Source organism: Ylistrum balloti, unplaced genomic scaffold, assembly GCF_031769215.1.
Source record: "Ylistrum balloti isolate Yb309-2 unplaced genomic scaffold, AGI_CSIRO_Ybal_v1 Utg370368, whole genome shotgun sequence".
In the NCBI taxonomy this organism is placed as follows: domain Eukaryota; kingdom Metazoa; phylum Mollusca; class Bivalvia; order Pectinida; family Pectinidae; genus Ylistrum; species Ylistrum balloti.
Window position 1 is genome coordinate 1,384,114 of NW_026782259.1, and position 72,089 is coordinate 1,456,202.

The 72,089-nt window shown below is 37.8% G+C and overlaps 2 protein-coding genes across 2 annotated transcripts; one reads left to right on the plus strand and one right to left on the minus strand.

Moving 5' to 3' along the window:
* The first annotated feature begins 9,834 nt into the window (after nt 1–9,834).
* On the plus strand, nt 9,835–11,169 carry LOC132553957 (GATA zinc finger domain-containing protein 14-like). Its single transcript, XM_060218252.1, has one exon. The coding sequence runs from the start codon at nt 9,835–9,837 to the stop codon at nt 11,167–11,169; it is 1,335 nt and encodes a 444-aa protein (XP_060074235.1).
* Nucleotides 11,170–18,213: 7,044 nt separating this feature from the next.
* Nucleotides 18,214–42,499, minus strand: LOC132553958 (uncharacterized). The gene is made up of 5 exons (XM_060218253.1): nt 42,321–42,499; nt 38,520–38,580; nt 21,282–22,538; nt 20,060–20,299; nt 18,214–19,221 (listed from the first exon to the last, which is right to left on the minus strand). The coding sequence occupies exons 1-5, from the start codon at nt 42,497–42,499 to the stop codon at nt 18,214–18,216; spliced, it is 2,745 nt and encodes a 914-aa protein (XP_060074236.1).
* Nucleotides 42,500–72,089: the final 29,590 nt, after the last annotated feature.

Here is a 72,089-nt window from a genome sequence, read left to right on the forward strand (position 1 = left end):
GGTAATCTAATGAGCGAAAAATCACCCATGGCCACACCGAGAAACTGTGTACTGCTACCTTAGTCTAGTTTCTAGTGATCTTTCTGTTTACAATAACTTGTCTTCGGTCACTGTTTCAGAATGTTAGTCTAGTTTCTAGAGGTTTTTTTCGTGCACATCAACATTCGTTAACGAGACAAAGAAGCCAATGCCAGCTAATAGAGCACACCCATGATCTAAGATCTTTTAAAGGGACTAAATGATTAGATTTCGTTACTTTTTCCCATGCGTTTGATTTCGGACAAGTATTACGAAGTTTAAAATTAGACTCTTCACAAAATTATAACACTCTCTGAGAAACATTGATAAAGATTATCAGCTTCAAACTAACGCTAGTCAACACTCGCTGTTGTGTCTACGGCCCATCGCTGTTTTGATCGGAGATAACCGAGTTCATCACGTGACCTTTCGGAGCCTCGTTTTAACCCGCCGTTTTGATATGATTTCTTACAATGTATAATTATGTTAATTAGCCTAAACTCAATTGCCAGCCATGTTTCTTACTTTGTGAAATGACATCTTGTCAAATGAATTTTAATTAATCTTCATCTAAAATTGCACTCGCCGAACGATAATGACATGTATTAATGTTGATTCGCTCGTATTTGATTGTAACTTTTTTGACGTTGTTAATAAAATGGTTATGCAAATTTCAAAATACAATAATTAACAGAAAAAACACAATTTTTAATAAATATTTAAATGTTAAAATGGTTTTATCATTTACGAAATGAATATCTGACCATCTAGTCCCTTTAATGTAACCAAGTGTCTATAATGCAGAGATTTTCTTTTCTTGGCGGGTACATAATACGTCTATGCAAATAAGCAAATTCCGTCAGTGAAATATATTTTTACTAAGCATATAAACCAATTTTTAATAATGCATTACATTAGCCGAACTTCTTTCACTACACACATAAATAGTTATCCAGCAATGACAATCTCGATTAAGGAAGCAAGTACGCCAATCTCCGTTCATAAGACACGTCATACAAATGTTTACTAATGATGTGAATAAGCCCATTTTCATGTGTGAACTGCGTACGGCAATTCCCGTTCAGGTACAAGGACAAATATCTGGTATTGATGCGAATACGTTAAAGTCTGTGACGTACGTCAATCCTTGTCCATATGGTGCATTCATTCATTAATTGTCCAGTTATTAGACAAGTTGTTAATGATGTTTGATTATAATTAAATAATTATGAATAAGTTTTTTACATCATTTGGCGAGTGTCTACTACTAAGGCACCTATTCATCATTGATACCACTTGTGATGTAAAACTTGGACATCTTTTGATTGGCTAAAAGGGTGAACTTTGACCGAACAGGCGCACAATAAGTAGTTAACGTTTGTTTTTGTAATGATTTGGTTTTTTAATTTGCATTCGTACTCCGTCAAAAAAAACTAAATCGAGTGAAATAAACACCATTTACCACAACCAATCATTGTGTAAGCTCTCTGTATAGAAAATATTGTAGTCATTTATCAATTAATTATTTTTACACTATCACCTATATTGCTCTAGTTTACAGTCAACAGTTCCTGAAAAGTTTTCACTCCACGGTCATCACACCTGTGAAACTCCTCCGAGCAGCATACACAGGAATATTCATAAACCAGACATTTCCGAATGTTTGATTGTGTTACGAATACATTGTTTGAATTTTTTTTCAACTTTTTATCAATTTTTAAGTTTTATCTATGTTCGGTTGACATAATTCCGACCAGCAACAACTATGAGACATTTAAAAGAATGAAAAAATAGATGGTTTTTAATTTTATATAAAAGTATGTTTTTCTTAATCTATTGATCATGTGATTAGAAGTGTAGATTTTGTCTTAACTTATCTCATTATATCTATAAACTATAGATTTATATATAACCTTTATGAGTAGTGTTTTTAATGTATATTTCACCAAAAAGAAACAAAAAATGCATCACCTGCAATAAAACACTTAAAAACATATATAAATGTATTTCCATTTCTTATCAAAAATGTAAAGAGGATAGTTTTCAGGAATCTGAGGTTTTAGGTTGTCATCAGCGTTGTTAGCAAACAACCATTACACATTAAAACTATGTAATGTTTAAAATGATAATGCACACGAGGAGAGAATACCTCTACATTTATTAGTGATATCAATATGTGTGAGCATGTAAAACTATTAACCTTCTAAATGTTATGGAAATGAAAACGAAATTGATATTATGTGATGAGATATATTAATTTGTTTAAAATGCCATTGTAATATCTGTGATAATGGTTTTAATGCCGTTATTTTACTGGGCCAGTACGAGCTGGCCGTAGGTCATGTACACGCCGATTACAAATATAACAAACAACTATTAAATGGAAGCGATTCATTCTATAAGCACATTAAGACTATCGTCAAATCAATTTATGACGTGGAATTAAAACAGATTTTGAATTAAATCGACATATCTGGAAAATTATGCAACAAACTTTTATGATAAAGGCTATATTAAATCACATATTAGCTGTAACACAGAGAGTGATTTCATATCACGATTTATAGGGTTATAACAACCTTGTCATATCTTTATAAAGCATAACTTGGAAGCCGTTAAAATATCATACGTTCTGTTGATCGGTCCCACGAGAGAGTGGAGATAAATGGAGGAACACGGGCACGTCGACACACTCTATGTTATGGAATATTTCATATGTGAGAGAGTAGGCGCCACTAACCATGTCTCTGGCAGAACTGGCGATGAAACACGGAGATCTATACTTCATCAGCATAGCTTTATATTGATCGATACCACAAATTTATACTGTCGACGTTGAAATGTTAAGAGTCTCATTGCCAAACTCCATTTAAATACCAGCTATGGCAGTCAGCGATAGATTGGCACAATCATTCAATATCATTATTAACAATATAACCTATGAATATTCGAGCTCTGAAGATAGCCCAACGCACGTTAAATTAGTTATTTTCATGGCTTGGTTCGGTGATAAACGATCGCAATGAAATCTTCGGTGACCTTTTCGCCCATGATAAATTCTGCTAATGTTTCTACCGATACGGGGTCAAATCCGCCGATGATTATGAATGATATTCAAATCCAATTTTTCTAATCGCGCCGGAGTTACTCTGTATCGGAAATACATCTGATATTTCCTGACAAGCAAGACGCATGCATACTAACGACAAATTTATGGAAATCTTGAAGCGGGGTAAAGAAATAAAGATTAGACGTATTAAATATCCCCGTATATTTCATATGTTTTCCGCTAGAGAAAAACATGTAATTTTATTCATAGGCACAGAATAGGAATAGATGAATAAATTGACTTTGAGAGATATGCGGTATGTACAAGCAGAGCTCCTGGTCTCAGCTCGATTGCCTGTTACTGGAGCTACTAATGCGAAAAATTGATGTTCCATTATTGGTAATTTGATGGCGTGTTAGGCGTTTGTTTTAAGTTAAACAATTTGATATACAAAACAATGCTAATGACAAAGAAGTGAAATTCTGCCTGGGCGTTATTAGAGGTTGGCAAGGTTAAACGGTATGTGCCGAATATGACAAGTATTTGACAAGCGAAGTTAATAGAGTCCACAGTAAAATCTGATGGTGAAAGCGTTATGGTAATAAGATGTCAATGATGAAGACATCAACTTGTCTAGGATATCGACATTGTACTGTTGTTAAAGATAATACCGTTATTATTGCATCTCTAAATTCTATACATTTTATGACATAATTTTCCCCCTATCTCTGCACCACCCCCTCCCTCCGCTACAACACCCTCCCCCTCCCCCACCCCTTCATAAAAAAGAAATAAAAAATACATTTTCATTTAAAACCCTTAACCATGATTGGGACCTGGTGAAAAAAGCACGTTATAGTGTAGTATGTCTATTATCAATGCTATCAATGTTTTGGTATTAGTGCATAAAGTGTACAAAATTGTGATCCAAAAACTAGGGATAGGTAAATAGTTTTATCAATTACACAAATCTACCGCAAATACAGAGAATGTATGCATGGCGAGTCTTATTTCCTTAAATTCTAATGGTTGATATAAACGAGCAAACCACGTCAAAACACGGACCAACTAAAGCCTACCTAGCTGTAGGATTAGGTACAAAAACAGCATATAATGGAAGTCTGATATGTTGAACTGTTCTTATTGTGTATAGTGTACTATAGATGCTGGCCAATAGTACACACGGTCCCTGATCAAACCACGTCAAAACACTCATCATGATAACTTTATCTTCTGTCTCTAATTGTACAAGCTGTGTATTGTTTTAACTTCTCGTTCAGCCCGCATTTCCAAGTTTCTTGAATTATTTACACACACATTTTTTGCATTAACACAAAATATGTAACAGTTTAAATAGTATAAATGATTTAAATGTTGACACTACTGTGTACTTTTCTCTTACTGATTCTCTGTATCTAGGTCGCTGTATACTACACGGGTTTCAGTTTCAGTTTCAGTACCACAAACTTAACATACACAGAATTAAGTCTCCGTCAGAAGCAATTTTATTAGATAATGGGCCAATGTCAAAGTTAACCGTAAAATTTCGTGACGATGGAACATGAATTAATGAAAAAATATCTGATAAGTTGTCTATCTTAAGTACAGGGACTGAAAACTTCATCTGGAAAACATTGATATGTCTCACTTGATATTGTCATAAGGTGACATGTCTCACTTTTATTGAAAACGTTGACATGTCCTACTCTATATTAGAATAAGTTGACATGTCTTACTCTATATTAGAATAAGTTGACATGTCTTACTCTATATTACAATAAGTTGACATGTCTTACTCTATATTAGAATAAGTTGACATGTCTTACTCTATATTACAATAAGTTGACATGTCTTACTCTATATTATAATAAGTTGACATGTCCTACTCTATATTACAATAAGTTGACATGTCTTACTCTATATTACAATAAGTTGACATGTCCTACTCTATATTAGAATAAGTTGACATGTCTTACTCTATATTAGAATAAGTTGACATGTCTTACTCTATATTACAATAAGTTGACATGTCTTACTCTATATTAGAATAAGTTGACATGTCTTACTCTATATTACAATAAGTTGACATGTCTTACTCTATATTACAATAAGTTGACATGTCTTACTCTATATTACAATAAGTTGACATGTCTTACTCTATATTACAATAAGTTGACATGTCTTACTCTATATTACAATAAGTTAACATGTCTTACTCTATATTACAATACGTTGACATGTCTTACTCTATATTACAATAAGTTAACATGTCTTACTCTATATTAGAATAAATCTGTATGTCTCAACTTTTACTGGAATAAGTGTAAGTATCCATCTTCATGTAATGATAAGTTTACTCGATCTAATTTTACATCATAGATTCTTTGTCTATTTTTATGCTGGAATCAGTACAACTTTCTACCATGTTACATTTTACAATTGTTCTCATTTTGTAAACGTCAAAATACTTACTTAGATTGACAAAGATTTAATTGGCGGGTGTTGTCGATGAAGCAGAAAACGCTAATCCTTTATGAACATCTGGTATAATTCTCCCTGTACTTTTCCATGAGTTTCCGTGTAAATCTTTCTTTCCTTTTGATATTTTGGTTTGTGTAAGTTTGAAACAAATTCTATTGATGTCTCGATATTTTCTTTTTTTTTAAACACATGTCCACAACTATTGTTATAGCGCTTTGGGTTTGGAGTTTATGGCTAGCGGCTGAAAGTTGAATATTGATCATATTGATTACTATATGTAGAATGGTATTTAATGCCCGTATTTTGGATATGGAAAAATGACAATAAAAAAAACGAGTGTAGTGTTAGATGACAGATCTTGTTAGTGATATAGGAAAATGTGGACAATATTGGTTTCGGAAATAGATATCGGAGCTACGAGGACGTGTTGTAATACATTGATGATGTAAAACAGTTTTTGGCATGGAATCCCTCTTGAAAAATCTATTGTCGTCAACAGACCATGAAGAACATCTTTCTATTAATTCTAGATTCAAAGTAAGTAAGATGGCCTATTGCAATACGTGCACGAGATTTGTAGTCTCACTTCTCTGGTCGACACCTATGATAAAGTTTGAAGGTCACGTGTTTCCTATTGACTATCCCTGTTCTCCATTGTGAACAATTTTGTTTTGGTCTACAGTGCAGACAAAGAAGAGATTACCCCTAAAAGCTAAACATAGTAATTTAAGCTCGGGTAGAGCGGAATTAAATAGCTTCATGATTACTGGTTACGCGTCTGAAGATGGAGGTCAATTCTTAGCAACGGAGGCAATACGGGGAGACGGAAATTTGTTTTAAAAAAGGGGAATGTCTGATTAAGTTTCGGGGCATAAATTTCTGATTCTAAATATAATCAGCGTTTATGACCAAGAATTGATCTCCAAGTCAGACGAACCAGAACAATTCATTTTCATAATATTGTACGTCTCTTAATTTTCCCAGGTTGTTAGAATCGTCGACACCCCAGGACGGAACGTTAAAACACAATAACCATCTCTTTGTATTATAACCCATATACATGGCACTGTTTTATTATCAAAATATATGATAAATACAGTGAGGATATTCTATATGGTTTTTACTGGTGTAATAAAGAGACACCAATAATCAAAGCCAATAAAACGGCACCAAAGGACAACTTAGTGTCAATCACAAGGACCGGATACCTCCGCGTACCCAAACACGGACTTAAACATTCCGCCGTGACAGGCCGCTCAGTCATATTTCTTTCATCTTGTCGGAATATTTTTGAAACCTAATTATACTTATAAAATCCAATTTGAATATGAAATTAGCTGACAGTGTGGACACGTTAGAATTTGTTGCGATACGTGACAATACATAAATGACGGTATTGAATGCAGCTATGATTTACCTTTAATTGGATCTTAGTAGATAAATTAGGCGGCGAATTTATAGACATTTTTACTCTCTGTGTAATATCAACTCGGTCCTAAAGAAACGGGGGGACATTTCTCAAACCAAAGTTATACAAAGAGTTTTAACGAGGGTCTTGATGGAGGAGTCACTATGATCGGTGTGTTAGATGAAAATGTAGTATACTTTGATGTACAAAACAAACCAAACAAGGGGAGTTTGACTAATGCCAGCGAAACAAACCAAACAAGGGGAGTTTGACTAATGCCAGCGAGTTTGACTAATGCCAGCGAACTCACATCAAATACTTTATTAAACATGATGCAAAATCATCTTATGAATCAACTGATATCTATATGATGATAAATACAAACTCCAATTAATCACGTGGTCTCATCGTGCTTTTTCTTTCATATAAGATTTTCAATGATACAAAAACATTACCGCGGAGTACATATGCACATATGTAGAAATATCGGGGCTGTTTAATGACATGGTAACTAGGCGTAACCATGCCTCTGTGTAACGCGTTGTTTATGTTTCCGGCTGCGACCGTGTCACTGAATATAAAAGATTTTCGCATACTTCTTGAGGACTAGTGCTATTTTCCTGCTCCCCCGTCTATTTATTAACTAACTCCAATCAAGGTTATATTTTATAGTATATATCATTTTGTTTAGAAATACGTTGAAAACTATTCTTATTGCTAGTTCATGTCACATTTTAGATTCACTTCCGGTACGGGTATTCATGTCTTAGATCCATTTCTGGTTCAAAATAAATTAATCTTTGTTCACACAAGCCTGATAAAGCCAAATAATTTGTATTTCCTGTGTGAACTTTGTCCCTGTTACAGGTCATACTGTTTGTAGTGCAGTCAACCCACGACGGCGTGGTATATGGCTCTTGTCACGTGATATTGACACGTGATATGCCGGAGAACACAAGACTGACACATTTCACGTATTGCTGTAATTGAGTATTTTTCGAAACCAGTATTTTTTGTTTGAATTAATTTTCTTTTGATTGGAATCCGTTTATCCAGTGCTTACTTTGAAACATTAAAACAAAATACGGCAGAAATTCGTGTGTGTCCTGACTGACAATCTACTTATCATGACTGGAAACATGATTTATAGCAAAGCTCACCGTCGAAATAATCTGAAGAGCATATTATGATTAGCATGCGAAGGAAGAGGGAGCTCATACGTAAAATGATTTATAGTGTTCTGAAGGCACTGTCTGGCTCGCTAAATACACGATGATTTAAACCTGACGGTTTAACATCTGGCCTTAAACCTGTATACTATTACTCGCAATTATCTACCAAGTGTTCTCACTAAAAATCTTGCACGTATGTTTAATAAAAAGATTATAAGCCAAAGGATGTTGCATAATTTTACACAGACGACTTCAAAAGCCTTCTATATACACATGGGATTCATATGGTCTTAAATCATTTGAACTGAAAAATACGTCTTTCTGTATTCCATCAAATCGTCCACGTGGGTGAGAGCCCTGGAATGTTTGTGGTGTGTGGTTCTCAACCAGCACCATCTACTCTCCTGTGTGACGTCATATCCGTTATGTCTACACAGTTTTCACATTTTCACTTCTCCTACCAACCGCGTAGTTAGGTATCAAACGTCAAGATATGATGTTTTTATGGCTCATAAACTATTATTGTGACAGACAGACAGACAGATTAGAGAATGACAGATGTTCGAACGGACAGGTGTTTTCCAAAATAATTCCGAATGGTGTTAAACCGACTTTACGAAACTGTTTAGCGGCATTCATGGTACAGACATACACACTTTTCCCTTTGTTAATGGCGGGGGTAATTTCCGTTTAAAATCGGTGAAATACACATAAGTCTCTGCATAAGAAGACGTCATATCCGGGGAGTAGAAAGTATTCAATCCGGAGTTTACATATGGTCTCCGTGAAATACACTACACTTTAGATTAAAAGCCGACCCAAACAAATTGGCAGATAGACTAGAAATTTCAAATTAAAGGGGCGGCGTATTTAGTTCGAAGCTTGATAAAAGAAAAGAATTATTGTACTATATGCAAGTTTTAAACTTTAACTTTTGCGAGGAATATGATAGAGGGACAAGAAGCGAACTCAACATAAAGGGGAGAACGACAAGAAACGGACTCAAGTTAATGGTCAGAGCGACAAAGTGTTAACTCAAGGTAAAGGGAAGAGAGGCCAGAAAGAGACTCAAGATAATGGATAGAGGGACAAAGAGTGGATTCAAGGTAAAAGAAAAAGAGGCATGGAACGGACTCAAGAAAATGGATAAAGAGACAAATTGGAACTCAGGGTAATGTGAAGAGAAACAAGGTGTGGTTTCAAGGTAAAGAGGAGAGAGACAAGGAACGGACTCTAGGAAAGGGATTTAAGGACAAGAAGCAATCTCGAGAAAAATTGTTGAAAGACCAGGAACGGACTAACCTTTCTTTAAAAAAGATCAATTGCCTCGCACAGTCACATTTAAAATTGTATATTGTCAAATGTTAAAACACGCTTTAAACAGCAGTATTTTGAATAATAATCTTTTCCAACATCACTGGGAAAATTTTGTAAGTGATAAATGTAAGTGTAGGCCCTGAGGGGAAAACATTTGAACACAGAAAGAAAAGATACAGAAGTACTTGCGACAATGCAAATGATGGTTATTAAAGGAAAAGAATCGTTTTAATACATACAGGTTTCAGACTTGTAATCACCAAGCCCAAAGGTATACTGAGGAAATTATGTCAATGAAAACATGTTTTTGCTGTATCGATATTGGAGAAATATCTGTTTATCATAAAAGTTTGTTACAAGTTTTGCAATTTTATTGCTAGACAAATATAATGTTTTGTGATATAACACAAACAAGTATTACTTGGGAGTGCAACGTAGCACAGGAGAACTTTAACAACGTCCCACATGGGAATTATAACAACGTCCCACATGGGAATTATAACAACGTCCCACATAGGAACTATAACAACGTCCCACATGGGAACTATAACAACGTCCCACATGGGAACTACAACAACGTCCCACAGGAGAACTTTAACAACGTACCACATGGGAACTATAACAACGTCCCACATGGGAACTACAACAACGTCCCAAAGGAGAACTTTTACAACGTCCCACAGGAGAACTATAACAACGTCCCACTGGAGAACTTTAACAACGTCCCACATGGGAACTATAACAACGTCCCACACGAGAACTATAACAACGTCCCACACGAGAACTATAACAACGTCCCACTGGAGAACTTTAACAACGTCCCACATGGGAACTATAACAACGTCCCACTGGAGAACTTTAACAACGTCCCACATGGGAACTATAACAACGTCCCACACGAGAACTATAACAACGTCCCACACGAGAACTATAACAACGTCCCACTGGAGAACTTTAACAACGTCCCACATGGGAACTATAACAACGTCCCACACGAGAACTATAACAACGTCCCAAAGGAGAACTTTTACAACGTCCCACAGGAGAACTATAACAACGTCCCACTGGAGAACTTTAACAACGTCCCACATGGGAACTATAACAACGTCCCACAGCAGAACTATAACAACGTCCCACTGGAGAACTTTAACAACGTCCCACATGGGAACTATAACAACGTCCCACACGAGAACTATAACAACGTCCCACACGAGAACTATAACAACGTCCCACTGGAGAACTTTAACAACGTCCCACATGGGAACTATAACAACGTCCCACTGGAGAACTTTAACAACGTCCCACATGGGAACTATAACAACGTCCCACACGAGAACTATAACAACGTCCCAAAGGAGAACTTTTACAACGTACCACATGAGAACTATAACAACGTCCCACTGGAGAACTTTAACAACGTCCCACATGGGAACTATAACAACGTCCCACACGAGAACTATAACAACGTCACACGGGATAACTTTAACAACGTCCCTTATGGGAACTATAACAACGTCCCACAGAAGAACTATAACAACGTCCCACAGGAGAATTATAACAACGTCCCACATGGGAACTTCAACAACGTCCCACTGGAGAACTTTAACAACGTCCCACAGAAGAACTATAACAACGTCCCACATGGGAACTTCAACAACGTCCCACTGGAGAACTTTAACAACGTCCCACAGGAGAATTATAACAACGTCCCACATGGGAACTAACAACGTCAAATAGGAGAAATATATTAACGTCCCACATGGGAACTATAACAACGTCCCACACGAGAACTATAACAACGTCCCACACGAGAATTATAACAACGTCCCACATGGGAATTATAACAACATCCCACATTGGAATTATAACAACGTCCCACACGAGAATTATGATAACGTCCCACACGAGAATTATAACAACATCATAAAGAACCATTACGACATCACACTGGAGAACAACGACCCTACAAACGTAAACTATACCGAGTTCATTAGTACACAGAGTACTAATATACATATCCAAAATACTTATATGTAATTTAGTCTGTTTAGATAGTGTAATGTGGGCTAATGGAATTTAACATAATAAGGGACAGTTAATTTTTATACCACAGTAATTGAGAACTGTCATTTTCTGGGATAAGACAAGTGATTATAATTATAACACTGTTTCATAATAGTCTACAGAAAATGGGTCTGTTAGTCTCTATTTATAGAAAATAGAATTAGAGTACAGTGTTTAATGTAAGTTATATAAAATGGAATACTTCATATTAACACTTTATAATTTTTTGTGCCCTGTGAACAACCTTGGTTAAGGTGGAAGTTTGTTCATTGAATCACATATAGGAGACTTGTCGCATGCCACATAAAGCAATCTACAGTAAAATATTTTGCCCAAGATAGCATAGACAGGCAAGTGTTTTAAGAGAATATCCTTAAACACAATTTGTATTGCTATTTGATATTCGGTTACAGTCCGCATACAGGGAAAAGTCCGTCTACAGGGAAAAGTCCGCCTACAGGGAAACGTCCGTCGACAGGGAAAAGTCCGTCTACAGGAAAAGTCCGCCTACAGGGAAAAGTCCGTCTACAGGGAAACGTCCGTCTACAGGGAAAAGTCCGTTGACAGGGAAACGTCCGTCGACAGGGAAACGTCCGCATACAGGGAAAAGTCTGTCGACAGGGAAACGTCCGCCTACAGGGAAAAGTCCGTCGACAGGGAAACGTCCGTCTACATGGAAAAGTCTGCATACAGGGAAACGTCCGTCGACAGGGAAACGTCCGCATACAGGGAAAAGTCTGTCGACAGGGAAACGTCCGTCGACAGGGAAACGTCCGCCTACAGGGAAAAGTCCGTCGACAGGGAAACGTCCGTCTACATGGAAAAGTCTGCATACAGGGAAAAGTCCGTTTACAAGGAAAAGTCCATCTACAGAGAAAAAGGACATCGCTGTATGAGAAGGATGACGAAAACGATTTGATGGCATTCCTGAATGAAAAAAAAATGTAAAAATGTACAGAACAAAGGTAGATAATTATCCGCGGCATCAACACTCCACGTGTTGCCTTCATCTTTAACTTACGATTTGAGATTCCGTGAAAATAGTAATATAAAGAATGAATACAGAGTTACCTGAATAACAGGTCACGTGACACTCTCGGCTTATTTAATATTTAGTTAATATAAGCCTTAGGTCATTTATACCTGTTTACAAAAGAGTGAGAGATTAGAAGGACGTTACAATGATCTAACAGTTTAATAAGAAACCGTACCCGTCCTAGCTCTATAATGTATAACATCCTACGTCATATAATGGTATTTTTATAAGTATTTATAGGCGAAGTGACACCATCGATCTCACTGTCGGTGTCACTTTGTTTTAATATTGAATTATCTCCCTTAGAATTCCGTCCCATTATTATGCCGTATCCTGAATAGGGCGGCGGGTCAGACAGGTATTGTAGTGGTTCACAGGTGAGAATTCCATCTATTGTACCCGACCCCCCGGTAATTACACCTCTATCCTACCGGCCCTTTGTTCACTGTATTGATGCTAAGTTCTTCTCCCTTGTAACACTTCCATAGACTCAAGTTATGCAACATAACTTTGCCTTCTGGGCAAGTGATTTCGACAGGAAAAATCATACACAATAAAATCCCTGGCTAAAAGGCCAGAGAAGGGTAATTAAAGTTGTCAAACTTGGATGATCAAATTTTCCTTTTGATATAAATTGTAGCGAGTTTGACAAAGGCCGAAGTCGGGTAGTCTAGGGGATCGGTGAGATTAATATTCCCTGTTATCACATCACCATCCTCAGCCAAATCCAATCTGTACCGAGTACGGGACACACACAATGTATGGAGAATGACATCATCATTTTCTTTTTAAGATCAGGTACAAAACTGGTCATTATCAATTTTTTTTCCCTAATTTATTCTGTTCGACCTATTATTATCAAATAAGTACAACTTATATTAACATATAACTTAAAACCCTGCTTTCTTAACAAGAATACGTTTGTCTATTATTTGTGGCAAAATCGAAAGCAAGTTTAAATATATGTGCTTTCATCTTTAATTTCCAAGACACGAACAGAGAAAAACTGAAAGACATATCACCCAATATTACAGTCCCAACTTAACAGACCCACCCCTCACATCACCAAATGCTTCAGTCCCTTCTCAACAGGTCCTATCCCTCATATCACCCAATACTTCAGTCCCTACTCCACAGACCTCACCTCTCATATCACCAAATACTTCAGTCCCTACTCCACAGACCTCACCCCTCATATCACCAAACACTTCAGCCCCTACTCCACAGACCTCACCCCTCATATCACTTCTGCATTCTATATTACCTAGGTTCTGCCATCATATCACCTCTATAGTTTACTCTGCTAACATTTCTTCTACTTTCCTCCTTGGTGATTCATCTTTGATTCGTTTCCATGGTAATTCCGTCTATTTGTCTTCTTGTTGTTTGATCCATATACCGTATGTATTCGTTGGTTATTCCATCTTCCATTTGCTCTTTTTTTTGGTAATTTCGTGTTCCAGTTGTCTTGTCATTCATGGTGATCCGTCTACATATGATCGTTTTGGTCATCTGTCTAGCTTTTGTTACCCTTGGTTATCTAATCTAATATTTGCCCTCATTGCTGATTCTTCATCCGCTGATACCTCTATCAACGTTGATCCTTATATCCCTTGTCCTGCCCCCGTTGACCCCTCTATAACTTGTCCTGCCCCCGTTGACCGCTCTATAATTTGTCCTGCCCCCGTTGACCCCTCTATCACGTGTCCTGCCCCCGTTGACCCCTCTATCACGTGTCCTGCCCCCGTTGACCCCTCTATTACTTGTCCTGCCCCGTTGACCCCTCTATAACTTGTCCTGCCCCGTTGACCCCTCTATCACGTGTCCTCACCCGTTCATCCCTCTATCACGTGTCCTCACCCGTTCATCCCTCTATCACGTGTCCTCACCCGTTCATACCTCTATCACTTGTCCTCACCTGTTGCTCCCTCTATCACGTGTCCTCACCCGATGGTCCCTCTATCACGTGTCCTCACCCGTTCGTCCCTCTATCACCTGTCCTCACTCGTTCATCCCTCTATCACGTGTTCTCACCCGTTCATCCCTCTATCACCTGTCCTCACCTGTTGCTCCCTCTATCACGTGTCCTCACCCGTTGGTCCCTCTATCACGTGTCCTCAACCGTTCATCCCTCTATCACGTGTCCTCACTCGTTGATCCCTACATAAAGTGTCCTCGTTCGTTGATCCATCTATCACGTGTCCTCACCCGTTGGTCCCTCCATCACGTGTCCTCGACCGTTATTCCCTCCATCACGTGTTCTCACTTGTTGATCCCTTTATCCCTTCTCCTGCCCCCCGTTAATTCCTCTTTCACTTTTCCTCATCCGTTGATTCCTCTATCACTTGTCCTCGCCCCGTCGTTCCGTCTGCCATGTTCTTTCTTCGGCCATTCTTTCTTGTGTCATCCTTCTCTAGTTATCCCTGTTAAAATCCTTTTCCTCGGCCACCCATCCTTACTAATCCTCTCGAATCGTAACCATTTATGCGATCAATTAGTTGCGGAAATAAAAACAGAATTCTGCAGGGAATTGTACGCCAGGCATAATACAAGATCCGCAATCATTTTGTAGCTCGTGACAATAAGATCCCTGGGATATGTACCGTGCCGGCTCGTGAACAAAAATGTGACGCAATTACGAATAGATAAATGTAATAAAACGCACGTGAAATGTATGGAAACTGTTTATAAAACATTACACAAGTACATTTCTGGTGCCGTAATTGAGTTTATAGACATCTGTGTGAGTGTGTTAGGAGAATTTCGATTGTACAATATTCTCATATAAGCCCAAACAAAAATGTCATTAAAATCCAATAGAAATATGAAATTAAATTCTGCCCCGTTACGTAATGGTAGGGAACACCGACGTCGATCATCCGTCTCTATATTTATACCTATCTTCTACGTTTCTCGGGCGAATTCAATACATTGGATGAGGTTTTTATTCAATCTTAGAACGAGTGTTGAAACGAAAAAACAATTTTCTAGATTAAAAAATCGAGATTCTTTTTTAAATTCAGGCTTGACATTTGTTCATATGGAATTTCCATTAGATTATCTGTTTTATTTTTAATTTTTCATCGCCATGGAAAATGGCGTAATGGGCGACGATCGATGAAACTGGCTTTATAGTTGGAACATCATAAATATTGTATTGAGTTACCCACCATTATGTGCCGAGCAAAATTGTAATCGCCCCATGATATAATAGAAAATTTATGTAAATACTTTAATATGATACATGCAAATTTGTTGAGCGTTTTTTTCGTTAAATTGTGTCGGCACATGGCACTGGTATTGTCTGTAGGAAAAGAATGGAACACGACGCGCACTCGAGGAGAAATAGTCATCGTTATTTAGCAACATTATCCTGATGTTACGAGAAATATTTGTGAAGAAATGTCAAATTTAAATGAAATCAAACACGGTGATATGACTTAAATCATCTCCCGATATCTTGATAATTTTAAGTTCTGTGCCCGTTTCTATTGTCACGAACTTGTTTCAGCCGTAACAATACCCATCGCTTTGAAATTTGAAAGTTGATACTCATAAAAGAAATATATATACACAATGTAAATAACGATATTGTAAAGCCGTTGGCGATGATCAGTGCAACTCTAAGGACGGTATACATTGATATGTTTTAACTTGAGACTTGTTTGGATATTAAAGAAGAAGAATTAGAATAAGATACGTCATTCCATAATTAAAAAGTTTATCATGGTGTAAAGTCATACGCCCAAATATAAAAGAGGAGTTAAGTTGGAATTTTAAACTGAATTTAGATATATTTGTAATTTTATTTGAATAACTAAAATGCGCATAATTTTCTTTCTTCTCTGTGTAATATGATACAAGATATGTTTGTTCTGTGACAGGGTCTAACTAGAAGGAAAACAGCTTACAAAAATGATATCAACTTTTATTACAGGTTTTAATATAAGAGTGTTTAAAACAAGCAGGTGGCTGATTTCAAAATCAAAAGAGGGGAAACAACTCGCAAGAATACACGCATTTAAACTTACACATCTGTTCTCAGATAAGTTGTTGAGGGTTTGCTTCACTCTTACTGTATCTAGCATCGTATCGAATATTTTGAATGACCAACTCCTCCTACGAGTATCAATGTGGTGAAAGAACACTTAATTCTATCAACATTTTGTTGTCTAGGACATAATAATTATTATCAACTTTCGAATACATAAGGCCAAAGACTGTGGTTATTTATGAATTTATTGTACTGTTTTCGAAATATTTCAGACTTAAGAATTTCATTACATTCGTGCGGATAAAAAACGAAGACGGTAATGTAAAGTGTTTTCAATTAACTGTTCTACAATCCACAAATAACTGTACAGCGAGATGGTCGATGGCCGATAGGAGATGGTCGATAGTTGATAGTCGATGGGTGACATCCACACTGGTAAAGCGAGGCTAGCTAACATTTATAGACAAGATATATAAAAGTCGCATATGTATACGATCTATCATTGAATTAATACATCAGAGATGGTGTAATATCTGCATTACGTGATAGTGGGATATCTACATCACGTGATTGTGGGATATCTACATCACGTGATAGTAAGATACCTACATCACATGGTAGTTGGATATCTACATCACGTGATTGTGGGATATCTACATCATGTGATGGGGATATCTACATCACGTGATAGTGGGATATCTACATCATGTGATAGTGGGATATCTACATCAAGTGATTGTGGATTATCTACATCACGTGATAGTAAGATACCTACATCACATGGTAGTTGGATATCTACATCACGTGATAGTTGGATATCTACATCACGTGATAGTGGGATATTTACATCATGTGATGGGGATATCTATTTCTCTTACCCCGGACAGGGATATCCACAGTTTTTACCGGTATGAGATTTTTCTATCTAACCCTAGGGTTGAGACAAGCTACACGCGCTCCTTGCGCGTTCTCAACAATAATGTGACGTCACTATCTTGACCCGGAAGTAGAACTTGACATGTAAATGACGTCATTGTAAAATAACGATTTAATAATATGTGTTAATTTTGTGTATATATTGAAGTCATCTCATCCATACTTTCACATTAAAATTGTTTTTTATCATTAATATTATGGGTTTTTTATCCCTGATGCGGTTGAGACGGCCTCGTCACTATATTCATACGCTGTCTACGAGTTTTTGTTTACAAACATTCTATTTCGTATTTTACAATCAGCGGGGGAACAGGCTATGAGAAAAATAATCATTCACCCCCTTTGGGATGAGACAGGGGGATCCCCTGTCTCACCCCAAAGGGGGAGAAAGATTCTATTAATCATATGATAATGAGCGATAGGTGTTACCCGGTGGTAGGATTCCACGTGATGACAAAATCAGTGGGACATACGTAACACGTGATAATGGGATATTTATATACATGATGAGATACATTTCATTAGATGATGATGATAATGACGACGATGGTGACGATGGTGATGTCTCAACATCATGGACTTGTCAAATACTTAGTTCACGAAAAGTTGGTATATCTACAGCATGTGATGATCCGATAGTTGATATTCGTTTTGGTGGAATGGCTAAAAGACGTCTTTAAGGAAAAGCTGACGGGTTTTGGTGACAGCAGAAAAACGTTTCGGTGGGCTTAAACATATCTAAATGCAGAATTTAATGTTTGTTCTGGTGATAAAGCTAAAAGACATCTTTGTGGGATGGTTAGAACACGTTTTGGTGAGATAGCTAAAATACGTCTTTGTGGGACAGCTAGAACACGTCTTTGTGGGATAGATAGAATTAGTCTTCGTGGGATGGCTAGAACACGTGTTGGTGACTGTCCGTGATTCTATGATCTGTGTGTTGGTGACTGTCCGTGATTCTATGATCTCTGTGTTGGTGACTGTCCGTGATTCTATGATATCTCTGTTGGTGACTGTCCGTGATTCTATGATATCTCTGTTGGTGACTGTCCGTGATTCTATGATCTCTGTGTTGGTGACTGTCCGTGATTCTATGATCTGTGTGTTGGTGACTGTCCGTGATTCTATGATCTGTTTGTTGGTGACTGTCCGTGATTCTATGATCTGTTTGTTGGTGACTGTCCGTGATTCTATGATCTGTTTGTTGGTGACTGTCCGTGATTCTATGATCTGTTTGTTGGTGACTGTCCGTGATTCTATGATCTGTGTGTTGGTGACTGTCCGTGATTCTATGATCTCTGTGTTGGTGACTGTCCGTGATTCTATGATATCTCTGTTGGTGACTGTCCGTGATTCTATGATATCTCTGTTGGTGACTGTCCGTGATTCTATGATCTCTGTGTTGGTGACTGTCCGTGATTCTATGATCTCTGTGTTGGTGACTGTCCGTGATTCTATGATCTGTTTGTTGGTGACTGTCCGTGATTCTATGATCTCTGTGTTGGTGACTGTCCGTGATTCTATGATCTGTTTGTTGGTAACTGTCCGTGATTTTATGATCTGTTTGTTGGTGACTGTCCGCGATTCTATGATCTGTTTGTTGGTGACTGTCCGCGATTCTATGATCTGTTTGTTGGTGACTGTCCGCGATTCTATGATCTCTGTTTTGGTGACTGTCCGTGATTCTATGATCGTGATTCTATGATCTGTTTGTTGGTAACTGTCCGTGATTTTATGATACGCTGTCTACGAGTTTTTGTTTACAAACATTCTATTTCGTATTTTACAATCAGCGGGGGAACAGGCTATGAGAAAAATAATCATTCACCCCCTTTGGGATGAGACAGGGGGATCCCCTGTCTCACCCCAAAGGGGAGAAAGATTCTATTAATCATATGATAATGAGCGATAGGTGTTACCCGGTGGTAGGATTCCACGTGATGACAAAATCAGTGGGACATACGTAACACGTGATAATGGGATATTTATATACATGATGAGATACATTTCATTAGATGATGATGATAATGACGACGATGGTGACGATGGTGATGTCTCAACATCATGGACTTGTCAAATACTTAGTTCACGAAAAGTTGGTATATCTACAGCATGTGATGATCCGATAGTTGATATTCGTTTTGGTGGAATGGCTAAAAGACGTCTTTAAGGAAAAGCTGACGGGTTTTGGTGACAGCAGAAAAACGTTTCGGTGGGCTTAAACATATCTAAATGCAGAATTTAATGTTTGTTCTGGTGATAAAGCTAAAAGACATCTTTGTGGGATGGTTAGAACACGTTTTGGTGAGATAGCTAAAATACGTCTTTGTGGGACAGCTAGAACACGTCTTTGTGGGATAGATAGAATAAGTCTTCGTGGGATGGCTAGAACACGTTTTGGTGGGATAGCTAGAACACGTTTTGGGGGAATTTGGTGGGATAGCTAGAACACGTTTTAGGGGAATTTGGTGGGATAGCTAAAACACGTTTTGGGGGAAATCGGTGGGATAGCTAGAACACGTTTAGGTGGGATAGCGTTTTGGTGGGATAGCTAGAACACGTTTTTGTGGAATAGCTAGAATACGTTTTTCTTGGAATAGCGTTTTGGTGGGATAGCTAGAACACGTTTTGGTGGGATAGCTAGAATACGTTTTGGTGGGATAGCTAGAATACGTTTTGGTGGGATAGCTAGATCACGTTTTGGTGGGATAGCCAGAATACGTTTTGGTGGGATAGCTAGATCACGTTTTGGTGGGATAGCCAGAATACGTTTTGGTGGGATAGCTAGAATACGTTTTGGTGGGATAGCGTTTTGGTGGGATAGCTAGAATACATTTTGGTGGGATAATCAGAATACGTTTTGGTGAGATAATCAGAACACGTTTTGGTGGGATAGCCAGAATACGTTTTGATGGGATAGCTAGAATACGTTTTGGTGGGATAATCAGATACGTTTTGGTGGGATAATCAGATACGTTTTGGTGGGATAATCAGATACGTTTTGATGGGATAGCTAGAATACGTTTTGGTGGGATAGCTAGAACACGTTTTGGTGGGATAGTTAGAATACATTTTGATGGAATAGCTAAAACACTTTTTGATGGGAACATTTGATGCGAGATATTTCCATCATGTGATATAGCTACAACACGTTTTGATTGGCTGTTAAGATCACCTATGGTGAGAGATGATGTATAACTAGACGACTATATATGTAAAACACGTGCTGGTAATATATTGAGAACAAGATGAATTAACAACACCACGAAATATATAGAGATATCTAGACTACAGGGTAGGGTATCACATGACCTATATATGACGACCTATGTATATATGAAAATGTCGGGAAATCTGCATATAGAACTGGCTTTATCTTCGTTTCAAACATGTTATTGTTCAGGAAAATAAGACATCAGATTGGTGACTTAATTTGTACATCATCAGATCTATTTTGTTAGCTCACCGTACACACTATTTTTATTGGACTATCAACTTTGACATATAAGATTCTGAATATATTGATGAAGGTGATGACATCGTTTTTAAACACACGTGTCAGATATGATAATATAATTAAAAAACACTTGTTCTAATTTTCCACTTTATTAGAGCAGCAAAAGTTGTAAATATTGACTGAGTTGGGATATATTCTATTATCTCTGTGTTGGTGACTGTCCGTGATTCTATGATCTGTTTGTTGATGACTGTCCGTGATTCTATGATCTCTGTGTTGGTGACCGTCCGTGATTCTATGATCTCTATGTTGGTGACTGTCCGTGATTCTATGATCTCTGTGTTGTGACTGTCCGTGATTCTATGATCTGTGTGTTGGTGACTGTCCGTGATTCTATGATCTGTGTGTTGGTGACCGTCCGTGATTCTATGATCTCTATGTTGGTGACTGTCCGTGATTCTATGATCTCTGTGTTGGTGACTGTCCGTGATTCTATGATCTGTGTGTTGGTGACTGTCCGTGATTCTATGATCTCTGTGTTGGTGACTGTCCGTGATTCTATGATATCTCTGTTGGTGACTGTCCGTGATTCTATGATATCTCTGTTGGTGACTGTCCGTGATTCTATGATCTCTGTGTTGGTGACTGTCCGTGATTCTATGATCTGTGTGTTGGTGACTGTCCGTGATTCTATGATCTGTTTGTTGGTGACTGTCCGTGATTCTATGATCTCTGTGTTGGTGACTGTCCGTGATTCTATGATCTGTTTGTTGGTAACTGTCCGTGATTTTATGATCTGTTTGTTGGTGACTGTCCGTGATTCTATGATCTGTGTGTTGGTGACTGTCCGTGATTCTATGATCTCTGTGTTGGTGACTGTCCGTGATTCTATGATATCTCTGTTGGTGACTGTCCGTGATTCTATGATATCTCTGTTGGTGACTGTCCGTGATTCTATGATCTCTGTGTTGATGACTGTCCGTGATTCTATGATCTGTGTGTTGGTGACTGTCCGTGATGCTATGATCTGTTTGTTGGTGACTGTCCGTGATTCTATGATCTCTGTGTTGGTGACCGTCCGTGATTCTATGATCTCTGTGTTGGTGACTGTCCGTGATTCTATGATCTGTTTGTTGGTAACTGTCCGTGATTTTATGATCTGTTTGTTGGTGACTGTCCGTGATTCTATGATCTCTGTGTTGGTGACTGTCCATGATTCTATGATCTGTTTGTTGGTGACTGTCCGCGATTTTATGATCTGTTTGTTGGTGACTGTCCGTGATTCTATGATCTGTTTGTTGGTGACTGTCCGCGATTTTATGATCTGTTTGTTGGTGACTGTCCGTGATTCTATGATCTGTTTGTTGGTGACTGTCCGTGATTCTATGATCTGTTTGTTGGTGACTGTCCGTGATTTTATGATCTGTTTGTTGGTGACTGTCCGTGATTCTATGATCTGTGTGTTGGTGACTGTCCGTGATTCTATGATCTCTGTGTTGGTGACTTTCCGTGATTCTATGATCTCTGTGTTGGTGACTGTCCATGTTTCTATGATCTCTGTGTTGGTGACTGTCCGTGATTCTATGATCGTTGTGTTGGTTACCGTCTGAGTCGTTTTGAAATGGCATTTTTGATGTTGTTCATTTACAAATGAAATTTCGCGGTTTATCAATATGAATACACAAACCCGTTATTGTTCACCTGAAATAAGGATATCAATTTGATCATAATGTTGAAAGCAAAGAATTGATTAAATCAAAACCTAATTTAAGTCAAACGCTCAATATTTTGTAGTACTACCACACGTGTTGTCATCGAATAATAATTGTATGGCATTTATAAAGGTAATGAATGTCATTGGATTTTAGGCAGGTTCACGTCTTTCCTCCATATTTGGCTACATAGCTGTCATTAACATCGATGATAAATGCCATGACTGATACCAGCATAACACTTGTAATAAAACAATGTAAACGTGATGACAATCATATCCAGTAAGTGTATACATTAATTGACTGGGTACGGTGCATGCTACGGAATATCTCATTGATTGTATTAAATTTTCATTAATCACAGTTTCTCACCATCCTTATATTGGAGACAGTTACAGGAAATGTCAATTTTTAATCGCATTTATATTTTCTTTCTGTTGAACTGCAAGCCTGGGGCGAGTTTTGTAGTCTGGTAACATCTGGTATATGTTAAATTAAGAAAGTGGAGACTAAACACAATATATTGTATATATAGTTCATGGAGGCAATTCTTGATAAAAAAAATTGGCATTAAACACAAGCATGTGAAGACACGTTTGTTTGTTGGGTGAATTCGTCTATGATACTTTATTTCATATTTCTGAAGGTGTTTTTTTTCATGGAAATTTCGCTTTTGATCAATAACATCCCCCCTCCGTTATAAACAGAATTAAATGAACAAGGAATAACGAGAATAATAACGCACGTGATTATAGATAGAATTTGTACATAGAAAAGCAGAATTATGCGTCGAGCTAATTGGATGATTCTAGTCAATATGTAGTTTCAAAATGTTCATATTTCGTCAGTTTTTCATGCAGAACAGTTGAAAGTTATTTCATCACCGGAGGTTCAATAAGAACAAAATTGAGATGCAATTTTAAAGAACATAACGACTTCCCGAGGATGTAAATGTTTATGCTGTAAGTCATGTACACACTAACAATAGTTTTGTAAACTTCTGAAAACATAATACTCTTCGTCTTTTCCGGCTCGTAATTGAATTAGTACATTCCGAAAAGCGTTACATGCTGAAACACTTTCTCTCTGAAAATGATTTTATGAAAAGACGCCCCTTTCGTATTTGAAATATCTGAAAAATAAGATTAATTTTCAGCACTAACTTTCCATTAGGACTGATGCGTGTCAAAAAGCGCTTTTTTAATACCAGGTGGTACGTTCCCCTTGGTATTAGGTCAACCATAAACGGAAGAGTTTAGTACACGTACATCTATTTTACCAATTTACACAGGAAACGGAAATAAAAAAATAGCGCCATCTACTTCGCTATTTTGGAAATATTAATGTTGATATGACATGACAGTAAAACACATGGGAAACAGGAGCTTATATAAGAGGCGAGTGTAACAGCCGTCAATTTGAGCCGCAGGTTGTGTGAAACACTAACCGGGAGTGCATAAAACCTCCCCTCACCAACACTTGTATCATATCACAGACCATGTGAAATTTTAATGTAATTTATTACTTCCTTTCAAGTTAGAAACAAAATGCCTGATGCAATAAATTTTCTCGTTTTCTCTATGTATCGGATACATTTACTAAATGAATTTGTATAAAAAAATGGTTGTTAGACATAAATTTGCTGTAAGCCTTCTTATTAAAACGAGGTGTCGACCTCAACTTACACAATTTGTCTTAATTCTGTTTCTGTGTCATATAGGATGGTATTTATGATATGACCAATGGTCCCTCCCAACTCCTCCTCCCCCTCACCATCACTCACTCCCACTGGTCATAAAAGTGCACCCATCCTTCATCAGAACGCAGGTGTTATGAGCGATTTTCACATCACAGAGTAAAAAGGCCTTTGTGTACTTTTGTTTTGTTTACGATATCTGTTCCTAGCCCCATATACGATCGTCATATATTTACAATGGCGTTTTTTTCAGCTCTCATCTTGTAAATGAAAGGAGAATGCTGTATTGAAAAGCGCTACCCCTCCACAGAGCGTCGTATAGTAAATATGTCTCAGAAAAATCAATAAAAAATAGAAATACTTCTATCAACAACCAAACACGACTTTTTTCTGTCCCTTTGGTGCCTTTTATCGAAAATGTTGTCTTTTAAATCTTACACCGAACTTGACATAAAAAACAACCATGACAGGCTACACGTGAAGTTTGTGGTCATGAAGAGGATGAAGTAGAAGAGTGGGAAATACTTAATTCATTAGTGATAGAATTATTTCAAAATTTGAGATACTTACAACTTGTGTTTCCCAAAAGTCTAATCAAAGCCTGTTATTTAGGAGCTTTGTTCAGTACACAGTTGTCGAGAACTGAATACCAATAGTACACTTGAATACAGTGGGATTTCATTAATCCGGATTCAGACATGTGGTAAAATATGTATCACAATATTTACTTACCGGATGTCAACACATCAAAAGATTACGCTTCATTCCGCTGTACACTTATTTCTTTCAGTTTTACTTTTTCCAAGGAGAGAACCGATATTGCCTAGAATTTGTCAACGTCATTGTTTTACTAGAGATACGTACGTGCAGGCAGTTGTAGAGAGGTTGGTCACTTCCCGTATGATACACTTTTTAAAATTTCATTTGGTTAACCATCTTGTACCCATTTAGGATCTCTCATCGGCGTGAAAAATATAGATCTTCAGATGTTAACCTGTTCGTGACCTAGGACCCAATAATGTATTTTAGAAGAATGCTGGTGTCTCGATAATCCGAAAGTTTCGGTTTAATTTAAGTTGAGAATCCGAACTAGTAAATCACCTTTCTGTGACGAGGTTACGATTAGGATTAAATGTTTTGTATACTGTGCGAAATTTCGGATAAACGAGGATCAATTGAAAAGATACAGATTTTTGACCTGTCTCTCTACGAAAGTATGATTTTGAAATATGTGACCGCTCAGAAATGCTATGGAACTGATTTCTCCGCTGATTTGTTTTGACAGAAAACATTAATTACATAAACGAGGAAAATGGCATACAACAAACTCCGCACGCATCCTATCTATTTTCACCTACCACCACCGGCTAGCGATTATTTATCCGAAAATAAAAGTGGCATTAATTTGGTTTGTCTGGTTCTCGGCAGATCTAAGATTTCCATGTAAGACATGCCGTGTAATATATCATGTACTCTACGGATCATATCAACGTTGGATCACGAGTCGACAAACTCACGTGCACATGTGATGTTTTGAACATATTTTAGTACCACCTATTTGTTTCAATTAACCCCCTTATACTGAGTTATTCCAGGGCGTGTCGCGGACGAACGGACCGGTAGGTATGTAAACCACGTGATGAGTACATAGATGGCCCTGATTTCCCCGAAGACTGGCTCTGTGGACATCGCCATCAATCACATGGGACGCTATACCAATACTCTCTGTTGACGCGGTTATAATATATCAGATTATATCAAAAGCCTGTCAATTTGAACAAATTACAAGAAATGTTGGCCGTAGGCCTAATTAGCATTTCTATGAGAGTGTTAATGTATTGATAATAATGATAAATTGTGAGTCAATGAAGTGTTATGTCCAATCAGCTGAAGATATTAATCAGAGCGAGCCTCGTGCACGTAATACTACATTACTCTCTAAATCACCATTACTCTACACGTATATGAGAGCGTGACAACAGGTCGCTATCAAATACACCAGTAGGAGATGGTGCGATAAAAACAATTTCACTTCATATTCACCTAGATATGATTCTTATCTTCCGGTTTTAGAATTAAAAACCTTGACCTGTCGTGTGCAAATCGATTATGCCCAACTTCCGGTCTGTACTAATGCATATCCGGTATGATTCATCGTTATGTCAATATATCGGTTAAATGCACATTCCTGTCCTTACACTTTATAGAAGTTGACTAGTCTTATCATGGTCTAAAGGACAGCAATGCAATGTTCTGAGAGTCAGAAGGACATAATGTAATTATATTGGTAAATGAGATTGAAAAACAAACTACGGGTCGATAGGATCGTTTACAAATCTCTGTCGATCAGTAGGACACAGTACAGATCTGTAGGACGGTAGGACAGTGAATAACGTCAAGTAGGTCCGCAGGATACCATGCAGTTCTCCCTTGGGAAGTACGGCAATGAACAACACTGTATTTCAGTATGGCAGTGTACAAATCTATGTTCGTAAATAGGACAGTGTTCAACACTTTATAGTATCAAAACCAGTATTACAGTGTACAGTTCTCTGTAGATCACTATTACAGTGTACAGTCTCTATAGATCAGTATTACAGTGTACAGTTCTCTGTAGATCAGTATTACAGTGTACAGGTCTCTGTAGATCAGTATTACAGTGTACAGTTCTCTGTAGATCAGTATTACAGTGTACAGTCTCTGTAGATCAGTATTACAGTGTACAGCTCTCTGTAGATCAGTATTAAAGTGTACAGTTCTCTGTAGATCAGTACTACAGTGTACATTCTCTGTAGATCAGTAATACTGTGCACAGCTCTCTGTAGGTCAGTAGTTCTCTGTAGATCAGTATTACAGTGTACATTTCTCTGGAGATCAGTATTACAGTGTACAATCTCTGAAGATCAGTATTACTGTGTACATTTCTCTGTAGATCAGTATTACAGTGTACAGTTCTCTGTAGATCAGTATAACAGTGTACAGTTCTCTGTAGATCAGTATTACAGTGTACAGTCTCTGTAGATCAGTATTACAGTGTACAGTCTCTGTAGATCAGTATTACAATGTACAGTCTCTGTAGATCAGTATTACAGTGTACAGTCTCTGCATATCAGTATTACAGTGTACAGTTCTCTGTAGATCAGTACATTCTCTGTAGTGTATTACAGTGTACATTTCTCTGTAGATCAGTATTACAGTGTACATTTCTCTGTAGATCAGTATTATGTCTGTAGTATCAGTATTACAGTGTACAGTTCTCTGTAGATCAGTATTATGTACAGATCAGTTCTCTGTAGATCAGTATTACAGTGTACAGTCTCTGTAGATCAGTATTACAGTGTACAGTTCTCTGTAGATCAGTATTACAGTGTACAGTCTCTATAGATCAGTATTACAGTGTACAGTTCTCTGTAGATCAGTATTACAGTGTACATTTCTCTGTAGATCAGTATTACTGTGTACAGTTCTCTGTAGATCAGTATTACAGTGTACATTTCTCTGTATATCAGTATTACAGTGTACAGTTCTCTGTAGATCAGTATTACTGTGTACATTTCTCTGGAGATCAGTATTACAGTGTACAGTTCTCTGTAGATCAGTATTACAGTGTACAGTCTCTGTAGATCAGTATTACAGTGTACAGTCTCTGTAGATCAGTATAACAGTGTACATCTCTCTGTAGATCAGTATTACAGTGTACAGGTCTCTGTAGATCAGTATTACAATGTACAGTCTCTGTAGGTCAGTATTACAGTGTACAGCTCTCTGTAGATCAGTATTACAGTGTACAGTTCTCTGCAGATCAGTATTACAGTGTACAGTTCTCTGTAGATCAGTATTACAGTGTACATCTCGCTGTAGATCAGTATTACAGCTCTCTGTAGAGTATTCAGTGTACTGTAGATCAGTATTAGTACAGTTCTTACAGTCTACAGTTCTCTGTAGATCAGTATTACAGTGTACAGTTCTCTGTAGATCAGTATTACAGTGTACAGCTCTCTGTAGATCAGTATTACAGTGTACAGTTCTCTGTAGATCAGTATTACAGTGTACAGTCTCTGTAGATCAGTATTACAGTGTACAGTTCTCTGTAGATCAGTATTACAGTGTACAGTTCTCTGTAGATCAGTATTACAGTGTACAGTTCTCTGTAGATCAGTATTACAGTGTACAGCTCTCTGTAGATCAGTATTACAGTGTACAGCTCTCTGTAGATCAGTATTACAGTGTACAGCTTTCTGTAGATCAGTATTACAGTGTACAGGTCTCTGTAGATCAGTATTACAGTGTACAGTTCTCTGTAGATCAGTATTACAGTGTACAGCTCTCTGTAGATCAGTATTACAGTGTACAGTTCTCTGTAGATCAGTATTACAGTGTACAGTTCTCTGTAGATCAGTATTACAGTGTACAGTCTCTGTAGATCAGTATTACAGTGTACAGTTCTCTGTAGATCAGTATTACAGCTCTCTGTAGATCAGTATTACAGTGTACAGTTCTCTGTAGATCTGTATTACAGTGTACAGTTCTCTGTAGATCAGTATTACAGTGTACAGTTCTCTGTAGATCAGTATTACAGTGTACAGTCTCTGTAGATCTGTATTACAGTGTACATCTCTCTGTAGATCAGTATTACAGTGTACAGTTCTCTGTAGATCAGTATTACAGTGTACAGTTCTCTGTAGATCAGTATTACAGTGTACAGTTCTCTGTAGATCAGTATTACAGTGTACAGCTCTCTGTAGATCAGTATTACAGTGTACAGTCTCTGTAGATCAGTATTACAGTGTACAGTCTCTGTAGATCAGTATAACAGTGTACAGTTCTCTGTAGATCAGTATTACAGTGTACAGTTCTCTGTAGATCAGTATTACAGTGTACAGTTCTCTGTAGATCAGTATTACAGTGTACAGTCTCTGTAGATCAGTATTACAGTGTACAGTTCTCTGTAGATCAGTATTACAGCTCTCTGTATATCAGTATTACAGTGTACAGTTCTCTGTAGATCAGTATTACAGTGTACAGTCTCTGTTGATCAGTATTACAGTATACAGTATTTCTCAGTTCTCTGGAGATCAGTATTACAGTGTACATTTCTCTGTAGATCAGTATTACTGTGTACAGTTCTCTGTAGATCAGTATTACTGTGTACAGTTCTCTATAGATCAGTATTACAGTGTACATTTCTCTGTAGATCAGTATTAAAGTGTACAGTTCTCTGTAGATCAGTATTACAGTGTACAGTTCTCTATAGATCAGTATTACAGCTCTCTGTAGATCAGTATAACAGTGTACAGTTCTCTGTAGATCAGTATTACAGTGTACAGCTCTCTGTAGATCAGTATTACAGTGTACAGTTCTCTGTAGATCAGTATTACAGTGTACAGTTCTCTGTAGATCAGTATTACAGTGTACAGCTCTCTGTAGATCAGTATTAAAGTGTACAGTTCTCTGTAGATCAGTATTACAGTGTACAGTTCTCTGTAGATCAGTATTACAGTGTACAGTCTCTGTAGATCAGTATTACAGTGTACAGTCTCTGTAGATCAGTAGTGTACAGCTCTCTGTAGATCAGTATTACAGTGTACAGTTCTCTGTAGATCAGTATTACAGCTCTCTGTAGATCAGTATTACAGTGTACAGTTCTCTGTAGATCAGTATTACAGTGTACAGTCTCTGTAGATCAGTATTACAGTGTACAGTTCTCTGTAGATCAGTATTACAGTGTACAGTCTCTGTAGATCAGTATTACAGTGTACAGTCTCTGTAGATCAGTATTACAGTGTACAGCTCTCTGTAGATCAGTATAACAGTGTACATCTCTCTGTAGATAAGTATTATGTACAGTCTCTGTAGTCAGTATTACAGTGTACAGCTCTCTGTAGATCAGTATTACAGTGTACAGTCTCTGTAGATCAGTATTACAGTGTACAGTTCTCTGTAGATCAGATACAGCTCTCTGTAGTATTACAGTGTTCTCTGTAGATCAGTATTACAGTGTACAGTTCTCTGTAGATCAGTATTACAGTGTACAGTTCTCTGTAGATCAGTATTACAGTGTACAGATAACTATTACTCTCTGTAGATCAGTATTACAGTGTACAGTTCTCTGTAGATCAGTATTACAGTGTACAGTTCTCTGTAGATCAGTATTACAGTGTACAGTCTCTGTAGATCAGTATTACAGTGTACAGTCTCTGTAGATCAGTATTACAGTGTACAGTTCTCTGTAGATCACTATTACAGTGTACAGCTATCTGTAGATCAGTATAACAGTGTACAGTCTCTGTAGGTCAGTATTACAGTGTACAGTCTCTGCAGATCAGTATTACAGTGTAGTCTCTGCAGATCAGTATTACAGTGTACAGTTCTTTGTAGATCAGTGTTACTGTGTACAGTTCTCTGTAGATTACTATTACAGTGTACAGTCTCTGTAGATCAGTATTACAGTGTACAGTCTCTATAGATAAGTATTACAGTGTACAGTTCTCTGTAGATCAGTATTACAGTGTACAGTCTCTGTAGATCAGTATTACAGTGTACAGTTCTCTGTAGATCAGTATTACAGTGTACAGTCTCTGTAGATCAGTATTACAGTGTACAGGTCTCTGTAGATCACTATTATAGTGTACAGCTCTCTGTAGATCAGTATTACAGTGTACAGTCTCTGTAGATCAGTATTACAGTATACATTTTCTGTAGATCAGTATTATAGTGTACAGCTCTCTGTATATCAGTATTACAGTGTACAGTTCTCTGGAGATCAGTATTAAAGTGTACAGTCTCTGTAGATCAGTATTACAGAGTAGAGCTCTCTGTAGATCACTATTACAGTGTAGACCTCTCTGTAGATCATATTACAGTGTACAACTTTATTTATCTCTGTAGGACATTGTACAACTTTATGTATCTGGGTAGGACAGTATACAACTTGATGTAGCTCTGTAGGACAGTGTAGAACTCTATGTAACTCTCTAGGACAGTGTACAACTGTACATAACTCTGTAGGACAGTGTACAACTGTATATAGTTCTGTAGGACAGTGTTCACCTTTACGTACCACTGTAAGACAGTGTACAACTGTACAAAGATTTGCAGGACAGTGTACAACTTTATGTAGCTCTGTAGGATAGTAGCTCTGTAGGATAGTGTACAACGTTATGTAGCTCTGTAGGACAGTGTTCACCTTTACGTACCACTGTAAGACAGTGTACAACTGTACAAAGATTTGCAGGACAGTGTACAACTTTATATAGCTCTGTATGACAGTGTACAACTTTATGTAGCTCTGTAGGACAGTGTACAACGTTATGTAGCTCTGTAGGACAGTGTACAACTTACGTAGTTCTGTAGGACTTTGTACAACTTGATGTAGTTCTGTTGGACAGTGTTCAACTTTATGTATCTTTGTAGGACAGTGTACAACTCTATGTAGCTGTGTAGGACAGTGTACAACTTTATGTATCTTTGTAGGACAGTGTACAACTCTATGTAGCTGTGTAGGACAGTGTACAACTTTATGTATCTTTGTAGGACAGTGTACAACTGTATGTAGCTGTGTAGGACAGTGTACAACTTTATGTAGCACTGTGGGGCTGTGCACACAACTTTATGTAGCACTGAAGGACAGTGTTCAAATTTATGTAGCTCTGTAGGACAGTGTACAGTTAACGTAGTTCTGTAATACAGTGTACCACTTTTTGTAGCACTGTAGGACAGTGTACCACTTCATGTAACTATGTAGGACAGTGCATATCTGTACATAGCTCTGTAGGACAGTGTACGAATTTATGTAACTGTGTAGGACAGTCTACAACTTTATGTAGCTCTGTAGGTCAGTGTACCACTTTATGTAACTCTGTAGGACAGTGTACAAATGTATGTAGCTCTGTAGGACAGTGTACAACTGTACATAGCTCTGTAGGTCATTGTACAACTTTATGTAGCTCTGTAGGACAGTGTACAACTTTATGTAGCTCTGTAGGACAGTGTACAACTTAATGTAGTTCTTTAGGAAAGTGTACAACTTTATGTAGCTCTGTAGGACATTGAATAACTTTTTGTAGCACTGTAGGACAGTGTACAACTGACGTAGTTCTGTAGGACAGTGTACAACTTTATGTAGCTCTGTAGGACAGTGTACAGTTGGTGTAGGTCATGAGGACAGTGTTTTACTGTACGTATCTCTGTAGGTCATTATACAACTGTATATAGGTCAGTCTCTCTAGGTCAGTAAGATATAGCACAACTTTGTATAGGTCAGGAACACAGTGTAAAACTTTATGTAGCTCTGTAGGGAAGTTACTTTCAAATGTTGTATGAGCGGAACGCTGAGCACTACAACGTCACTCAGAGCTGTAACAATAAGTTCGTGCTATTCAACTCCCAAGGTATAAACATACATCCTATAAAATATGTGGCGTAACACATTGACAGCTTTTGATTGGCTGATAGGATTAAATTTGACTTTCACTCACTCACAAATTTTTTTTAAAAACTTAATATTGTTTTTATAATAATTTGAGCTTTATTTAGATATTTACCCTTTTTCTTTGAAGATAACAACCTAATTTCTTTATAGTTAATTATAAATTGTAACTGTATTTTCATTAATTTCTAATATCATCAACTTTCCTTATCAATTAGTAGAATCCATTAAACATCACACATTTTGTATGATTACGCCTAAAAACTAATAACGTAAACAATATATAACTGGATACAGAACAGTTCAGTTAAACTTCGAAATAATAGGTCAATACACGTGGATACAGAACAGGTCAGTTCAACTTCGAAATAACGGGTCAATACACGTGGATACAGAACAGGTCAGTACAACTTCGAAATAATAGGTCAATACACGTGGATACAGAACAGGTCAGTACAACTTCGAAATAATAGGTCAATACACGTGGATACAGAACAGGTCAGTTCAACTTCGCAATAACGGGTCGATACATGTGGATACAGATCAGGTCAGTTCAACTTCGCAATAACGGGTCAATACACGTGGATACAGAACAGGTCAGTTCAACTTCGAAATAATAGGTCAATACACGTGGATCCAGAACAGGTCAGTTTAACTTCGAAATAACGGCTTAATACACGTGGATACAGAACAGGTCAGTACAACTTCGAAATAACACGTCAATACACGTGGACACAGAACAGGTCGGTTCAACTTCGAAATAACGAGTCAATACACGTGGACACAGAACAGGTCGGTTCAACTTCGAAATAATAGGTCAATACACGTGGATACAGAGCAGGTCAGTTCAACTTCGAAATAATAGGTCAATACACGTGGATACAGAACAGGTCGGTTCAACTTCGAAATAATAGGTCAATACACGTGGATACAGAACAGGTCGGTTCAACTTCGAAATAATAGGTCAATACACGTGGATACAGATCAGGTCAGTTCAACTTCGTAATAACTCATCAATACAAGTGGATAAAGAACGGGTCAGTTCAACTTCGAAATAACGGGTCAATACACGTGGATACAGAACAGGTCAGTTCAACTTCGAAATAATAGGTCAATACACGTGGATACAGAACAGGTCAGTTCAACTTCGAAATAACGGGTCAATACACGTGGAAACAGATCAGGTCAGTTCAACTTCGAAATAATAGGTCAATACACGTGGATACAGAACAGGTCAGTTCAACTTCGAAAAAATAGGTCAATACACGTGGATACAGAACGGGTCAGTTCAACTTCGAAATAACGGGTCAATACACGTGGAAACAAATCAGGTCAGTTCAACTTCGAAATAATAAGTCAATACACGTGGATACAGAACAGGTCAGTTCAACTTCGAAATAATAGGTCAATACACGTGGATACAGAACGGGTCAGTTCAGCTTCGAAATAACGGGTCAATACACGTGAAAACAGATCAGGTCAGTTCAACTCCGAAATAGCTCATCAATACAAGTGGATAAAGAACGGGTCAGTTCAACTTCGAAATAACGGGTCAATACACGTGGATACAGAACAGGTCAGTTCAACTTCGAAATAATAGGTCAATACACGTGGATACAGAACAGGTCAGTTCAACTTCGAAATAACGGGTCAATACACGTGGTGGAGTTCAACTTCGAAATAATAGGATACAGAACAGGTCAGTTCAACTTCGAAATAATAGGTCAATACACGTGGATACAGAACAGGTCAGTTCAACTTCGAAATAATAGGTCAATACACGTGGATACAGAACGGGTCAGTTCAACTTCGAAATAATAGGTCAATACACGTGGATACAGAACAGGTCAGTTCAACTTCGAAATAACGGGTCAATACACGTGGATACAGAACAGGTCAGTTCAACTTCGTAATAACGGGTCAATACATGTGGATACAAATCAGGTCAGTTCAACTTCGTAATAACTCATCAATACAAGTGGATAAAGAACGAGTCAGTTCAACTTCGAAATAACGGGTCAATACACGTGGAAACAGATCAGGTCAGTTCAACTTCGAAATAACGGGTAAATACACGTGGATACAGATCAGGTCAGTTCAACTTCGTGATAACTCATCAATACAAGTGGATAAAGAACGGGTCAGTTCAACTTCGAAATAACGGGTCAATACACGTGGATACAGAACAGGTCAGTTCAACTTCGAAATAATAGGTCAATACACGTGGATACAGAACAGGTCAGTTCAACTTCGAAATAACGGGTCAATACACGTGGAAACAGATCAGGTCAGTTCAACTTCGAAATAATAGGTCAATACACGTGGATACAGAACAGGTCAGTTCAACTTCGAAAAAATAGGTCAATACACGTGGATACAGAACGGGTCAGTTCAACTTCGAAATAATAGGTCAATACACGTGGAAACAGATCAGGTCAGTTCAACTTCGAAATAGCTCATCAATACAAGTGGATAAAGAACGGGTCAGTTCAACTTCGAAATAACGGGTCAATACACGTGGATACAGAACAGGTCAGTTCAACTTCGTAATAACGGGTCAATACATGTGGATACAAATCAGGTCAGTTCAACTTCGTAATAACTCATCAATACAAGTGGATAAAGAACGGGTCAGTTCAACTTCGAAATAACGGGTCAATACATGTGGATACAGAATAGGTCAGTTCAACTTCGAAAAAATAGGTCAATACACGTGGATACAGAACAGGTCAGTTCAACTTCGAAATAATAGGTCAATACACGTGGATACAGAACAGGTCAGTTCAACTTCGAAATAACGGGTCAATACACGTGGATACAGAACAGGTCAGTTCAACTTCGTAATAACGGGTCAATACATGTGGATACAAATCAGGTCAGTTCAACTTCGTAATAACTCATCAATACAAGTGGATAAAGAACGAGTCAGTTCAACTTCGAAATAACGGGTCAATACATGTGGATACAGATCGGGTCAGTTAATCTTCGAAATAACACATCAATACACGTGGAAACAGAACAGATCAGTTCAGCTTCGAAATAAAAGATTAATATACGTGGATCCAGAACAGGTCAGTTTAACTTCGAAATAACGGCTTAATACACGTGGATACAGAACAGGTCAGTACAACTTCGAAATAACACGTCAATACACGTGGACACAGAACAGGTCGGTTCAACTTCGAAATAACGAGTCAATACACGTGGACACAGAACAGGTCGGTTCAACTTCGAAATAACTGGTCAATACACGTGGATACAGAATAGGTCAGTTCAACTTCGAAATAACTGGTCAATACACGTGGATACAGAGCAGGTCAGTTCAACTTCGAAATAACTGGTCAATACACGTAGATGCAGAACAGGTCAGTTCAACTTCGAAATAACACGTCACAAAAACGCTTGGTTATTATATATGTTATTATTTTCCAGAAATTACTAAACCAGTTGCTGAAGCTCGTGTTTATGTGGCTTTTGGAAGAAGAGTACTCGAATGGAAGAAATACAAGCTTTTTTTACTTACTTAGAAGACTATGCTATAAACAGATTGATTATTTATACAAATCTACATTCCAAAAAACATTTTCTATAAATCTGGCACAAATGTGAGAGACGTGAATTCACATACACAATATCATCATTAGAAAACAAGTACGCGGTAGATTAGTAAGAATCAATGGTGAAGCAGGTTTCATAAACCTGAGACATGTTGAAATAAATGAACATAATTCAAACAGCGGCACAAGTTCAGTTAACTCGAGCTGAAATATTAAGTCTGTTTTTTATAAGTCTCACACTTTGTATTCTTTGACTATTTATTTTCTGCTATTCCTTAAGGAGTCGTTCTGGATTAATTTCTAAATCGATTTATATGTACACATACTGGTATGAAAAGTTCGATAAATGTGTCGAATGTGATAGTCCAGAATGCTTACATGCACAACTTGTCTGTATCATTAAGAATGACGTAAGGTGGCGGTGAGATTAAATGACGGTCGATACAGGGAATATAAAACATATCTACATGTACTAATCAGAAGTTTACACTCTATATCTCCGAGTGCACGTGCCTCCTTTATTTCAAAATTATTGAATCCTAGTTGATTAGTAACTAATTTCCTTTTCTTCATTGTTTCAGACTAATAGTTAGCGTAACATATATAGTTAAGGGTTGGAGATTTAAAAAAGGGGTTATCTAAAACACTATGAGTTATTGTTAAATGCAAAAGCGGCTGATTTCCAAGTTTAGTAGAATTTGTTATTTCTTCTAAAATTTCAATTTAACAAACCAAAATGTGATGTTAAAGATGTCGGTGATTCTTGCTCGTTGTCAACGTTAATTAAGATACATTATTGAATAGCTAATTCCAGGCTCTGCAAGCCTCGTGGTGGATGTATTGTACTATTTTCTTTTGCAAATTATCGAACTTTTGTCTAATTTAGCATATGAAACGAATGAAGTGTGAGTAGCTTCAATGAAACATTACATTCATTCATTATTAGTGGAGTTAATTGGCGTTCAGCGTCAGTAAAATGGCGACACACCATCTATCAGCAACTCAGAGATAAATTAAACAAACGATCATAGTGTGGAAAAGAACGTGCGACGCGCATGCATTCTTATAGATATCCAGTACACGTTACAACAATGTCGTTGGTTCAGCAAGATTTTAAGATCACAAGTATTGAGAAAAGGTCACAAAATAAACAGCAGACTGTTTTAAATTCTTTCTCTGTACAAACTTGTCCTGAGCTATGACGTCACAGACTTTTACCGTCGTACAAGTATAAGATTTGAACATCACATATGCTATATTTGTCGACGCCAAATTTTAGTCATAATATGAAACCCTAAGCAATGTTAATACTTGCTGATAAAGAGCTGCTTAGCAATATTTTAGTAACTTATTGAACATTAGGTCCTGGAATTGAAAAATACATTTACCATGATCAAACACTATGATTTGACCCTTAAAGTAATGGCCGAGTAATTCTTCAGCAAGAATTTGACAAGAACGATCAGACACGGGATTTATTTACCTTAATTATACATGTTTAACTACTTCACAGTTAATGAAACTACAGGGTGCGAAGACAATGTCGCTACATCTTCATAACAACCAACTGTTCTCCTAAAACACGATATTCGTAAAAAGATCCAGACACATTACAGTATAGGGATATTATTGTCTTATAAACAACACAACAAAACCAACACCTCTGATGAAATAGGTTTTTTTTTACATTAAATATGAGCACGACTTGGTTCTCACCGTGCTTGTTTAATAACAGATGACCCCCTGAGATAGTTTTGTGTAATTTATCCATAACTAGTTTGTTAGAGGCGAATTCTAGACAGACGAAGGATAGAATGTCACGGGGCTCCGGCACTTATACCTAATTAATGGGTACAAAACATTATAATCGTTCATATCAAATTATAAATACTTCTGTCCATTACAAAAAGGATTGAGAAGTTGGTCAGGATCAAGTGTAATAATTATATTGTGTGTAAATCCGTGTAATAGATAGGTGGATAGCCCACGACGAAGGCAGGGAGAATTAGACGGGTATTTGTAGTTTGTGTAAAGCTTATTTCTCAGGACGGGTATCGACTTTCAAAGCCATCTATATATCACCGGTGACCTTTTAGATAGTGTCAATGTTAAATAGTCGAAATTATCTTCTTGACTATGCAGTACCATTGTATAGAGCCAATGCAATCGTTCTAACGTAATCTGTCATTCTGACCCTATCCTCATGCCTCCCTAACAGATCCCACACGGCGAAGACAAGCTCAGCTTTATAATACCTGTAAAATATATCCATGGATTTAATATCAGTCCTGGATAACTTTATACATGTAACTTGTCCATTATTTCATCTTAGAGTCGACGAGGAGACGGTATTTTGTAATTTACCAGTATCTGACTTGTTTCCCGGACCGTGTATATGTAATAGCGAGCCGAGATATTGTACAGTTTATGTTGCAATATTTATGTAAGAATGTCGTAAACTTTAACATAGTTGATGTAAATTTCAATTAAATCCTCTACGTCAGTGACCCGGTGATGACTTATACAGGTGAAAACAAGAAACCCCTACCCCATTCTCCTTATGACTACACATGTCCCCACCAATAGCATCCTGCCTTACAAGCACCTCATCTCTATTCTACAGCTCCCCCTCAGAGCAAAGATTTGTTTTAACATTGGCTATAAATACGAATGAAGGCAGGTGGCAACATGGACGGTTGCAGAAAAACAACAAACCGTAATAAATTTCTTGGTTGTCATGAAAACTAGCATTCCTTGGGTTTGTTTACATTTAATGATTATTTTGTGATTAAAGCAAGCTTCAGAAGACTGGTATAGAGGCTCTTTGATCTCTAAGGTGAAAGGAGAAACGCCATTTTGTTTTTGGCAAAATTGGTTTTCAAGACTATTATGTTATCATTACATATGAGATGTGCAACTTCAGACGGCGTGATGTGACCTGAATAATTTAGTCGAATGTACCACACATTGAGAGTTAACGGTGTGAGCCTAACAAGTTCACACCAGCTGACCTTTAAAACTTTATTGAAATATCTTAAAGCTCCTTTACTGTATAAAGTATTGATCCAGGTATATTTTACATGGTATGTGAGGTCGGATAATGATGCACATACGCTCGGAGGTAAACCGTTTCTAAATCAGTTTTTACGGCGAGATGGCATCGTGATGCATTGAGATTTGCATTGAAAGATGATGTCAGTGCGCGTTTCTGTAAAACTGGCGCTAACCGCACTTGGTGTGACCGGTTACGGTCTTATGCTTCACGTTATGATATTTCGGACTGATGACGCTGTAATGGCGATGTCAATAGCCCTTCATTTCAGTTTTACTGGAGTGTAGGCAAGCAAACAAAATATCACAATACTGACAGATGGTGATACAACAAAAGGCGTGTAAAAAGAAAATTGTAACAACGATGAAAAAACCAGTCCAAAATTGTTTTGTAAATTTGTTAATAATTTTGGAAACTGGATTTTTAGCCATTCTTTGGCTTTACTTTACCAATTGTCTTTGTAATACCTTTTCCAGAAAGGCATGTTTTATGAATAGTAAGCTTTAACATCGTTGTTGTCCGTGAAGACTGGTTTGAATCTTTTAGGAGACGGTTAAATAATGCATGTGACGTATCTCATTGCATGTCATTCGGAGGCGACTAACTGTGGGGCGCCCTCTACAGATCGAATTCGGTTTCTCTGTTAAGGAAATATGGGAAATGCGCTGTAAAGTCGTGTCAGGTGTATTCTGTATTCCATTGTACTTCCGTAAAGTAAAAGTTGTGAGTTTCACCCATATATTCTACTTAAGGGACATGAGGTTTCCCCGATGTTTTCTGGCCAGTTAACATCGGAGAGTCCAGGGATATTGTATGCCAAGAGGCACTTTAAAGTGACCCCCTATAGCATCGTTTTGTTCGTCCGTGTCCTATACTAAATGGACACTGAAAAGACCAAAATAGACTGCTGTCCCATATTGCAACACTTGATACTTACTTTTCTTTTCTTTCTTTTTGTTATTTATTTTCTACACCTGACCCCATATGACCGTGGCTGTTGGGAGGACGTTAAACTCCGCCGAAAAAAACTCGTATGTCTAATTGTACGTGACTATGATACCATTTCCGGGATGGCGATTTCCCATCATTGTATGTTCCAGACGAAAGTAATCCGAATTTTTTTTAGAGCTGTGTTTGGATGTGAAATATGGCTTAGCGTTTATTAATTAACTAGAGATCCCAATTTGGAAGTATTTCAAACATTCAAACGTAAGATTTGCTTTTTCCATCATCATCACTTACACTGACTCAACAAAACAACAACACAATGCTAGACCGACGTTCCTAACCGTGAAATAATCACAGTAAAACGGGTTTGTACAATTTAACATTTCTTACACATAATTGCCTGACTAAGACTACTAGGCGTATTAAGTTAGCGGCCATATTGACGAGTGTTAGCCGACAATGCCAACCTGCTTCATTTCCATATTTTATTGTTCGAGAACTGGGATAGATCAGGGATAGCAATTAGATATATGTTTGGATGGGACGTGTCGACAAGTATGCTTAGCTACAGCAGACTAGTTATGTGGAGGAGAGGGTCACAAATCAGTCTTCCTTCACCCCCTCCCATGATCTTATACACAGTATTGATTGTGGTACAGTAAGGCCACAGGGATCATTAAATATCAACTTAGTATAGCGATCGTACTGACCACAAATAACTGATGGGACCGAAAAGTTTCATTGAAATTTATAACCAATCACTAAACCGTATAATTATATAGGCAGATATGTACGAGGTAGTCCGAACAGCAGACAAGGACCATCGGAACACGTGATTTTTACAAAGGTTTATCCCACATCACTAACGATAAAAAGTCTACACACAGAGCAGTTGTGAGCTATGTAGTCCGTATTTATGTACATATATACATCTGCACGTGCTGTGGAACTCTTCTGGCGGCATTTCACATTTATGTAAATTTGGCAGTCACTCAAATAAATAATCTTTAATCTATACGGTACTGTAAGAACAGACATAGCTGTATATTTACTATAGAATAACTTCCGTCAGCACAACTGAATATAGTTCATATCCAAATCATAAATGTCCCTTACATCTCCTCCGGGGAGGCCGGGTCGGATTATCCGTGTTGGCGTTTACAGATATCATACCGAAAATTCGGGGGAGGAAATGCAGTGCTTATTTTATCAGCTAGTTAATCAAAGCTCAGAATCGGGAAATATGTGATTATCAGCTCAAAATAGAGATATGTCATCTATAATGAAAATTGTTGACAAGCACAGCGTCAGAATTACCACAAATTACATAGAAATATTTCGCACATCTAGTTAGATTTGACGGAATTTTGGCACCTGACCGCTCCGGCTGTTACAAACCTCCCTGTTCTAATCTCTTTGATTTATAAGAAAACAAAAATGGAGGCTGTCAGTTACAAACGAAATATTTGTTTTAACAGCTGCTGATTTCTCGACTATATTATTTTTGTTACATTTCTAGCCGGAATGTGAAAGTGAAAAATGAAAACATTCTGATATAGTGGTAATGATATATGGTACGCAGATTCTACACAGATAGATTGACATGCTTCGCCAAACGATTTGTTGAAACGTTCGTACGTGCCTCTGACTCAGTGTCAGTAAATTTTATATCGTATTGTTTGAATATTTATAACAGATCATGGTTTCCCTGTTAGTCCCTAATTTGCTCTGATTGTCGGTCAAACCAAGCTATTGATATAAGCTTACTCTTTGTTCCTCAAAAGCTTGTACATTTTTATCTTTTTACAAGTGTTTGTTTTTCTTGCGGTCCGATGATAACATCTTCAGAATAAGCGGAAGAACTTGAAGTAATCATTGACATGGGATGAACTCTGTAGCAGAAAGTCTAAAAGGACCAATAAACCCCAAAATCTTTATTCAGGTATTTAAGATAGGTGCGAATGTCTACATTATACAATAAAACTGTACACGTACCATATAGAAAATGTCTGAGATTTATTGGTGGTATTGGCTAATAGTTGTCTGGATAACTCAAACACCACCCCACCCCCGCCATCACTGTCACTCCTGAAGATAAAGTGTTTGACCTTGTGGGGTTGGAACATACCAGCAATTACTGCTGTTAGATCGCACGTGCATGTGTGGAAATCCATGCTAAGCACGTGCATGTACGAGACGTTTGTTAAAAAGATAACAAAGTGTCACCATTATGTTAATATATACTGTATGTTTACCGACGTCCAACAGTCAATAGGTGTCATAGCCAATATAATTGACCGAGAATCCAAAATAGTTTAATGACGTAGAATCTGGAATAATGTTTCCGGTAAGTTATCAAAAAAGTTTTAACATTAAAATAAAAACGTCAACTTTGTATTGTAATGAAGTATGTACCTCTAAGATAACAAAGTATTCGTTGTCTGGTTCTGTTTATGATACTGGGCACTCTGGATACTCTAGAAATACTGAAAGTGGTTGATAAGCTTTGTCGGGATCATTGCCTACGTAACGCATTGACCTTTCACCTTGCCGTCCGGGATTCGATTCCGTGAAAAAAAGGCGGGGTCATCTGCCCGACCAAGGGTTTTTTAAACGGGTACTCTGTTTCCCTCCTACAATGAGACCCGTCGCGCGCTTCCATCCAGACCAACAAGAGTAATTAGTATTAGCTGAAATAACTTGTTTCCCAATTGTTATAAAATAAGTTTATATTTACATGAATCTTTCCGTGTTCAGTGCCGAGATCCGCCCAGTATCGCATATTACAGAAACTATTAACTGAGAGATTCTCTTTGGACCAGAGTTTCTTTCTGGATATAACACCAACGCTGTACACTAAAACAACGTTTGTAATCCTTTCTATGTTTCAAAGACTTCTGCAGTTCAGGGAGCTTCATTTCAAACACCTTCGTTCAATTATTTTTAGATTTGGCAAAGTTATTTAAAACATCCTGAATACCAGACCCTTGTACCAGATTTGTTTCATTTTCATTCCCAGCTTGAGTTATCAGAAGGTTCTTACAAAACTTGAAGGTGTAAACTTTGGATCAGGAAGTGATGGTGAAAGTGATGTGGGGAATGATGCGGGAACGAGTGCGGGAAGGTATATGGGACGAGAAGTTCTGTTGGAACTGGTCCGGGAAATTGTAAGGAAATGCATTTTAAAACTACATTGCTTTCCAATTATTAAAATTCCAAATGTCCAGGAATGTTTTACATGATGGCGTATACCAAGAAATGGAGATATCATTTCAACAATAGTATTTTTGCAAACTCATTGTTATTTGATATACTCAATTCCACTCCAGGAATTAGATCGGGATGCATATTCCGTGATTGAGTAAATAACTTTCGGAAACATATCTTTTTATATCTGTATAACATAATTTTAAGATTAATAATGTATTTATTGATAATTTCGTGTCGTCTCGTGGAACATCAAGATGGCGTCTAGGACATCAGTCCATTGAATACAGTGAAAGATGTGTTACAGCGAAACAACATTAAGTTATATCTATAAAAACACGACAAAATGAAATCTATCTTTTAACAATTTAATTTCTTCTTTGTCATGCTATGTATACAACAACCAGGAGTTTGTATGACCAGTTTCTACCTGAATAAAACAACTATATATTAAACTTATCCGTTCTGTATCCGTGGGTATTTTCCCGGCCTAATGATATGACATTTAAGGTAGCGAAATGCCGAAAATTGATATCAGAAAAATGTGGACATATTATAATGTACATGGTTTGTATTACAACTCCTAACAATTAATAACATGAATATTGTCTTCAAAGATTATTGAAAAAAAAAACAACCCCAAAACAATACTACCTACTGCGTGTTTTTATTTCCATGGGTACACGAGGTGCTTTTCCCGCCAAATTGACCATTCATTCACAGTTCACACGTCAGTCATACACTGTTACTACCGCTGGAGTCTGTAATTTTTGGTATTTATACAACAGTGTTGTCAGTGTGGTTTTTTTTTTTTTTTGTTTTTTGTGTGTGTGAGTGAAATGTGGCACTGTAAATCGGTCCTCATAACAGAAATGGAAATTGAAGCCAGGTGTGGATTAGACTGGTTGAATAACACCCGCCTTATATGGTAGAAGCAGTCTTGCTTCATTTTAATTTGTATAATATTACGTAATGATATAGAGGGATGATAATGTGGTCTAGATTGCTCAAATATAAAAACTAGCAGTTAATGAAAATTCAAATGGTTGCCACTAAAAAAACACTCAAAGTATATCATTCTCATTTGTCTTATCTACTGCTGTGAAAGGATAAAGAATCCTCTCTATTTTGTCTAATTCATGCTTGAAAACTTTCATCAAACACTGCTTATCTGTACCCAGCCTTTGAACAACCGGACCTGGTTTGTTAATAGAACATTATAGATGAAATAATACAAGGTATTTGTTACAGTGTTTACCATATAGGAATTTTCCAGTGATTATGTAACTTCGTCGTTTTGACCAACCAAAGCAGCAATGGAATTTCCTATTCAAACTCAAATTTCCTTTAGATAAACCATGTGTACATTTATGGTTTTCCCTTATTTGGTATATAAAACATTTTGTAAGTTATTCTTACCATATAACAGCATCAAATGGTGGAACACAACGTAAAGCATCCATATATTATCTGATAAATGTAATTTTTTTATATAGTTTTCCATTGTGAGTGTCACATAGACTGATATCGTTGGAATCGCAGGAATCACGTGGTCTGATGATATTGTTAACGTGAGATCACATGACTTGACAATATCATGAGCGGGAATTCAGAAGGTCTGAAATCGATAGCGGGAATTCACGCGGCCCGGTACCAGCATTAGTGGGAATTACGTGCTCTGTTGGTGTGGTGATATCAACGGGACACAACGTGGTCAGACGATATTGTTAACGAGGAATCACGTGATCTGATGACAACTCTTCAAGTCTGTCTTTAGTGTTCGTTTGACAATGTTCCACGATAAAAGACATCGTTTAATATTTCTACATCGTTCGTTCTCTGTTCAGTAGTAACAGTTAACGAAACATGAAAGACATCATAATCATCACTTTACAGTCATCCGGGACCCCAATGTTTCTTTGGTACTCGTGTTTCCAAATTTTATTAATATCCAGGTCTCGACAATTCCTAGTGTCGACAATAATTTACATCACGATAATCCCCCAGTTTCTAGTGTCGACAATAATCTCCGTCACGATAATCCCCCAGTTCCTAGTGTCGACAATAATCTACGTCACGATAATCCCCCAGTTCCTGGTGTCGACAATAATCTACGTCACGATAATCCCCCAGTTCCTAGTGTCGACAATAATCTACGTCACAATAATTCCCCAGTTCCTAGTGTCGACAATATTCTACATCACGATAATCCCACAGTTCCTTGTGTCGACAATAATCTACCTCACGATAATCCCCCAGTTCCTGGTGTCGACAATAATCTACGTCACGATAATCCCCTAGTTCCCAGTGTCGATAATAATCTACGTCACGATAATCCCCCAGTTCCTAGTGTCGACAATAATCTACGTCACGATAATCCCCCAGTTCCTGGTGTCGACAATAATCTACGTCACGATAATCCCCCAGTTCCCAGTGTCGATAATAATCTACGTCACGATAATCCCCCAGTTCCTAGTGTCGACAATAATCTACGTCACGATAATCCCCCAGTTCCTAGTGTCGACAATAATCTACGTCACGATAATCCCCCAGTTCCCAGTGTCGACAATAATCTACGTCACGATAATCCCCCAGTTCCTAGTGTCGACAATAATCTACGTCACGATAATCCCCCAGTTCCCAGTGTCGACAATATTCTACGTCACGATAATCCCCCAGTTCCTGGTGTCGACAATAATCTACGTCACGATAATCCCCCAGTTCCTAGTGTCGACAATAATCTACGTCACGATAATCCCCCAGTTCCCAGTGTCGACAATAATCTACGTCACGATAATCCCCCAGTTCCTAGTGTCGGCAATAATCTACGTCACGATAATCCCCCAGTTCCCAGTGTCGACAATAATCTACGTCACGATAATCCCCATGTTCCTAGTGTCGACAATAATCTACGTCACGATAATCCCCCAGTTCCTAGTGTTGACAATATTCTACGTCACGATAATCCCCATGTTCCTGGTGTCGACAATATTCTACGTCACGATAATCCCCAGTTCCCAGTGTCAACAATCCACGTGAAGATAAATCCCCAGTTCCCATGGACCATTGACTGACGATATAAAACCTTAGTGAAGATGATAGGTTTATTTGTTCAATATTATAAGTGGCGGTTGTTCTACATTGGGTCACCACACTAAATCTTGGTCGGCTAATCTATACCTTTGTATTACAATACGTCGCCCATGTAAGTATACATGATACTTTTTACACCCAAGTCTCTATATGTATTTAAAACATGTAAGGAAACTGTATATATCCACAGTAATTATAATGTCCGCGAATTTCTCTTAATAAAATTCAAGAAAAAGTTTAGACTTATAATTAAACTTGGTTATATTTGCATAACTGAACAATTATCTTTCGGTAATGACCATTTTCTCTGACGTCATCGGCAGACGAATGCGACCCTAACATTAAACACGTGATTTAATCCAGCGTTTGGCTCACATTAAATTGTCGTCGTTTAGACGCTACTTATAACACACGTTTTTTAAATCTCATCCCGATAGATGGCGTGTCTTCAAACATACATCCATACTTAACCCGAAATTTCTCTGTCAGAGACATGGTTGCGCAAGATCACTTTTCAAAGAAGGGCCATACTTTTTAATATACATTTTGCATGTGATCACGTGATGCAATGAACCGTATCGAGTTAAATCATCTGAAATTTGTGTCCTGCGGTATTTGATTTGAACAATGGCTTGTTCTTGTTTACTAACAGCATGTATTAAAACCAGTTTGTTCTGTTCTGTTCTACTTTTCATAACCTAAGGATGCAAAATTGCACATTTTTCAAAATCAGAACGTTTTAGCTCGGAGATAATTATCTCTAGATCTGTTCTATAATCTCCAGTACAATTAGCTCCAAGCTTCGTTAACGCACCAGAATTTCATATGGATAATATTCCGATAAATATTCAAATGATTATAATATGTATGTGTGTGTTTAGTATAATTAGTCTCATGATCAGATCAGATACAAATAAAAATATTCATATTTCATTAGAAAATGGTCATTATTTAGGAAAAGTACAGAAAAATTTTATTTGTAATATCTGAGTAAAATTGGTATTGAAGCTGACAATACTCTGATTAATTGTGGCAGCTGTTGATTGTTATAGCACCTCCGTAATTGTACAAGAAGTTCATTTTTATAAAAGTGTCATTCTAAAGCCATTTTCGTCATTTAACAACGCTGGTGTTTAGTAATACATCAACATATGACATTCTGCCGTTAACAAAATGTGTAGTTCTATCTCTTTTCTATATTTTTATACAGGATTTCGCTGCACACTAATGTTGCTGTTGGTATTTTTATAAGAATGATTGCTATAGCAGTTTGCTAAGGGAATTCAATCATTACTAAAACATTATTTCAAAAGTTCCCAACTAATTAGTAAAATAATCGTAATATATAACAAAGCTCTCATTTTCAGCGTTGTTTTAAAATCGTCCTTTCTTCAGGAAACATGGAATCTCCCACACACCGTTAGACGTGCCATAGTCTCGTTTGAAACCAACCCAATATTACACTAGCTTGTTATGTATTTCATAGGAATATGACTTGGACACAATATGTCAAATTCTATTTTAAAGTACATTGCAATAGTCTTGCTTTGCTGAAAATAAAACAGTTTTATCGGCTAAAAATATTCAAAACATAAAAATGACGTCACTTTAGAACAACTCTTTATACAATATTTATTCAATGATATCACACATACATGATATTACATACTGAATTGCACATTAACGTTACTTTTATTTCTTCTTCAGTGAAAAAGAACGTATTAAAAACACCACTCAATATGAAATTATAACAGATAGATAAAATATATGCAAGATAATGACACTCCCCGTATATTATTCAAAATTTAAATAAAACTTAACTGAAGATAGGTTTAACATATATCTATATTACAAAGTCCCTGTTACATATATATATATTACCTGAGGTTTACTTTGAAAATACCTGCAGAATGCATGTTCGAGGAACTTTCGTGCACCTGTAACTTAAGTGCGAGTCACTTAAGTGAGTTTATATAGAAAAATATAGTATTGTCTATGCCATATTTTTGTGTAACTTCAATATCAACACATCACTGAAGCCTTGGAATTTTTCATCAACTAGGAATTGGTGTTGGAGTCTTGTTTAGTCTAACGTCTGATATCAGACAGATTCAATTGTACACCATTCAGTGAATAGTTGATGAAAGGAAAAAGGTACATGTTCTTTTATAAATTATTGTAAGCTGCACATGTAAATACATACAAATATATAGGTATGTGTCATAGGATATTAGAAAACTGATTTGTAAATTCCGGACTGATAAAATTAAATCTATTCAACCTTCAATGCTAGTATGGTGGAAGAGTAAGGACCTTGTCCCTGGTTTGTAATTTCTTTTCACTATTAAATCTAAATTGTAAAATCTATTGCACAATTCTAATAATTTTAATTATGATAATTTATTGGCAATATAGATACAAACATACACATAACAGTTAACAAAATAGAGTGTTACATTATACTCGACGCAAGTCCGTTCTCCTGCTGGATTTTTTAATGTCTGGGTGAAATGCTAATAATGAGGAAAAAAACAACTTAAAGACAGAATGAAGTTTTAGGCATCAAATTTTACCGGGTAGATTAATTGGGATATTGTAGGGAAAAAACCAGAAAACAGTTCAAAAATACATTTAACTTACCAGACATTTCTAGTGAACCGATGCATACAGTAGGTATTTGGTGTGTCAGAAAATATGGTAAACAGATAAATATTTTTAAATAACTGGTGCGCGCTTTTAAACAGTAAGGCCACATTGGTATTTTTGCTAGAGTTATATATTAATAAATGTAATGAAAGTGATATCACGTGGTATAGCTGTGACAGCGAGGGATGTTTCAGTAGCTATATTTGCTAAAGTTTTCACAACTTATCACCAAACATTATAAACCCAATTATACATTATATACAATTTATCATACTGTACACACACACCGCATTTATAATTAGCATTGTCACATTCATTTCTTTGTCACAATAAATATAACGTACCCTACCCAATCCTATCCTTTCTTCCCTTAGACACTACAGTTATGTTTTAACCAGGAATGCTTGACTCTTTAGTATCTTCAACGTTCATAAGTTGCATGAATCTAAACATGCTCGGACAATTAATATAGCATGGCTTCATAAATTTCGAGCGAATATCTGCATAAAATGGACACTTAATTACCAAATGGTTCTCGTTTTCGATATCACGATGTCCATACTGTCCGGAGTCATGGCGAGTTTTATATTACAATATTGACCATTATGTATAACTTAGTAACACCCATTATGGTCGTACCGATTCGGGATTCCACGCGAGGTGGCAATGAGGCTCTACCTCGGCAATACACTCTGAGGAGTACTTACCTTACCCCACCACGCCAGTATACAGCAGGAGAAAAATGCATAACATCAGTATTATATAGCGGCGAGGTAAATTTACATGATAACAATGGTGTTCGCACTTTTTAGCGGCGAGAAGGTTATTACATCGCATTAATGTGTAATCATCATACAACATTCAATAGCTGCGTATTTTATGATAGTCATATTTAATCCCTCGGAATATTGAGAAGCATGGGATCAAAGCACACATAAAACTCCCCCAGTATAATAAATTCTTCTGGAAATCAACATTAAACATGGATTTTGATGGATAGATTCTGACACTGGAGTTATCGGATTGGAAATATAAATGTTATACCATTGCGCTGCAGTCCACCGTAGCAATATCATATATTTCTATGTATGATTTACGCATTATCTTTCTCATTTCGATCTGAAAAATAACATTAAAGTGCCAATGATTTTTGCGTTAAATCTGGAAGGAAAATACGGTTTTTAACGTTAAATTTGTGTTAATACTCAATACTCGGGGTAGACAGAGTACAGTGTTGGGCGATCAAAGGTAATCCACTTCATCATCACCACGGAGCAATGCAAATCTGTTGTCCGCCTCTGTAGTTTTATTACGGGTTTACGGACACATCTCATTTATATAGTATAAATTTTCTGTATCAACATTGTTCATTATTCATGTCCCCCCTCCTCTTCCCCTACTCCCCCCTCCTTCCAATACATATAATATGATACCATCCTCTACAGGTAAGTGGCACATATTTTACAATACAGTGCGTACCTACGTACCTAATGGCTCTTCTGATATCCTCTTTTGTCCTTAGATTTCATTTTTACATCTTTATATACCTGAACAACATGTAGTATCTACTTGAACTGAAAGTCAAGGACACGACAAACTCTTCTACGCTAGACATAATTTCGCTAAACATAATCATTTATATTTCTCTGTAGTTTTTTTTAATTGTCAAGACTAATAACACTGCTATGTTAACATAATAAAGTAGAGTCGATATTTGAGGATTTGTTTCCAATATATTCCCAGTTTTATAAAATACGTTTTGAGTATCATTTGGTCAAAAATAAAACCATAGGCATTCGATGAATGAAACAGAAGTACATCTTTTGATTAGATGTTTTTATATACTTAACACTGTCACTAGAGATCGCCCTTTGCCGCTAACCGATTTCAATTGTATTTAGCCGCTATCCTTTGTCGCTAACCGGTTTCCATTGTGGTTAGCCGCTATCCTTTGTGTCGCTAACCGGTTTCCGTTGTCGTAAGCCGCTATCCTTTGTGTCGCTAACCGGTTTCCATTGTGGTAAGCCGCTATCCTTTGTCGCTAACCGGTTTCCATTGTCTTTAGCCGCTATCTTTTGTCGTTAACCGGTTTCCATTGTCGTTAGCCGGTTTCCTTTGTCTTAAGCCGCTCTCATTTGTCGCTAACCGGTTTCCTTTGTCGCTAACCGGTTTCCATTTTGCTTAGCCGCTATCCTTTGTCGCTAACCGGTTTCCATTGTGGTTAGCCGCTATCCTTTGTCGCTAGCCAGTTTCCATTGTGGTTAGCCGCTATCCTTTGTCGCTATTCGGTTTCTTTAGTCGCTAGCCTCTGACTTTGGTCACTAACAATACCTTTGTTTGCTTTAACTTTTTGTATATTAACGGTACTTCATAATTTTTGTTATCAATTTTGCATTGAACCCAAACATTTTGCTGAACAAATCCTTTGTTTATTAGTCCATGTTTGTTTTTGTCTGATTTTGCTGGGTTTTTTTTTTATATAGCTCAAATATTGTACAGCTGTATATTTCTGGTGTAAACCTGTGTCACGGTCGGTTTGTTTGGCCTTTGTTTGTCGCTGTCTTTAGTTGGCCAATAATTTGTTGTTGTTTCTCACTAGCCCTGTTATTTTGATCACCTGTCAGTTGTCAATGACATCTTATCATTTTGTTGCTGACAAAAACAAAGAAAAACTTGTTATTTTCAACAGTTTGTTCAGGTTTTTTGGAAATAGGTATATTCATTGTAACTGTTTAAAGAAGACAAATTTCGTTTGCTTTGGTGGATTTTGAAAATTTTCAGCTGGGCATCAATGTTCAAGGATAGTTCATTATCACATCACTTATACAATATCATGAACGTTAATTAATGTGTTAATCATTCATAAAAATATCATAAAGAGTTCATGATATATATTTCATGAATATTCATGAATCCTAAACTAACAGCATTCTTGAATATCCATGAACATTCATGACTTCATGAATGCCATCTCGCAGGACAGTCATCCTATTTTGCTTAAGCCTCGATGAGTGACAATGTTTGTCTTTTAAAATACAGATCGTGTTCATTGAGTGACGCCATTAATATTTCAACTGGATTTCATATCCGGAGAGTGACGTCGCTAGTCGTTTGAACTGGAGTTCATGTTTAATGAGTGACGTTTCCTGGTGTCTTTACAATTATCTGCATTCAGAGAGTGAGGCCTCTTACTGTCTAAACTAGAGTTCGTGGTAAATGAGTGACGTCACCAATAGTTTGAACTACAACCTGTGTTATGTGAGTGGTGCCTTTTCCCGTTTGAACTACAGCCTGTGTTCTGTGAGTGATGCCTTTTCCCGTTTGGACTACAGTCTGTGTTTTGCGAGTGACGAATTTTGCTGTTTGAACTACAGCCTGTGTTCTGTGAGTGACGCCTTTTGTCGTTTGAACTACAGCTTGTGTTCTGTGAGTGATGCCTTTTCCCGTTTGGACTACAGTCTGTGTTTTGCGAGTGACGAATTTTGCTGTTTGAACTACAGCCTGTGTTCTGTGAGTGACGCCTGTTGTCGTTTGAACTACAGCTTGTGTTCTGTGAGTGACGCCTTTTGTCGTTTGAACTACAGCCTGTGTTCTGTGAGTGACGCCTTTTGTCGTTTGAACTACAGCTTGTGTTCTGTGAGTGACGCCTTTTGCCGTTTGAACAACAGCCTGTGTTCTGTGAGTGATGCCTTTTCCCGTTTGAACAACAGCCTGTGTTCTGTGAGTGATGCCTTTTCCCGTTTGAACTACAGCCTGTGTTCTGTGAGTGATGCCTTTTCCCGTTTGAACTACAGCCTGTGTTCTGTGAGTGATGCCTTTTCCCGTTTGAACAACAGCCTGTTTTCTGTGAGTGATGCCTTTTCCCGTTTGAACAACAGCCTGTGTTCTGTGAGTGATGCCTTTTCCTGTTTGAACAACAGCCTGTGTTCTGTTAGTGACGTGTTTGATAATTTGTCTCCATACTTTCTGTACTTTAATGACTTTGCAGTGAGAAGTTGTACAATGAAGTGTTTATGAAGTAAAGTGCACGTTAAGGTTACAAGTACTACATATTTTTGTTATCACTTAAAAACATATTCTTTCGTCATGGTTTGTAAATGTTTTCCAACACTGTTTATATCTATTGTCGTTAAGACTTTTGGGATTTCGTTAACAAAACATTGACTAAACCACCTCGACATCTCTATATTGGTATGTGTGTAGTATCGTACATTATCTAGCAGTCACTCGGGTCCTTTTATTCTGAGCTCGTTGAAACTTAACGGCTCGAGATGGCAATTGTCGTGTTTCTAGGGTATGTACATCAGTATAATGACGCCATTTTATGGTAAAAATAATCATCTTTCTACATGGAAGACAAATAGAATTTAGGATCTCATGCACGATATGCTCTAAGGTTTAAGTAATCAGAGAATGCTGATGAGGGTATGCAGGTAATATCTTGTAGTCACAGCACTACTGATAGTCCTACCACAAACCATGGCTATAATGGTCCAAACATTTTCATTTTCATATCCTCAAATTGATCTTTATTGTTAAAGAGTCAATTGCTGATATATTTTTACATCCATAACAATAAACATTTTTACGAATATTGCACAATAATTAGACAGAAAAAACACACTACGCATTTTCTTATATACACTTTGTGTCTAACTACGTGACAATGACATTATACTTTCTCTCGCCATATCTGTCATATCCATTCTCAACTTCCACAAACCTGATATCTATACCTTTCTTCCCCACACCTGATATCTATACCTTACTTCCCCACACCTGATATCCATACTTTACTTCCCCACACCTGATATCTATACCTTACCTCCACACACCTGATATATATATACCTTACTTCCCCACACCTGATATCTATACCTTACCTCCCCACACCTGATATCATACCTTACTTCCCTACACCTGATATCCATACTTTACTTCTCCACACCTGATATCTATACCTTACCTCCCCACACCTGATATCTATACCTTACTTCCCCACACCTGATATCTATACCTTACCTCCCCACACCTGATATCTATACCTTACCTCCCCGCACCTGATGTCTATACCTTACCTCCCCACACCTGATATCTATACCTTACTTCCCCACACCTGATATCTATACCTTACTTCCCCACACCTGATATCTATACCTTACCTCCCCACATCTGATATCTATACCTTACCTCCACACACCTGATATCTATACCTTACCTTCCCACACCTGATATCTATACCTTACCTCCACACACCTGATATCTATACCTTACTTCCCCACACCTGATATCTATACCTTACCTTCCCACACCTGATATCTATATTTACTTCCTGTCATTTACTATTTTTTTTATCTTTAATACATTTTTGTAATAAAAAAAGACAATTTGAATTATCAGAGCGATGTTCCTTCTCGTTTCGCATTCGGTTTACTTTCGATGTTTCTATTCGAAAAATGAAATGGTATTTCCTCTCTCGTCTTTTCCGAAGTCGGAATCCGGAGAGAATTGACCAGAATCCTGTCCGTTACCACACCCCGACTTCTCGACCCACAGGACCAGTTGTCCATTACCTCAGGATCATACATGCACGCGTACGTGCACGTACTCAATAAAATGATCATAGGAAGCTGTTATATATGTCATATATCCTCATAACTGGAACACTAGGGCGGATTGTAAATAAGGCATGAGGAAAGTCTGAAGTCTGAGGGCAATAATTCATTGTTAGGAGCAGTTTTCACGAGCTAGTCATCTCTATCACCGAGTATTTCATAATAAAAAATATAAAAGAATTACAGACCAGGCTATAAAGATTCAATCTAAACACTGATCTGTAATAAAAAAGCCAAGCATAAACACAGGGATGCCCCTGCTGGGCAGTAAAGCACGGACTCGGACAATGAATTATGAATATAAATATCAGTATTATATACAATGGTAGACACAAGTTCTGGGATTAAAAGAAATACTACGTAGGTGTATACTGTAAATCGGCATTTTTGGCATGTGGTTTTGTGACCAAACAAAATCAAATCAACTCAAATATCGCAGATTGATTTTATTTGACGTAATATATATCTTGCCACCCACGGCTGACACCACTGTCACCTTCAAACTGTTTCTTAAAACAAACTTTCGGAAAAAAGTATGAGATATAGAACGAATAATACACTTTTTCCTTTTTTTCAATATTGAAAATTGACACACAAAATATTGGTTGTTTGGCTTTGTTTATTGATTACCTTCTGGTATTACACGTTACAACCGAGAATTCCTTGTGGTTACACAAAGTTTCAATAATTTAAACAGTGATATACTTATTATAGAAAATATACACGTTTGCTTATATATAACACAGCAGTGATCCGAAACCTAGGTATAAAGGCGACCGGTCGCAGGTGTGAAGTGTAGATCGGATCTCTCGAGACACTCTCCTACATCTAAGTGTAGGTATTTTTATGAATGTTCTAGTTTGCACTTTTAAGTTAGTATATTTGTGTAAGTGTTTTCCGACTTTATAGTAAGTATAGTTCAGAAAAAATGACTGTATATATAACACTTTATTATTCAAAAAGAAAGACTGGGACCTATAGTAATTAGTCCCGTGAACCGCAATCTTTATCCGTCAGGGGGATTAAAGTATTTGTTAAACATCAGAAATATCTTCCTGTCGGCGTAGTTTACAGATGTCTCGCGGAATTGACCGGATCGGATTAGTATTTAAATGGACTCGAAATACAGTACAATGCAGAATCTACGTTACTGTCATTTTAGATATTTCTGATACCAAGATAACCGTTCCTTCATATGATATCTTCTGTATACATCATATTGGAGATGTTTCTGATGTATGATCATTCTTCTTAGTGATGTTTGTGATAAAAGGTCGATTGTCATCATTGCTTTCTCTCGTACACCAATGTTGTAGTTATTACAGACATCTGGATACAAAATGATCCATATTGTCAGTTCGTACTGAAGGGTTGACATCTTAGTGCATATTCACATCGTTACTTCTTCTTTGAGGTTTAACAAAGTTGGATAACGAGAACCGGGCAAAAAATAATCTACAGCGTCACAAATTCGTGACATTTCTGAGTAAGATCTCGACAAGGATGTACACCTTCGATCATCTTTCTATTGGTCAGTACTGGATTACAACATCTGGCCTATTTCACACTTATTGGTCCAGGAATTAATCAATGTTAAAATACACACGTATTTCTTACTGGTACTGGTAATACAAACTTGTAGCTTTGTGTGCTATCATGTTGAACAGAATTTCACCGATAAAGGGTGTAACAGACTCAGCGCTACTTAACAAACAATAAACTATATGAAAAATTTATACCATATCTCCAATTGTCAAGTCATCATACATTGATGTATACCAGACCTTCTCGGCTAGGTCGCATCAAGTTCATACGTAAAACAGTCCGTAACCTCAGTCATGATTTTGAGTGGAGATGTCAGAAACAGATGCCAGTTTCCATTTTCTTATCTCCATTTGTGTGCGGGTGAAACAGTAACCTTTGTTATGATGTATAGCATGGTATATATGTCTGCTTTCTCACCTCTCCCTTACAAAACGTGCTAAAATGTGATTTTCTGTTTCGATAAAGACGAGTTATCGTCCATGTGGGCGCTCTTCACTTTGGGAGTGTGGGACCTATGAAACCATCCATGTCGAGGTTTAATTTTTTTATATTAAAATATTTTCGGTTGTATCAGAAAACTTGTGAAGTACCGTGTGAACATAAAAATTACAGTAATTATGGGAGGATGGTTACTCGGGGTTATCTCCCTTACACTCGCTCTTCACTTACTTACACGATACGGTATATTTATTCAACCATGGATACCGAATGAGTTCTTATAATTAAATGATTTCTGGCAATAGTATAGATGCAGCGTGGGAAATCTGGCAGGAAAAGATGGTTAATTTATTGAAGGACTGGTACACACATCACTACAGAGACAAATCAACGTCATATTCAACCAATAGACAATTCCATCGTTAAGTCGACTTTGATTGGTCAAATTGTTCAATGTAAAGACGACGTTTGACTCTCTATAGTTTGTATGTTTGTTTGGTGTTCAATGTAAAGACAAGTTCTGACTCATCGTGGTTTGTATGCTTCTAGTTAAGTGTCAAGACAAGGTTTGACACTCTGTAGTTTGTTTGTTCGCTGTTCGTTGCCAAGAAAAGGTCTGACAATCAGAAGTTATTGCGCTTGTCTGATGTTCAATGTCAAGACGGGATTTGACTCCTCATGGTTTGTCTGCTTGTCTGATGTTCAATGTCAAGACGGGATTTGACTCCTCATGGTTTGTCTGCTTGTCTGATGTTCAATGTCAAGACGGGATTTGACTCCTCATGGTTTGTCTGCTTGTCTGATGTTCAATGTCAAGACGGGATTTGACTCCTCATGGTTTGTCTGCTTGTCTGATGTTCAATGTCAAGACGGGATTTGACTCCTCATGGTTTGTCTGCTTGTCTGATGTTCAATGTCAAGACGGGATTTGACTCCTCATGGTTTGTCTGCTTGTCTGATGTTCAATGTCAAGACGGGATTTGACTCCTCATGGTTTGTCTGCTTGTCTGATGTTCAATGTCAAGACGGGATTTGACTCCTCATGGTTTGTCTGCTTGTCTGATGTTCAATGTCAAGACGGGATTTGACTCCTCATGGTTTGTCTGCTTGTCTGATGTTCAATGTCAAGACGGGATTTGACTCCTCATGGTTTGTCTGCTTGTCTGATGTTCAATGTCAAGACGGGATTTGACTCCTCGTGGTTTGTCTGCTTGTCTGATGTTCAATGTCAAGACGGGATTTGACTCCTCATGGTTTGTCTGCTTGTCTGATGTTCAATGTCAAGACGGGATTTGACTCCTCATGGTTTGTCTGCTTGTCTGATGTTCAATGTCAAGACGGGATTTGACTCCTCATGGTTTGTCTGCTTGTCTGATGTTCAATGTCAAGACGGGATTTGACTCCTCGTGGTTTGTCTGCTTGTCTGATGTTCAATGTCAAGACGGGATTTGGTTTTCCACAGTTTATATGCTTGTCTGATGTTCAATGTCAAGACGGGATTTGACTCCTCATGGTTTGTCTGCTTGTCTGATGTTCAATGTCAAGACGAGATTTGGTTTTCCGCAGTTTATCTGCTTGTCTGATGTTCAATGTCAAGACGAGATTTGGTTTTCCGCAGTTTATCTGCTTGACTGATGTTCAATGTCAAGAAGGGATTTGGTTTTCCGCAGTTTCTCTGCTTGTCTGATGTTCAATGTCAAGACGGGATTTGACTCCTCATGGTTTGTCTGCTTGTCTGATGTTCAATGTCAAGACGAGATTTGGGTTTCCACAGTTTATCTGCTTGTCTGATGTTCAATGTCAAGACGAGATTTGGTTTTCCGCAGTTTGTCTGCTTGACTGATGTTCAATGTCAAGACGAGATTTGGTTTTCCGCAGTTTAACTTCTTGACTGATGTTCAATGTCAAGACGAGATTTGGTTTTCCGCAGTTAAACTTCTTGACTGATGTTCAATGTCAAGACGAGATTTGGTTTTCCGCAATTTAACTTCTTGACTGATGTTCAATGTCAAGACGAGATTTGGTTTTCCACAGTTTATCTGCTTGACTGATGTTCAATGTCAAGACGAGATTTGGTTTTTCGCAGTTTATCTGCTTGACTGATGTTCAATGTCAAGACGGGATTTGTTTTTCCGCAGTTTAACTTCTTGACTGATGTTCAATGTCTAGACGAGATTTGGTTTTCCGCAGTTTATCTGCTTGTCTGATGTTCAATGTCAAGACGAGATTTGGTTTTCCGCAGTTTATCTGCTTGTCTGATGTTCAATGTCAAGACGAGATTTGGTTTTCCGCAGTTTATCTGCTTGTCTGATGTTCAATTTCAAGACGAGATTTGGTTTTCCGCAGTTTATCTGCTTGTCTGATGTTCAATGTCAAGACGGGATTTGACTCCTCATGGTTTGTCTGCTTGTCTGATGTTCAATGTCAAGACGAGATTTGGTTTGCCGCAGTTTATCTGCTTGTCTGATGTTCAATGTCAAGACGAGATTTGGTTTTCCGCAGTTTATCTGCTTGACTGATGTTCAATGTCAAGAAGGGATTTGGTTTTCCGCAGTTTATCTGCTTGTCTGATGTTCAATGTCAAGACGGGATTTGACTCCTCATGGTTTGTCTGCTTGTCTGATGTTCAATGTCAAGACGAGATTTGGTTTGCCGCAGTTTATCTGCTTGACTGATGTTCAATGTCAAGACGAGATTTGGTTTTCCGCAGTTTATCTGCTTGACTGATGTTCAATGTCAAGAAGGGATTTGGTTTTCCGCAGTTTATCTGCTTGTCTGATGTTCAATGTCAAGACGGGATTTGACTCCTCATGGTTTGTCTGCTTGTCTGGTGTTCAATGTCAAGACGAGATTTGGTTTTCCGCAGTTTATCTGCTTGTCTGATGTTCAATGTCAAGACGAGATTTGGTTTTCCGCAGTTTATCTGCTTGTCTGATGTTCAATGTCAAGACGAGATTTGGTTTTCCGCAGTTTATCTGCTTGTCTGATGTTCAATGTCAAGACGAGATTTGGTTTGCCGCAGTTTATCTGCTTGTCTGATGTTCAATGTCAAGACGAGATTTGGTTTTCCGCAGTTTATATGCTTGTCTGATGTTCAATGTCAAGACGAGATTTGGTTTTCTGCAGTTTATATGCTTGTCTGATGTTCAATGTCAAGACGGGATTTGGTTTTCCGCAGTTTATCTGCTTGTCTGGTGTTCAATGTCAAGACGAGGTCAATCTACTTACGAGTTGTCTTCTCGTCTTCCTGGCCGGAACATACGCGGAATATTGTAATGTTTCAAATATCAGATTTTGATATTTCTTATATGAGACTGTAACACTATTAACCAGGGCTAGTTACTCGTGACCAGGCGGGCACTTGTCACGGACACAGACCTCTGGGCCGTAGTGCAAGTTTATCGAATTCAGTATCAGGACAGACACACGACCCAGTGTAGGAAATATTTATTTGAATATTCCGGAGGTACAGACCACAAAATATTATTTATGTACCGACTTACAGATGTATTTTCATTCATTAAGAGTCCAAGAACCAGACACATACATTCCAATACAACCGACATCTGTGTACGATATCTCTATTATACACGGTAATAACCTGATATGTATGATTCGGTATATGTAAGTGATCATGTCGGAATCAAGAAAATATGTATTGAGAGATAACAGAACATTTTACCACACCAAAAATATACTGCTTCCGTGACAACGGTAATGAAATGGGATCGGCATCTCACTTAGTTTGCAATTATTTACCTCCCAGAAAACGTCAAAAAATAATTTTCCCTGATTTTTGCTAGCACGATATTATTGATGTTTTACTCTCTGCCTGTCAGATACATTCTATAGCTTGTTTATTTCATAAAGTGAAATTAATAGTGTGTCATATTTCAAACTCCGGCCTAATCACTTTTACAACCAGAAAAAAACCCAAAGAAAATAAGAAACATAATTTCCGTAAATTTGCTCCAGCATGATATTATTGGGTTTTTTTATTAGATATGCCCCGATATGTTGATGGCTTATGTCAATGTAACACAAACAGTCGTGGATTATCCTCGGATCATATTTCCTTTGTGTTGATTTCCCCTATCAGGTAAATGTCGAAAGTCCTGGTTATTTGATTCATTAAAAAGGCACTGAATGAGGAAAGTTATGCAGTTTAACAATTGCTATAACAACAAACGATGCACAATCATAATTACCAATTCATTCAACGCTTTGTCGGAAAAGATCAGGATTCTGACTCAGGACACACTAACATCTCTGTCCACGGTGTAAATTTGTCCTATATACCAGAAACAGGTCGTGTGAACCTGGAGAAAGTAAAATAAAAAAAACAATTTCAAAGTTAAAGGCAAAAACGAATTAAATTTATTTTGATTCTAACAATGCTATAGTTTTGAAAACAATCACAGGTGGATGGATAAGAACATGATACTTATGAAGATTTTGTAATTGGCAAATTAACACGAATTTCGTTTAACTATCAAACCGTCTGATATTTCAAAGGCGACTGTCCCAGTCAACCAGAAAGAAGAACATGTTCTGGTCAAATAGAAATAGATATCTGCCCCAGTCTAAAATTAAGAAAGAACACGCCCCAGTCTAAAAGGAAGAAAGAATGTGTCCCAGTCTAAAAGGAAGAAAGAACGTGTCCCAGTCTAAAAGGAAGAAAGAATGTGTCCCAGTCTAAAAGGAAGAAAGAATGTGCCCCAGTCTAAAAGGAAGAAAGAAGGTGTCCCAGTCTAAAAGGAAGAAAGAATGTGTCCAAGTCTAAAAGGAAGAAAGAATGTGTCCCAGTCTGAAAGGAAGAAAGAATGTGTCCAAGTCTAAAAGGAAGAAAGAAGGTGTCCCAGTCTAAAAGGAAGAAAGAATGTGCCCCAGTCTAAAAGGAAGAAAGAATGTGTCCCAGTCTAAAAGGAAGAAAGAATGTGTCCCAGTCTAAAAGGAAGAAAGAATGTGTCCAAGTCTAAAAGGAAGAAAGAATGTGTCCCAGTCTAAAAGAAAGAAAGAATGTGTCCCAGTCTGAAAGGAAGAAAGAACATGTCCCAGTTTAAAACGAAGAAAGAACATGTCCCAGTTTAAAAAGAAAGAAAGTATCCCAGACTAAAAGGAAGAAAGAACATGTCCCAGTTTAAAAGAAAGAAAGTATCCCAGTCTAAAAGGAAGAAGGAACATGTCCCAGTCTAAAAGGAAGAAAGACCGTGTCCCAGTCTGAAAGGAAGAAAGAGCATGTCCCTGTCTAAAAGGAAGAAAGAATGTGTCCCTGTCTGAAAGGAAGAAAGAATGTGTCCCAGTCTAAAAGGAAGAAGGAACATGTCCCAGTCTTACAGGAAGAAAGGCCGTGTCCCAGTCTGAAAGGAAGAAAGAGCATGTCCCTGTCTGAAAGGAAGAAAGAGCATGTCCCTGTCTGAAAGGAAGAAAGAGCATGTCCCAGTCTGAAAGGAAGAAAGACCGTGTCCCAGTCTGAAAGGAAGAAAGAGCATGTCCCAGTCTGAAAGGAAGAAAGACCGTGTCCCAGTCTGAAAGGAAGAAAGAATGTGTCCCAGTCTAAAAGGAAGAAAGAACGTGTCCCTGTCTGAAAGGAAGAAAGACCGTGTCCCAGTCTGAAAGGAAGAAAGAACATGTCCCAGTCTAAAAGGAAGAAAGAATGTGTCCCTGTCTGAAAGGAAGAAAGACCGTGTCCCAGTCTAAAAGGAAGAAAGAACGTGTCCCAGTCTAAAAGGAAAAAAGAATGTGTCCCTGTCTAAAAGGAAGAAAGACCGTGTCCTAGTTTAAAAGGAAGAAAGAATGTGTCCCTATCTGAAAGGAAGAAAGAATGTGTCCCAGTCAAAAAGGAAGAAGGAACATGTCCCAGTCTGAAAGGAAGAAAGACCGTGTCCCAGTCTGAAAGGAAGAAAGAGCATGTCCCAGTCTGAAAGGAAGAAAGAGCATGTCCCTGTCTAAAAGGAAGAAAGAATGTGTCCCCGTCTGAAAGGAAGAAAGAACATGTCCCAGTCTGAAAGGAAGAAAGACCGTGTCCCAGTTTAAAAGGAAGAAAGAATGTGTCCCCGTCTGAAAGGAAGAAAGAATGTGTCCCAGTCAAAAAGGAAGAAGGAACATGTCCCAGTCTAAAAGGAAGAAAGAACATGTCCCAGTCTTAAAGGAAGAAAGAATGTGTCCCTGTCTAAAAGGAAGAAAGACTGTGCCCTAGTCTAAAAGGAAGAAAGAATGTGTCCCTGTCTGAAAGGAAGAAAGCATGAATGTGTCCCAGTCTAAAAGGAAGAAAGACCGTGTCCCAGTCTGAAAGGAAGAAAGAGCATGTCCCAGTCTGAAAGGAAGAAGGAACATGTCCCTGTCTAAAAGGAAGAAAGAATGTGTCCCTGTCTGAATGGAAGAAAGACCGTGTCTCAGTCTAAAATGAAGAAAGAACGTGTCCCAGTCTAAAAGGAAGAAGGAACATGTCCCAGTCCAAAAGGAAAAAAAGACCGTGTCCCAGTCTGAACGGAAGAAAGAATGTGTCCCTGTCTGAAAGGGAAAAAGACCATGTCCCAGTCTAAAAAGAAGAAAGACCGAGTCCCAGTCCAAAAGGAAAAAAGAACGTGTCCCACTCTAAAAGGAAGAAGAACATGTCCCAGTCTAAAAGGAAGAAAGAACATGTCCCAGTTTAAGAGGAAGAAAGAACATGTCCCAGTTTAAAAGGAAGAAAGAAAGTGTCCCAGTCTAAAAGGAAAAAAGACCATGTCCCTGTCTAAAAGGAAGAAAGACCTTGTCCCAGTCTGAAAGGAAGAAAGACCGTGTCCCAGTCTGAAAGGAAGAAAGAGCATGTCCCAGTTAAAAAGAAAGAAAGAATGTGTCCCAGTCCAAAAGGAAAAAAGAACGTGTTCCACTCTAAAAGGAAGAAAGAACATGTCCCAGTCTAAAAGGAAGAATGAACATGTCCCAGTCTTAAAGGATGAAAGAATGTGTCCCAGACTAAAAAGAAAAAAGACCGTGTCCCAGTTCAAAAAGAAGAAAGACCGTGTCCCAGTCTACAAGGAAGAAAGAACGTGTCCCACTCTAAAAGGAAGAAAGAACATGTCCCACTCTAAAAGGAAGAAAGACCGTGTCCCAGTTAAAAAGAAAGAAAGAATGTGTCCCAGTCCAAAAGGAAAAAAGAACGTGTCCCACTCTAAAAGGAAGAAAGGACATGTCCTACTCTAAAAGGAAGAAAGAACATGTCCCAGTCTAAAAGGAAGAAAGACTGTGTCCCAGTCTAAAAGGAAGAAACACCGTGTCCCTGTCTACAAGGAAAAAAGAACATGTCCCTGTATAAAAGAAAGAAAGAACGTGTCCCACTCTAAAAGGAAGGAGTAATGTTTCCCAGTCTTAAAGGAAGAAAGACCGTGTCCCAGTCTACAAGGAAGAAAGAACATGTCCCAGTCTAAAAGGAAGAAAGAACATGGCCCAGTCTAAATGGAAGGAAGGATATGTATAAGTATATATAAAGTAGAAAGAAAAACATGCCCCAGTAACATAGAAAGAGGAGCGTGCCTCAGAGCAAAGTAGCGTTAGTAAGAATAATATTTATTTATATTACACAGAAAAAGTGTAGTTTGGAGTCATTGAAAATCACCTAAATAGTAGCAATACACAGCAGACATTTTCCCATCACATCCAAACTCGACGAAAGCGAAGAATTATAATACAATAAACCATATAACTTTAATGAGTAATGGCAGAGTAGTAAATCTCTCATTGTCTCGCGAGATTTACAGGAAACAATCTGAAATAATTGTCTCTTCATCATTCTTCTTCTATCGTCATCACAAATGTAAACACACCCAAACTCACCATCCTCTTCACACAAATAATGACCGAGTCATCTCATAAACATGGCAGACAATCATAGTGTTATGACGCATGCGCTCATGAAAATGTCTCGCTTGCCTGGCCTATGATCTCGTTGACATTCGGTTCCGCCTATGACCATTATACTATTTTTCATTTCCTCCGAAAACAAGTTCATCTGTCAGGGCTAGTTGTACCTAAGATGGAAAGCCGTCAGAGAGATATTTGAACCGATTATACAAATAGGACATTTTCATGATATCATATCATAGATCCCCTTTTAATTTTTCTTCGACATTTCACATCTGATGAGGAACGACAGTTATCGCGTGCCACGATTTCCGGAATCTTTCGGAGCTGGGGATGATTCGTTTTATTTTTTACTCTCGGCCTGCCTATTGTCAGACGTGATATTACTCTAGAATAATGAATTTGCTTTTTTGATTATAATTTCTATCCGAATGAATGGTGGATGATATCGGGAGGATTGAGATTTACAGCGACTGCCTGTAACGGGATACTCTCGCTTATGATCGTTATTTTCTATATATTTCAACATCATCTCGGCACAGCGGAACGGGTTGACTGGACCTCCCAAGTAATGCTAGCCAAAGTCATGCTGTTCACTTAAACAAAAAGCCAGCTGATACTTTATCATTATAATTATTTATACTGATATAATGTCTCACTGATTTAGATATTGACCACTAGCATTAAGACCTCCATGGTTCCTTTCCCGTTGTAAAGACACAGATCCCGTTTTTTAAAATTGGTTCCTTAAAGCCAAATGACACAGTCGTACAGAGGACGCTTATTTCAGAAGTAAGAGAAGACCCGGGTCAATACAGAAAACGCTTATTTCAGAAGTAAGAGAAGACCCGGGTCAATACAGAAAACGCTTATTTCAGAAGTAAGAGAAGACCCGGGTCAATACAGAAAACGCTTATTTCAGAAGTAAGAGAAGACCCGGGTCAATACAGAAAACGCTTATTTCAGAAGTAAGAGAAGACCCGGGTCAATACAGAAAACGCTTATTTCAGAAGTAAGAGAAGGCTACGGTCACTACAGAGGACACTTATTTCAGAAGTAAGAGAGGACCCCGGTCACTACAGAGGACACTTATTTCAGTAGTAAGAGAGGACCCCGGTCACTACAGAGGACACTTATTTCAGAAGTAAGAGAGGACCCCGGTCACTACAGAGGACACTTATTTCAGTAGTAAGAGAGGACCCCGGTCACTACAGAGGACACTTATTTCAGAAGTAAGAGAGGACCCCGGTCACTACAGAGGACGCTTATTTCAGAAGCTTATTTCAAGAGAGGACCCCGGTCACTACAGAGGACGCTTATTTCAGCTTATTTAGTAAGAGAGGACCCCGGTCACTACAGAGGACGCTTATTTCAGTAGTAAGAGAGGACCCCGGTCACTACAGAGGACGCTTATTTCAGCAGTAAGAGAGGACCCCGGTCACTACAGAGGACGCTTATTTCAGTAGTAAGAGAGGACCCCGGTCACTACAGAGGACGCTTATTTTAAGAGAGGACCCCGGTCACTACAGAGGACGCTTATTTCAGTAGTAAGAGAGGACCCCGGTCACTACAGAGGACGCTTATTTCAGAAGTAAGAGAGGACCCCGGTCACTACAGAGGACGCTTATTTCAGTAGTAAGAGAGGACCCCGGTCACTACAGAGGACGCTTATTTCAGTAGTAAGAGAGGACCCCGGTCACTACAGAGGACGCTTATTTCAGTAGTAAGAGAGGACCCCGGTCACTACAGAGGAGGACCCCGGTCACTACAGAGGACACTTATTTCAGTAGTAAGAGAGGACCCCGGTCACTACAGAGGACGCTTATTTCAGAAGTAAGAGAGGACCCCGGTCACTACAGAGGACGCTTATTTCAGCAGTAAGAGAGGACCCCGGTCACTACAGAGGACGCTTATTTCAGTAGTAAGAGAGGACCCCGGTCACTACAGAGGACGCTTATTTCAGTAGTAAGAGAGGACCCCGGTCACTACAGAGGACGCTTATTTCAGTAGTAAGAGAGGACCCCGGTCACTACAGAGGACGCTTATTTCAGTAGTAAGAGAGGACCCCGGTCACTACAGAGGACGCTTATTTCAGTAGTAAGAGAGGACCCCGGTCACTACAGAGGACGCTTATTTCAGTAGTAAGAGAGGACCCCGGTCACTACAGAGGACGCTTATTTCAGTAGTAAGAGAGGACCCCGGTCACTACAGAGGACGCTTATTTCAGTAGTAAGAGAGGACCCCGGTCACTACAGAGGACGCTTATTTCAGTAGTAAGAGAGGACCCCGGTCACTACAGAGGACGCTTATTTCAGTAGTAAGAGAGGACCCCGGTCACTACAGAGGACGCTTATTTCAGTAGTAAGAGAGGACCCCGGTCACTACAGAGGACGCTTATTTCAGTAGTAAGAGATTTCAGTAGTAAGAGACCGGACCCCGGTCACTACAGAGGACGCTTATTTCAGTAGTAAGAGAGGACCCCGGTCAGTAGTAAGAGACTACAGAGGACGCTTATTTCAGTAGTAAGAGAGGACCCCGGTCACTACAGAGGACGCTTATTTCAGTAGTAAGAGAGGACCCCGGTCACTACAGAGGACGCTTATTTCAGTAGTAAGAGAGGACCCCGGTCACTACAGAGGACGCTTATTTCAGTAGTAAGAGAGGACCCCGGTCACTACAGAGGACGCTTATTTCAGCAGTAAGATTAGACTACGGCCGCTACAGATATATATCATCTTTTAGGACACTTATTTTGACGTATAAAATTAATTTACAGGATGCTTACTTCAAAAACCACTGCGAGAGTCTGGCTGCTCCCAGACAAGTTCTGTAGTTTAAAGGAAATTCATTAACGTAATCTTTGTTCCATTTAAAAAATTACATACTGTTAAGAAAATATCTCCAGAAAGAAGGTTTTGGTAAACTCCAATGGAGGTTTTCTATATACAAACTCAGTTTGATAAATTTTCAACGTTAAATAATCAATATAATACTATGGTAAGAGTTTTGAATTTCAATATCTCCATCATAGTGTGATTCCTTCATCTTTTCTATATTGTATTTAAAGCAAGACTTAAGCTATTTGGTTGTAAGTTACCACGGTATTATGTAAGACTTAAGTTAACTGGTTGCAAGTTTCCACGGTATTATGTATGACTTAAGTTAATTGGTTGCAAGTTTTCACGGTATTATATAAGACTTAAGTTAATTGGCTGTAAGTTTCCAGGGTTTTATATAAGACTAATGTTAATTGGTTGTTTGTTTCCATGGTATTATGTAAGACTTAAGTTTATTGGTGGTAAGTTTCCACGGTATTATGTAAGACTTAAGTTAATTGGTTGCAAGTTTTCACGGTATTATATAAGACTAAAGTTAATTGGTTGCAAGTTTTCACGGTATCATGTAAGACTTAAGTTAATTGGTTGCAAGTTTTCACGATATTATGTAAGACTTCAGTTAATTGGTTGCAAGTTTTCACGGTATTAAATAAGACCTAAGTTAATTGGCTGTAAGTTTCCAGGGTTTTATATAAGACTAATGTTAATTGGTTGTTTGTTTCCAAGGTATTATGTAAGACTTAAGTTTATTGGTGGTAAGTTTCCACGGTATTATATAAGACTTAAGTTCATTGGTTGTAAGTTTCCACGGTTTTATATAAGACTTAAGTTAATTGGTTGTAGGTTTCCATGGTAATAAGTGTCAAGCATATTATCTACACATACATTATCATAGAATCATACTTTATTACATAGTAAAACAAATACGTTATACTTTTAAGAAGTATTTGGTACATATAAGCTTACAATAATAGGAATAATCCAATGCTGAATTCGCATTTGTTGATAAATAAAACACTGTGATCAGAACTGAATTCTTTCCTCCACAAAAGGCGAAGTCTATTTGTCAGAGTTTTCTGGATATTTGGATTTAGTATTATACTTTTGCACTGTTCATTCTTCTTAACACTAAAATATTTATACAGATTGTTAGAATACCTTGGCGACAGTGACGGTAACTAAACACACAAGTGTGATAGTGATTTCACCTGTGGTTGGATTTACCAGTTAACCTCACTCTGATGCGACCAAGGACAACAGTGACAAATATTGTAAATGATTCCTCTCAAGGTTACAAACTATCTTCTGTCATGGAACGTGTCGTGCACTTTCTTCTGTCCATTAATTGTAATATAACCAATGACCTTGTAAGGAAGTTCGAATTCATTATTAACTCATGTACAAGTTTTGGAGGGAAAATCCTTTCAAGAATTGAGAGCTCTGTTCAAAGAAATAATGTGGAAAAAAATCATATCAAGAATTCCTACGCTTTCATCATGTAACAATTCAGTTGTTCAACGATTGTTTAACAGATGAAATAACACAGTTTGTCTAAAGTCGCTATGTCGTATGGTATTATACTCACTTGTAATTTATATCAAGGATAGTGCTAGGGTAACAGTTCACTCAATGTACTTCTAACATGTCAAATATTGGTACATAGAAAACAATGTTTTCTAATACTTGAAAAAACAAAAACTTAAAGGATCACTTTATCTCTATATGTAGTACAATAACATATGAACTACGACTGGTCGGTCTGTAAAATGTGATTTTATATTTTATAAGTAGTCTTAAACCGATATGATATCATGTTATTTTACATGAAAGAATAATATGCTTACTATTTTTATTAATAAATTTGTTTCTTTGATATGATTCTAAGATATGATGATAAGCCTGGTGTTTTTTATTCGGTTATTTAAGACGGGAGATGTCTAGATTGTGGTAAATTCATCTTTAGACTGAATTATATTTAATGCATATTTTGTTCAATTGTTTTTGGCGTAAATAAATATTTCGCTTAGTAAATTATTTGAATGCAAGACTAAATACATCGTTGTCCCTGATGTTGAGTCCTTATCAATTTGAGAAAACGTTTAAGCATCTTCTCAGCGTGGCGTCATAAAGCGACTCTGACATTAATATAACTGTGTTTGATAAATAAAGGAAAATGAGAAAATAAGACGGATATAACCGATAATATGATAAATAGTCAGAACAGAGGAAAGTGCTTGTTGGTAGTGCATGTACGAAAATTGAAATACTGATGAATACGGAAAATAATATTATGAAAAATTTTAACTGAAGAGGTAACTGATCACGGACATGGGTCACTGATCACGGACATTGGTCACAGATCTCGGACATTGGTCACAGATCACGGACATTGATCACAGATCTCGGACATTGGTCACTGATCACGGACATTGGTCACAGATCACGGACATTGGTCACAGATCACGGACATTGGTAACTGATCACGGACATTGCTCACAGATCACGAACATTGGTCACAGATCACGGACATTGCTCACCGATCACGGACATTGGTCACAGATCACGAACATTGGTCACAGATCACGGACATTGGTCACAGATCACGAACATTGGTCACAGATCACGGACATTGATCACTGATCATGAACATTGGTAACTGATCACGGACATAGGTCACTGATCATGGATACTGCAAACAGTTATTAAAATACACCAATTTAGACAGAGAAGACAGGTTTCCTCTTATACCAGGATAAGAAAGGAGAATCGGATAACGTGCACGGACCGGTGTTTCAGCATAATGGGCAAGAGTATAACAAAGCAACACAAGAGAGAGCTAGAGTCAGAACAGGAGAAAGATCTCAAGTGGATTAAAAGGTAAACGTCAGGATCTGTATCGAATCGGAGAAAAGAAACTTGATTTAACACAGAGTGAACCTTTAGAACAAGAAGGACATTTCCTTATAGTATAAACAATATATTGAGATGTTTCTTTCTTATTCACCAGGAATTGATAATAAAAAGTTTAAAAAGTATGACAGATCTACAACTCGATAATAAACTAAAGGCCTAATATCTGCCAAGGTTTGGATACTAACAATGAAGTTATACCACTCTATTTCTCTAAAACACACAAAAATAAATAAACAAATAAATAAAAAATTAAAATATAAATAAAAAAATCCTTGATGTTCATTTCACAATTGTCACGATCATATCATCCATAATGAAGATCACACGTGAATTGTCCATCTTTAGATGTCTACGTTACATTGCACGGTTCATTGTTTGTTGACTTCTGATCCACCGGCCATGGTGAAGCCTGGATGGAACATAAGGCTGTAAGTAGGCTATGATCAGATATAGTACTTAGGCAGGTCTTAATATATAGGATAATGATAGTTTCATAACACGTTATGATATATATAGATTTACAATATGTTACATGAAAGTCAGGCAAAAAAACGAGGGCTGCTTGATAAGTTGTTTAAATTTTGGCGGACATATTGCATTATTTTTCAACATAATTCCGTTCATTATCTGTACACTTTTGCCAGCGATGTTTAGGGGCCTAAATACCACTTTTCTTGACCGTTCAGAAAGTAATCCGCTGCATGTATGACGTCATCATCTGACCGAAACTGGGTTCTGGAAATTGCCTTTATAAATTTTGGAATTAGATGAAAGACTGATGGAGCGAAATCAGGCGAATAAGGCGGATGCTCAATCAATTCATAGCTACAATCGGTAATGGCAGCCAGTGGAATGACAGAATTGTGAAAGGGACCATTGTCCTGGTGGAACAACACACCTTTACTGAGTTTTCCAGCGGCGCTTGAATTTAATATTTTCTTTTAATTGCATAAAAAGTGATGCATAGTATGTACAATTGATTGTTTGTCCCTTTTGCAGATAATCCACCATCAGAATACCATCAACATCCAAGAAAACCCAAAACCATAACCTTTCCAGCTGATGGAACAGTGGCAAGGTTGAACAATGATGCTCTCATTGTTGAGACTGTAGTTTATGGTAGGATGATGGATCAACATTTCATCCATAGTCACAAGTCTGCAGAAAGTGAACAGGATCTGCCTGTAAAAGGTTTAGATTAGCACGCGACAAAGTCCGCCTGGTGTGCTTCTGATCAGTTATCAGAAGTCTTAGTACGGAACGGACTGAGAGCTTTCTCATTGCAAGATCTTTCGTAAGAATGGCATGCACTCTTTCCTGTGAAATCCAAACTGCACTGGCTATATATCTCTCTGTAACTCGCCAGTCAGCCATAATAATATCATGGACTTTATTGACCATTTCTGGGTTGCAACACTGACGGACCTTCCAGAACGGGCGTCATCCCCAAGGCTCTGCCTGCAACGCTTAATTCTACCATCCACCTTTTCATTGTAAAATATGCAGTGTCATCATTCCCAAGCGTTGCTATCATATTAATATTGATATCCTTAGATGCTAGACCTAGACCACTTGCCTTGTTTACTTTAGAGTGATACCTCTTCGACATAAACTGACTAAATGAC

Coding starts and splice junctions, on each gene's coding strand:
- LOC132553957 (XM_060218252.1), top strand. CDS start 9,835: ATGTTTTGTGATATAACACAAACAAGTATTACTTGGGAGTGCAACGTA.
- LOC132553958 (XM_060218253.1), bottom strand. CDS start 42,499: ATGGATTTCCACACATGCACGTGCGATCTAACAGCAGTAATTGCTGGT. Junction 22,539..38,519: donor TAGGGAGGCATGAGGATAGG/GTCAGAATGACA, acceptor AAAACGACTCAG/ACGGTAACCAACACAACGAT. Junction 20,300..21,281: donor AGATCATAGAATCACGGACA/GTCACAACACAG, acceptor AATGTATTCTAG/CTATCCCACCAAAACGCTAT.